At 39.8% G+C, this 72,089-nt stretch overlaps 1 protein-coding gene across 2 annotated transcripts; it reads right to left on the reverse strand.

Moving 5' to 3' along the window:
- Nucleotides 1-21,981: 21,981 nt before the first annotated feature.
- LOC111140886 (follistatin) lies at nucleotides 21,982-27,115 on the reverse strand. 2 transcript variants are annotated; one of them, XM_022493132.1, is made up of 6 exons: nucleotides 27,031-27,115; nucleotides 24,938-25,129; nucleotides 24,278-24,496; nucleotides 23,720-23,944; nucleotides 22,830-23,057; nucleotides 21,982-22,106 (listed from the first exon to the last, which is right to left on the reverse strand). In XM_022493132.1, the coding sequence occupies exons 1-6, from the start codon at nucleotides 27,113-27,115 to the stop codon at nucleotides 22,024-22,026; spliced, it is 1,032 nt and encodes a 343-aa protein (XP_022348840.1). In that variant the 3' UTR covers nucleotides 21,982-22,023. The 2 variants fall into 2 exon arrangements, with proteins under 2 accessions (XP_022348840.1, XP_022348838.1); XM_022493130.1 differs by having other exon boundaries at nucleotides 22,830-23,060.
- Nucleotides 27,116-72,089: the final 44,974 nt, after the last annotated feature.

The raw sequence follows: 72,089 nt of genomic DNA on the forward strand, positions 1-72,089 counted from the left end.
TAGGACATATTGACCCATCAGGAGAAAAATGCCTACCAGAGACGTATTCCATGTGATTTTTGCACATACATATACATACACATATACATACATATACATACAGGTTTTTAATATGAAATTCTTCAGAAACAACAGCCTTGTAATACACCAGTGCTATTCAAAGCAGTGCTCAAGGAAGTATGCTCCTAGTACTCTGGGGAGTCATGTAGTCCTTCAGGCATGTTGTAAGATAATAAAGATATCTAAATAAGGTTATAGTTTCAGTTCTGATTTTGGATGATTTTACATAAACTCGAGCTTATCATTTGTTTTTCATCATGGCCTTTTAACTTTTGTTAGGCACATGGCTTGTTCACCTGTTTCCCTATCTTGAAAACTTTGATATTCATATTCTGTCACTTAAATCATTTTTATGCTGTTCATTTTTTGTGTGCGTTGAAACAAAAATTCTTTGACCAGAAAGGTTTTTTTTCCCCCCTCCCAGAAAGGCTTTTATACCTTTAAAGATTTTATTTATTTATTTGCCAGAGAAAGAGAGAGAACACAAACAGGGAGAACAGGAGGCAGAGGGAGAAGCAAGCTCCCCACTGAGCAAGGAGCCCGATGTGGGACTTGATTCCAGAGCCCTGGGATCATGACCCGAGGCTAAGGCAGACACATAACCAACTTAGCCACCCAGGTGTCCCTTGAAGTTTTGTTTTGAATTTCTCTTCAGTCTAAATAATGTTTTATAACAGTCACTTCTTTTTTTTAAGCTGTCAAAATTAGTCTGGGGGAAAGTGCATACTTTTTTTTTTTTTAATAGCTCATCCTTCACACATTTCTCAAAACATCAGAAAAACATGTAAGTATTAAGAAAATATGAGCGTATTTTTTTGTTTTGTTTTTGTTTTTTAAGTCTTGATTCTTTGACTGATACTCTTGGAGAACTTAAGTATTAAGACTAGGGTCAACCATGAGGTTGAGGAAAGATGTTTTGTGTGTACAACGAATAGGTAAAATGTATTTCATGAAAGCATTGCTAGTTTTAAAATCTTTTTTTTATAGTCCACAGTTCAGATAAAACTCTGTAGCTATGACCTTCATTTGAATCTGAAGCATGTTACAAATCAGCACAGAGAGGAGAAGCTCAAGTAAATGTAAACATTTGGTATTTTAAAAATAAAAATTCCCCTCTTTGCAAAAAAACCCAACCATTGCTTTGAAGTTTTTTTTTTTTTTAATAATGCTCTGTGTAGAATCATATCTTGAAAAAATGAAGAAACCAAATGGAATGAACATTAGTCAGCGTATAATAAAAAAATAAACATCAAATGTCTTTGCCAATGGGGATCTGAGTCTAATAAGCAATGTTCTCTAGTCAATGGAAATGAAGTGGTGCAAGTCACAATCAAGGTATGGAAAGAAAACACAAGTGACAATAAGGAGAATTGATGTTTTTCTTTAATATATTTAACTTGTTTCCATTTACTCTAAAGAGAACACCAGAGAAATTCCTAGAACATGGTTTGCATGGGAAGCAAAAATCCCTGCATAAGGAGAATGCAAGAAGGATGCAAAGTTTCCTCAAATAACCATGAGTACAGCCAACAATGATTGCATGTGCATTGAAGCCAACTCCCCAAATTTACCTCCCCCAGGCTAGGTCACTCTCATCTTTAACTGGGATGGTTCTCTAACTGGCCTCCTCCACCTCTTTCCTGTTCTTCCTCCCCAGTCCTTCTTCCTCAATTCTGCAGACAGTAGAATTTTTAAAAAATTAAAAGTTAATGATATCTTTGCTCTGCTCAAATTCTTCAGTGACTTCCAATTGCTCTTTGGGTAGAATTTTAAGGGCTACACGTTTTTGAATGATCTGGCTCCGGCTAACCTCTTCGGCTTTATTTTTCGCCTTTCTTTGCCTCCCTCACTGAATTTCAAACTCAAAGTCCTATTTGCTGTTTCTCAGATAAACCAAACTCTGTGACCCTCTCAGAGTTTTAGCATAAGCCCTGTCTGTCTGTCTGAGAGAATATTATTCACCAGCCCCATCCCAATGGGCCACCACTGCCTGATATTTCCTCCCCAAGCTTCAAGTCTCAGTCTAGGTTAGGATCTATATTATAGTATCTTATACTTTGCCTTTACACATATTCCTTGTGTAAGTAAACTTATTCAAACCACTAGTAATTTTAGTAGGAATGTGAAGAATTGTTTATTGTCTATCCTTCTCACAAGATTTTAAACTCTGTGAGGGCAGGGACTGTGTGTCTACTTTGTTTATTACTGCATTCTACATGCCTGGCATCATGTCTAACTCGTAGCTGGTGCTTAATAAGCATCTCTGGAATGAATAAAATTGTAATGTAGTCATGACAGGACTCAATGGGAAATCTTGTCATTGCCTCCATTTTCACCTTGAACTATGACTCTTAGCTTTTCGTTTCATCTAAAAGCTTGAAATCACCAAAGAGGAGTGTCTGACTGACTCAGCCAGTGAAGTATGTGACTCTTGATTTCAGGGTGGTGAGCTCAAGGCCCACGTTGGGTATAGAGCTTACTTAAAATAAAATAAAAAATCGCTGAAGAAAGTGCATGACGTAGATTTTACTGGAGACTTTTTTGAGAGCTGAAGAGAAATATCAGGTACCACACAATAACACCTAATTGAAAAATTCCTATTAGATATTTCTGTTCTTCCTCTCAAAGTTCCTTTTTAACTTGCTGTCTTACTTTTGACCTTCCTTTTTTTTTTTTTTTTTTTTAAGATTTTATTTATTTATTTGACAGAGAGAAACCCAGCGAAAGAGGGAACACAAGTAGGGGGAGTGGGAGAGGGAGAAGCAGGCTTCCCACTGAGCAGGGAGCTTGATGCAGGGCTCGAACCCAGGACCCTGGCATCATGACCTGAGCCTAAGGCAGATGCTGAATGACTGAGTCACCCAGGCGCCCCTTACCTGTGACCCTCCAAACAGCCTGTGCAACTTCCTAGACTCCTAGCCAGACTCCTTCCAGACTCCTGTTCTGATTTCACAATGCCAATGAGGGTCTTTCTCTATTTCTTTTTTAATGTGGAATATTTTAGTTTCCATCCTTGTATTAGTTTGCTAGAACTGCCATAATGAAGTACCATAAACAGGGTGCTTTATTTCATTTTATTTTTAAAAACATTTTATTTAGGTATGCCTGGGTGGCTCAGTTGGTTAAGTGACTGCCTTCGGCTCAGGTCATGATCCTGGAGTCCCAGGATGGAGTCCCATATTGGGCTCCCTGCTCAGCAGGGAGTCTGCTTCTCCCTCTGACCCTCCCACTTCTCATGCTCATTCTCTCTCTCACACTCTCTCAAATAAATAAATAAAATAAAATTTTATTTTATTTTATTTATTTATTTTTCAGAGAGAGAAAGAGAGAGAACACAAGCAGGGGGAGTGGTAGGCAAAGGAAGAAGCAGACTCCCCGCTGAGCATGGAGCCTGATATGGGACCTGATCCCAGGATCATGACCTGAGCTGAAGGCAGACGCTTAACAGACTGAGCCACCCAGGCATCCCAAAAGGGTGCTTTAAAGAAGAGAAATGTACTGTCTCATAGTTCAAGAGTCTGAAACTCCAAGATAAAGGCTTGGCAGGATTGGTTTCTTCTCAGAACTGTGAGGGAAAATCTGTTCCAGTTATCTTGTCTAGCTTCTGGTGGTTTTGCTGGCAATCTTTAGCATTCCATGGCTTGTAGAAGAATCACCCTGATCTCAGCTGTCATCTTCACATGGCCTTCTCCCTACGTCTGTCTGAATCCAAATTTTCCTTTTTATAAGGACACCAGTCACATTGGATTAGGGTCCACCCTCAATGGCCTCCTTTTAGCTAAATATGTTTGCAATGGTCATATTTCCAAGGAAGTTCACATTCTGAGGTATTGGGAGACAGACTTCAACACATTAGTTTTTAGAGGCACAATTCAACCCATAACACTCCTTCTACTCCTCATCCTCCTCCATAAAGGAAAAAGTCTTGGACTTCATCTTCCTTATGAGAAGGGTTAGAGGAAATTATAGTTAACAGGAATTGTTAGTAGCAAATACGTTTTATCTGTTCAAAATAATTTCCTCTTACAAGTGACTGAAGAACTAAGAAGCCACTCAATCTTTTCTACAAATTTGTCTTCTGAAACTATAGATCAGGTGACATCATTCTCTTCCTCATAGACTGAGGGCAGGTGACATCGTGTCTCTCTTGGTGACCATTGCATCTCCAGCACCTGGCTTCCTGCCGGTCACATAGTAGGCCCTTATAGATATTTGTGGTATACAATTGAAGAACTTTAATGACTACTTTTCACTTTCAAAACAAAGACCAAATTTATCAGCCTAACCCCCAGCAATCTGCCCACATCTTATCTTTGTAGCTTATCTACTATTCTACTCCTTTCAACCATATACCTTTAGCCATAAAAACTATTCTGCTATGATTCTTTGAGTACACTCTCCACTTTCACCCACAATCTTTTTTTTTTTTTCTCTTCACCCACATTCTTTAATTCAAACTTTCCCCTTTGCCTGGAATGTGTTTCTACCTCCTGGCTAGCCAGACTTTAAGGCCTGGCTCAGACTGTCCCCCTTTTCTGATGATAAGTCTTTTTCCTCTAGGCAGAATTAATCTCCTTTTTCAGACAGCTCATAGCACTTTGGGTACTTTTGACAATAGATCTCCTGGTAGAATTATTTAGAATTGTGTCTATCTCCCAAGTAGACTAAAATTCTTGTAGGACTAAGGACATGTCCTATCATGTTGTTATCTTTCACAAGGCCAGGAACACTCCTTTGTACTTCAGGTATCAACCAACACAATTTTAATTAATGAGTTTTTTTTTTTTTTTTTTTAAAGTAAGCCCTATGTCCAACATGGGACTCAAACTCATGACCCCAAGAACAAGAGCTGTAAGCTCTACTGACTGAGCCAGCCAGGCATGCTATAATTAGTGAGTTTTAAATTATTAGACTTATTCCCCTAGGCTATATTTTTCTTTTTTTTTTTTCCATTGTAAGAATTCTTCTTTTTTTTTTTTTTTTTTAAATTTTATTCATTTATTTGATGGAGAGAGAGACAGTGAGAGGGGAGTCCAAGAGGGAGAAACAGGCTTTCCGCTGAGCAGGGAGCCCGATTTGGGGTTCGATCCCAGGACCATGACCTGGGCCGAAGGCAGACGCTTAACGATTGAGCTACCCAGGCGCCCCCGGAACTCTTTTGTAATCATATTTCTGGAATTTCCTGAAAAACTGTATAATGACAAAGAAATTACTTTGAATTCAATAATATTTTATTTATTTTTTAAAAGATTTTATTTATTAATTTGAGAGGCAGAGATCACAAGTAGGCAGAGAGGCAGGCAGAGAGAGGGGAGGAAGCAGGCTCCCTGCTGAGCAGAGAGCCCAATGCGGGGCTCGATCCCAGGACCCTGAGATCATGACCTGAGCCGAAGGCAGAAGCTTTAACCCACTGAGCCACCCAGGCACCCCTCAATAATATTTTAAAATAAATTTGTTTTCTATTTATCACTAAAGCATCTACACGGGAAAAATGAGTGTTCATATTTTTCCAACCGTATTTCAATGTTTGGTGTGTACGTGGATTTGTGGACCCTTTGTAAGTTCAGTAGCTTACAAGTTGCAAATATTTTTCGAGGAAACAAAGGCCCATTGAAAGTTTTTGGTGGGCTAATGATAAAGAAAAGTTAAACTACACAAAAATGAGAGAGATATTTTTTCAAAATACTCTGTCTAGCGTTCATATCTTTGTTCATCCAATGAATATTTTTTCTGTATCTAGTATGTGCTAGGCAGCATTCCTAGTGTTGGGCATACAGGAGTTGCCAGGTTGGTATCAATGGAGGTGATGAGAAGTGGTTGGATTCTGGGTATGTTTTGAAAGTAGATGGGGTGCCTGGGTGACTCAGTTGGTTAAGCATCTGCCTTTGGCTTAGGTCATGATCCCACGTTCCCAGACCCGGCAAGCCTACTTCTCCCTCTCCCACTCTTCCTGTTTGTACTCTCTCTTTCTGTCAGATAAATAAATAAATAAATAAATAAATAATCAATCTAAAAAAAAAAAGAAAGTAGAGTCAACAGGATTATGGAGGGATTAGATGGAGTGTATGAAGTAAAAGAGTCAGTAATGACTCCAAGTCTTTTGACTAGAACAACTGTAAGAATACAGTCACTGTTTGCCAGAATACAGAAGACTGTTGGAAGAGAGGTTTGCGGATGGCACTAATCAGGAATTTGGTTTTGAATATATTCAATTTGAAATGACTATGAGTCAAGAGAGGATGTAGGTAGGTATATGCTAATGTAGGTGTCTCTTCAGTGAATATAAACAAAATTAGAGGTGTGTTAGAGCAGGCTCCCACTAGCTCATAAGAGCTGACCATTACATTTTTAGGAATTTTTGAGCCAGTTGTTAAGAATTAACAAGCTGTTGGGGCACCTGGCTGCCTCAATTGGAAGTGCATGTGAATCTTGATCTTGGGGTTGTAAGTTCAAACCCCACTTTGGGTGTAAAAATAAAATCTTCTAAAATAATAAACAAGCTGTTTTTCAAAATCAAGCTATACAAATGTATTAAGTGTATTAAATAAATTATACAAAGACAAAAGTAATACATATATGCGTGTGTACACACACACACACACACTCACACATCTTTAAATGTAGGCTCTATTCCCAGCATGGAGGCTAATGTGGGGCTTGAACTCATGACCCTGAGATTAAGACCTGAGCTGAGATCAAGAGTCAGATGCTTAACCAACTGAGCCACCAAGGCACCCCAAAAGTAATACATATTTTAAAACTCATCACTTCCTAATTATTTTAATAATGTCTGTGATGATGAGGTTAAATCTTTTGTATCTGTTCAATGCAAGTAATATAGAATGGTGCACATCTCTTAAAATTCTGGATTCAGTGACATCACATTGGTAGCTTGAAATTAACTATGGTAGGCTAATTACCAAATGCCGCAAACCAGAAGAGCTGATTGTTAAATCATACTTACCAGCACACTACTGAAAAATCCTCAGTGGAAACAAATTATCTCTTAACTCTCATGTGTCCTTATAACAACAACAACAACATCACCATCATCATCATCATAATCATCATCACATTTGTTTTTATTTTCCTGGACGTATACATGAAAATAAAGCAACAAATCAAGAAGGTGGACAAAAAACAAAGGGTTGGTGAGTAGCTAGTATAACACACCCCGAACACACCCCGGATATTATAAAATAGACCAATTTTGGTATATCTATGCCCCTTAACACTTCACCTTAAGAAAAAAAAGGCCAGCTCTATATGGACGGGAACAGATATAAAAAGTGAACAAAAATAAGTGCACAATGGACTTTATAGTATGATAGTATTTATGTAAAACAAAACACAAAATGTAGGTATATGTTTGTTTACGCAGTGAATATTTCTGAAAAATATGCATGCAACTGATAACATTAGTTGCTTCAGAGAAGAGAAACTTGGTAACCAGGGTATGGGGGTGGGAAAGAAACATACTTTTTCCTAAGTATCTTTTTGTTTCCTTCGAATTTCATGGCAGGAGGATGCATTTCCTATTTAAATCAAACAAACATATCCTTTAAAAAAAGTGCTTAAATGGTTTTAAGAACATAGGTGGGAGGAGGAAGAAAGTTTTTACACTTTAAATTTGTACAAATTTTATCTCTTTAAACTCAAATATGATTCCTCATAAATGTCTGTTAACGTGCTATGCATCTTCTAGGGATGCCTGGGTGGCTCAGTTGGTTAAGCATCTGTGTTTGGCTCAGGTCATGATCCCAGAGTCCTGGGATCAAGTCCTGCATCAGGTTTCTTGCTTAGCGAGGAGCCTGCTTGTCCCTCTGCCTGCTCTGTCTGCCTTTACCCCTGCTTCTGCTCTTGCTCTCTCTGACAAATAAATAAATAAAATCTTTAAAAAAAAACTAAAACAAAACCATGATATGCATCTTCTCTAAATATAAATGCTAATATCTTGGTTAATAATTATAACCTATAAAACTAAGGCTATGTTAACTTTAAACATGTTTAGTGTTGCTTACTAAAAGAAACTGTAGGGGGGCGCCTGAGTGCCTCAGTTTTTAAGCGTCTGCCTTTGGCTCAGGTCATGATCCCAGAGTCCCGGAATTCGGAATTCCAGCCCCGCATTGGGCTTCCTCCTCTGAGGAAAGCCTGCTTCTCCCTCTCCCACTCCTTCTGCTTGTGCTCCCTCTCTCGTTGTGTCTCTCTCTGTCAAATAAATAAATAAAATTAAAAAAAAAAGAAAAGAAAAGAAACTTTAGGGGTGCCTGGGTGGCTCAGTTGTTAGGCGTCTGCCTTCGGTTCTAGTCATGATCCCAGGGTCCTGGGATGGAGCCCCGCATCAGCAGGAGGCCTGCTTCTCCTTCTCCGACTCCCCCTGCTTGTACCCTTTCTCGCTGTTTCCTTCTCTGTCAAATAAATACATAAAATCTTAAAAAAAAAAAAAAAAAGAAACTGTATATGTTAGATTGTTATGTAAAATCATGTTCACTCACTTAAAAGTGATAAATATGTTTATCTTAGGAATTTGAATATATTTACCTTCTTATGATAATGAACACATAGACTATGATCTTACTGGTCTTATAATTATCCTCTCCTTTACATAAATAGGATACATATCCTTGTGGATTGCAAAATCTAGCAGAGTCTAGACTTTTCACTTGTGCAAAGAAATAACAGTGCTTATAGCAGACTCATTTTCAAAAATACAATAGAAAAACTCGTGCTTTCAAGCAAATCGGTACTGTAGTCCTAGAGACTAGTCTGAACAGGGGGTGGTGGAATAGATTGCTTTCGCCCCCAAACTGGAGTATGCTAATATAACAAGTGAAGAGGCCACGTGAGACCTCTATTTTGTTTTTCAGTGGAAGCTGCCTGTCTTTACTGCTTGGTCCCAGTTGGAGAGCATGAAACTGTTGGGTTCACTAAATTAAGTATGAAAAGATAAATGCACGCATGCAGGTATGTTGAATAAGGAACCAAAGTTTAGAAGCAGGGTCAGCATAAGCAGTGTTTTTTTTTTTTTTAATTGTGCGAAATGAGGTAGATGGAACCGAAACAGGCTGTGGTAGAGAAATTGTTCTTTTCCTCAGTGTTTTTTCTTCCTTCTCTTCCTGTATGAATTAAGGATTGATTGACCAAAAATCAGGTCTGAATAGGAAGTCTTAGCTGGCTCCTGTGTCAGTCAGGGTTCTGGCAGGAAGAGAGAATTCACCCCAGATGGTTTCAGAACCTACGTTCAGGACAGGACTGCTTACTGTGGTTGGGGAGAGGTAAGAGTCAGCAAGCTATGTGAGGCAACTAGACCAGTAACAACAGAAAGCCCTTGCGTTCCCCATAGAAGAAGGGACAAGGGGAGGAGGTAGAGTTTCTGGAACTCTAAGACAGCAGGGAATGTGTAGATAAGGCTGCCCTGTTTCTCCTGGATGGTCATGGAGGAAAGCGATTATAGCTGGAGAGTGATCCCGAACCAGGAAAGGACCAAGAAATAAATATCCCACACCTCTCTCCTCCCATCCTCTTTTCTCTTCTTATTGGCCTGGCTAAACTCAGAGGAAAACCAGCCCCCACAAGATGAATGGGAGATGCAGCCAGTAGGGTTCAACCTTCCAGGGAACAGAGCAGGAGAGAGGAGGATGAGAATTGATGGGAAGTGGAACCATAATAGTATAAAAAGTAATCTCTGTGCCCAATGTGGAGCTTGAACTTCCAACCCCAAGGTCAAAAGTCACATGCTCTACTGACCTGAGCCAGCCAGGCGCCTCATATGGGATCCCTATGTGAACTGAGGTAGGGTTTTGAGGAAAGAATCTCTCTGGATATCTGTTCATTATATATACATATGCATCATTGCCATAAGATGGTGCATATCATATGTAGAGATATATAATTAATATTCTAGATAAACAACCAAGTGCTTGCATAAATTTTCAAGGTTTTTTCCCCCCAGAGGAATTGAATAATCAAATTAAACGCTGAAAAAAAAAAAAAGCACACCCAACTTTAACTAAAGAATAAGGATCTGAGTAAGATTGGAGGTTTTATGAAGATCATGCAAAGGAGAAAAGACATAGTTAACTCTTCCCTTCTTCCACATTCTGAAAGGGAAAGCTGCAACTCAAAACTGTAATTTGTGAAAAATAATTTAAATGAAGGGACATTAGCATCTAGTATTTTCTTCTTAATTTCTTTCTTTCTTTCTCTTTCTTTCTACTTAGTTTCTAAGTGGAGAGTTAGAGCATATTTCTTTTGGCTGTGAAAATTTTTCTTAAAGAAGAAATAATTTGCTCTTATCAGAAAGAATGGGTATAACAAGTAAAACTAAAATATTACAATAGACTAATCTGTGCTATACTAATAATTCTTTTTTCCAGCATCACTTTACATCCAAAAGGGAAAAAAATTAACTTCTGTCCTGATAGAAATTGGCAGCACACCAATAAAAACATGCGATAACATAATTAATTGCTTTAAGGCTGTTTAACTGTGTTAGTAGCCAGGTGGAGCCAAAATTATTCTGTTTTGGTAGTTTTTAAAAAAGATTTTAATAATTTATATGAGAGAGAGATAGAGGACAAGCAGCGGGGAGAGGCAGAGGGAGAAGCAGACTCCTTGCTGAGCGGGAAGCCTGATGCAGGACTCCATCCCAGGACCCCAGGATCATAACCTGAGCCAAAGGCTGATGCTTAACTGACTGAGCCACTCAGACACCCCCTTTGCTAAAGTTTTAATGTGAATTGGTTGTTATTGTTCTTTAAATTTCTGCTAAATGCTTTTAGTACAAAGTAGTGTATGATACATATGAGATTTTTATCATTTCCTAGTCTGAGAATTTTATTAGTAATGTTAAAAGAAACATAAATTGGTAAATTAAATCATTTTTCCCATAGAATTCTGACTTCTTTCCCCACCTTCTCTGTGTTAACATGGTTACAATAGTCATAAAACTGGGTATAAAAGGATGGCATATTTTTAATCCATTGAAAAGATTTAGTTTTTTTCCTACTGAAGCTAAAAGGACTAAATTCTCTACAGCTCTAATTGCAATGCTTGGTTTATATTTACCACCTTTGAAACCCCTATTTTAGTGTACAGAAATGTAGAGAAAATATGGGTACACAACTAGAATGTGTTGAAATGTAGTGATGTCTCTTATAAATTGTTGCAAAACTGAAACAATTTTCAAGGTAAGTTGGACTATGAAATTATTCCACTTACATTATCTGGGTAATTAAAAAATCACATCTTTATTATGGATAAAATTCACATACCATTCAATGTATCCATTTAAAGTGTACAATTCAATGGTGTTTGTATATTTGCAGAGCTATGCAACCAGCACCACAATCAATTTTAGAACATACTCATCCTCTGAAAAAGAAATCCCATACCCATCAGCAGTCACCCCCCATCATTTCTATCCCACTCCCTCAGCCCCTGGCAACCACTAATCTTTCTCTCTACAGATTTGTCCTTTCTGGACATCTTGGCAAAATATTTTTATTTTGGCAAATTCTTAAAGGTGTATTATTTCTCTGACAAATTCTAAATTTTATATTGATTTATTATATATATACATTTGATTCATTATATATTGATATTCATTTGTTTATATTTTCCTCCTCATTAACTATTGAAGCTTTGCATTAATTTAATAGCCAGGTCATACAAAATATATTTTTTTAAGATTTTATTTATTTGAGAGACAGAGCATGGTGGGGGGTCGGGGCAAAGGGTGGGAGAGAGGGAGAAACAGACTCCCCACTGAGCAGGGAGCCTTCTGCAGGGCTAGGTCCCAGGACCCCGAGATCATGACCTGAGTGTAGGTCAGATGCCCACCCAATATGAGCTACTGCATAGATAAGTCCCATAGATAAGATTTTTGAAAAGCTTACAGTTGATCCCTGCACTGCTGTCATAAAATATAAATAAATGACATTAGTGGGTTTTTGTTGAGTTGTAATATTGGTCCATAGAACCTAGACCCCATCAGGAGAATTTTTAACAGATAAATCAATAAATCAAAAAAACTTTTATAATGTTACATTAGTCTACATTCATCCCTTCTGCTCTGGCTATTGGTGAAGAGAAATATTTACCTTGATCTGGTTCATCACCTGGATCTTTGGCCCATGTCCTCAGCACTGGAGATAAGACTTTCCTATATAAGGGTCTTTGGTAATGTCAGAGAACTCTTCATTTTTCACCAGCCTTTGCTTGAGGTTGAGTTCAGTCTCCTCGGTGACGTATTTGTAAGCACTAGCCCCTGCGCTGTCCTACTGAGGCTGAAGTTGAGGAAACTTCCACTTGCGAAGCATTCTGCCATATGTTAACTACTGTTTGTTATTTGGGAAATTGCTTCTGTCTGTGTTTGCCTCATGTTGCTGTTGTCCGCTTTGTTTCTCTGCCCTTTCCGTGTTCCTCTGACTTGTGCTGGGACAACATATAGTGTTTGGGGGCTGCTGTCTTATTGGATGGAGCATTTGACTGGCAGTAGATTGTGAATGGCTTCCTAGTTGAGTGCTTCTGCGAAAATAGCCTTGAACTGATATTGATGAGTTCTATACTCTCCTTCTGGCTTGCAGTTCTACTTTTAACCACTATCTCTTGTTTAGATTAGCTGATAGTATCTACCTGTCATTGTGGTTGCCTGGGTCTTTCGGACACCCTCTCTAGCTTATACTTCTGTATGCTGAATTCTACCTTCCCAATTTAGAACTCAACTCCGCATTTCCCAACTTCTTTTGCTAGGGACTTAGTTTCGCCAGTCAGATATACTCCTAAAAATTTTGATTTGGAAGAATCTATGTGGGGAAGGAAGTGGGGTGAGGGGCATCTAGCATAGGAATTGCAGTGAAAACCATGATGATATTGAAATACTGTGGAAGGGACAGAAGACTGTAGATGGAAAAGCAAGGGAGTGGAGAATGGAACTCTTGGCCTGCAAAGGGCAGTCAGAGCATATCGATGTGTGAAACAAACCAGGTGAAGTTGTCGACAATGGGGACATGGTAAATGCAGTGAACTAGGGAAAGCAGACCCTACCTGGAGGAGAGAGTTGCTGCTCTCTGCTCTGTTCCTGGTAATTGTGCCTGTGTGGTGTCAGATTTTTCAAGAAAAAGTAGAAATCCAGGTTTTTGGGTGGAATTTCTTAAATTTTGAATATTCTTAATTAATTCAGAATTATTTTACAGGTTTGTGTGATCCATAAAATAGAAGTCAGACCCAGTCCACAGGTTGCCATGTTTTGATCTCTGCTATTGGTGAGAACACACGCTCATAAAGAAGCCCTGGAAGAATGGCAAGATAGGAGGGTATGGAAATACAAAAGCCAGGGAATTGACCAGAGTAGAGTTTGGTTAACATTGTTCAGATCCAAGAGACGTCTGTTAGATAAGAATAGATTAAGGTCCATTGTATCCATTGTATTGGGAGCTTGGAAGTCATTGATAACATTTGTCAAACCTCTTCTGCTAACAGAAGAAGAGACCAAATTGTGGAGGGTTGAGGAATGAGGGAGAGGTGGGGCAGTGGAGACCCAGCGAAGATTACTCCACACGTTGTTTCTAGAGGGAGACAGAAGAAGGCTTTTTTTTTTTTGAAAGCCGAGCCAAGGCTGAAGTTTTTTTAGATATATGTTTGTACATATATATGTATATTTGAATTAGGCAAGCTTTTCTAATTATATTATTTCAATTTTCTATAACCTTAATTAATTAAGTTTAAGGAAGCTCTATACCCAGTGTGGGGCTTGAACTCACAACCCTGAGATCCAAAGTCACATGCTCTACCGATTGATCCAGCCAGGTGCCCCTCTATAACCTTATTTTTAAAAAGTTTATGAAGCATATTTATAGGCTCAGGTTAATAAAACCTCTGTAGAGGGAGAAATAAAAAACAATGGAAGGAGGGAAAACTGGGTTTCTCTGTCAGTTAAGACGCTGCCTTAGGCTCAGGTCATGATCTCAGGATCCTGGGATCAAGTCCCCAGTTGAGTCCTCGGGTTCCTGGGGAGTCCACTTCTTCCCCTCCTTCATATTCATGTGCTCACGCTCTCTCTCTGTGTCAAATAAATAAATTCTTTAAAAACAAAAACAACAACAATGGAGAGAAAGCTGTTAACAGGGAATTTTCAGAGGTGATTGGGAGGGGATGTGGTGGAAAGACAGATATGAAAATGAGATTCTCTGAGATTGGAGGAAAGACAATTAGAAAGTTTATGGAATCAGGGAAACTCATGGCTTATGCTGGCAGGAGAAGTTGAGGTAATTCTTTCCTTATGGCAGCCATTTTCTAGTTATGCAGATGAGATAAAATTCACTGAAAGTGAGGAGAGCGGGATTGGACATGTTGTTGGAGCACAGTTGTGAGGGTTTGGAAATGCCATGGAAGGGAATGGGAAAGAAAGTCATATTTTAAATATTGCTAGGGAGTCTAAAGAACCCAGTTTCTGGTTAGATCCCACACTTGTATAGGGGCATCAATTCATACTTTTTCAGGATTTCATTCCTTGCTCAGCAGTATAGGTATAGGTGTGGAGAGGGTAGATTTCACTGAGCTGTAGTTAGGATTTTGGCCAGAGGGTGTAGGTAAACGGACAGGAATTCACAGAACCGTGGTTTTGGTGAGAGAATCATTGAGGTGTTTGAGCTAGGAAACAATATGAGACTAGGAGGGAGTCAAATAGCAGGAAGTTGAAAGAAGGCCCTTTTAGTCTTGGTTCAGAACATTGGGGCATTGTTGTTCCATTGGATGCATCCCTGGGAGCGTGTCACTTACAACTGTTTCAAGCCTGTGTGTCTATTGAATGTGGTTGTTTAGATCTCCCTGTTCTTAGAAGAGGTAGGCCAGATGAGTAGCCATTTTTGCTTTCTGACCCATGGATAAAACTGAAGCACTACTTGAAGATGATGCAGAAGTCCTAGAAGTTGCCAGCAAGTGTCCTGGAAGGGGAATTGACCCAACGTCGATTTAAGGAAGAACCAGGATTGGAAAGCCACTACTTTTCATTCAAAATTCAAGTCTTGGGCGCCTGGGTGGCTCAGTGGGTTAAGCCTCTGCCTTCGGCTCAGGTCACGATCCCGGAGTCCTGGGATCCAGTTCCACACCAGGCTCTCTGCTCAGCGGGGAACCTGCTTCCCTTCCACCTCTCTGCCTGCCTCTCTGCCTACTTGTGATCTCTGTCAAATAAATAAATAAAATCTTTTAATAAAAAATTCAAGTCTCTAGGGATGCCTGGCTGGCTCAGTAGGTAGAGCATGCAATTTTTGGTCTCGGGGTTGTGAGTTCAAGCTCCATGTTGGGCAAGGAGATTACTTAAAAAAAAAAAAAAGAAAAAAAAATCAAGTCTCTTCTTGATAAACTTACCTCTCAGTGCATCTGGCTGAAAGGGATGGCGGAGGCAAGCCTACAACTCCTAGCCAGCCCAGCTTAAGCTTCCCTAGGAAGAGCTCCCTTAATATAGTGGAAGATGAGACTATTAGGGAAAATGTGCCTTGTGCTGTTTCCAGCTCAGTGCCTTTATCACCGGTAGGCATACTCACAACATGAGGCGACATTTTGTGTGAGAATCCTGGCCAGAAGAGGATGGGGAACAAGGCTGAACATGGCTTCCTTGGAGCTCTACCAGAGACCCTCTAGACAAGGATTTTCTGACAGCCTTTAGAACATCAACTAGCCAGGGCTTACTTGGAACTTGAAATAATTCTAGGGCAGTAGTTCTCAAACCCTAGCATGATTACAGATCACCTGAAGAGCTTGTTAAAATGTAGATTCTTTTTTTTTCTTTTTAAGATTTTATTTATTTGTTCATGAGGGACAGAGAAAGAGAGAGAGAGAGAGAGATAGAAGCAGAGGCAGAAGGAGAAGCAGGCTCCCCGCAGAGCAGGAAGCCAGATGCGGGGCTCGATCTTAGGACCCTGGGATCATGAACTGAGCTGAAGGCAGACGCTCAACAGACTGACCCACCCAGGCGCCCTAAAATGCAGATTCTTGGACTCTATCCCCCATGAATTTGGTTCAGTGATTCTGGGATGGTGCTTGAGAGTTTGTATTTGTAACAAGTTCCCAAGTACTGTTGCTGCTGTTGGTCCAGGCACTATACCATTTATGTAGAACAAGCTATGTTTGGGAATTTTATTGACTGGGTTCTGGTTCCACATATCCAATGAAAAAATTGCCTTAAGTCCATTTCGATGACTTCTCTTGGGTTTCTGATCCTGCAGAAGACTCTACCTTAGGAATTCTAGGTATTGTGGGCCTTTCGAGTAATAATACAATCCTTCTGTTACCTGTTGTCATTAGGCCGTAAACCCACAGCAGTCTAAATAAACGATAGAGCCTGGCCTTTATGGGATGTATCATGACCATGAAATTGTCCCATCAATTCTTTTTGGTGCTGAAAAAGATAGCGATCTATCAAGATTTCTTCTTTCAACTAGAACAATATAAGCCCCCCTTTTCCTCACCAGGACTGTAACTTTTCCTCTAACTTCTTGCTTGCCTCAAATTCTTGAGAAAAGTTTATACTCATTCTCTAGCCAGAGACCTGAGTCCTTAGGAAATTAATACAAGAGGCTTTTGGTGGGAGTGTATTTGGCTTCCAACAGTACCAGTTGGTTCCTGGGCCGTATTCTTAAAATAGAAAAATGACCAATTACAGCTCTGCCAGGACTACATTTGGTGTAATCCAGAGAATATGTTTTTAAGTGTCTGAAGGACTCAGCCACAGGAATCTTGATGGTACCAGCCAAGATATCTGAGGTCCAAGGATGGCAAGACCCAGGGACCATTCAGTACTCATGGGGGGATTCCAGCTAAATAGAAGCTGGGATTTGGACATGTCTGGGCAGGTCTGCTGAATATGCAGGACAGGCATGCCTGGAGTCTATTTACATGGCAACTTTTGGCTGAAGAATGACTCTATGCTGATCTGAATGGAAAGTAGAGGGGGAAGAACAGAAATGTGTCTGTCTTGGGACCCAGGTTTTGATAAATCTTCTTTAATAAATGAAGTTATTAATTAAATAATATATCACCCTTTTGTTTCTCAGAATTACACAATTTACATTAAGATTCTTGACAGTTTGAAAATAGTTCACTGCTATCTTAAGGAATCTGTAGTCCTTGTGTGGGAAATCATATCAAAATGGAAGAAGATTGATTTAATTAAGTTGACCATGTGGGATTATATTGGGTGTGTGAGAAAAGGACAAAAGACATATTTTGTGGCTTTGGAAATATTGGTGGATTAGTGAATTTTTAAAAATCTTCATGGGAGGAGCACCTGGGTGGCTCAGTAGTTAAGCATCTGCCTTTGGCTATGGTAGTGATCCCTGGGTCCTGGGATTGAGCCCCGAGTTGGGTTCCCTGCTGGAAGGGGAATCTGCTACTCCCTCTCCAGCTCCCCCTGCTTGTGTTCCCTTTCTCGCTGACTCTCTTTGTCAAATAAATACATAAATAAATAATCTAAATTTTTTTTCACAGGAAATAATATATTTAAACCTGTTATTTTGAATTGTGTACTCTTGGTATAGCACCTACAATGTTGTGAATTTTGTTAAATATTAACGTGGCTGAAATACTTTAAAATTATATTTACCTTCATTTAGAAACTGTTCACAATTGTGCTTCTGGTCTTGATTGATGCCATTCCTTATTCATTGGCATTTTGTTTTGTTGATGAGCCAAAATTCCACCCTTGTTTTTCCTTAATTAATAACAATTATTATAATCTTAGAGGACACTCATTTACAGACTTTTTATTTTATGTTCCAGACACCCATCTAAGCATTTTACACATCTTATCTCTTTTAAGCCTCACAGAATTGTTATGAGGGAGACAATTTCATGATCCTGACCATATACATGGGGAAACTGAGGCACAGAGAAATTAAATTACTTGTCCAAATAGTATCTAACAAGCAGTGGAGAAAATCAGGGCTTTAGGGGCATTTACAATTTTAGTAATGTTACTAACCACTCCATATTTTAAGATGATTATAGAAAAGAAAAGGCTGTGTCTCAGTTTGGATGTGGTTTAGGTGTCATGAACTCATTCAGTGCCAACTTTGATTCTTTAAGTAGCCTTGGTAAAGTCATTGGAATTATTTTCCGGAGACTTACGGTTGTACAAATGATTTTTTTTTAAATTCTTTTTTTTTAAAAAGATTTTATTTATTTATTTGACAGACAGAGATGACAAGCAGGCAGAGAGGCAGGCAGAGAGAGAGAGGGGAGAAGCAGGCTCCCTGCTGAGCAGAGAGCCCGATGCAGGGCTCGATCCCAGGACCCTGGGATCATGACCTGAGCCGAAGGCAGAGGCTTTAACCCATTGAGCCACCCAGGCGCCCAGGCGCCCCTATACAAATGATTTTTTAAATGACTCTGATATTTCAGTTGCTTTCCTAGAGAATGGGAGAAGCAGTCTACTGTGTACCTCTCCTTGATAAGGACGTTTCAGATTTTTAAACTTATTTGGGTATAATTTCAAACTTACAGACAAGTTTCAAAAATAAAGGCAGCATTAAAAATACCCATGCAGGGGCGCCTGGGTGGCTCAGTGGGTTAAAGCCTCTGCCTTCAGCTCAGGTCATGGTCTCAGGGTCTTGGGATTGAGCCCCCGCATTGAGCTTTCTGCTCAGCGGGGAGCCTGCTTCCTCCTCTCTCCCTGCCTGCTTCTCTAACTACTTGTAATCTCTATCAAATAAATAAATAAAATCTTAAAAAAAAAAACCCATATATCCTTTTACTCAAATTCACTTATTGTTAACATTTTACTCTAATTCTTTTATCATTTGTGTGCTTTCTCAGAATATGTATGGGGAAAAAAGTGGTAATGTTATATATTTTTCCTAAATCCTTTAAGGGTAAGTTACATATTTTTTGGGCTTCTCCCTGTAATACCTTAGTGTGTATTTCCTAAGTACAAGGGTAGTCTCTTTTGTGACCACGTTACAGTAATAAATTTCAGTAAATTCAACATTGATTCAATACTTTAATCTATGGACAGTATTCTAATTTGTCAATTGGCTCATTAATGTTATTTATAACATTTTCCTTCTTGGGTACAGGATGCAGTCTAAGGCCACTTACTGCCTTTAGCTGTCACATTTGAGAATAATTCCAATTATGCCAGATTTTATTTCTGCTATAGTCTAGAAGCCATACCCATACAGTATGTAAAAATCTTAATTTAGGTGGACATCTCATGAAAATTAGACTTCTGATAGATTTTTTTCATTACTACTTGATATCTTATAATTTCTGATGATTAGGATGTAGTATTCTAGCTCCTAGCAATTGTTTCTATTATATTGTTTCTATTATATTGTATGCCTAAGTGAATTAGACTTTTTTTTAAAGACTTTTTGAATCATAGTTGAACTTCTAACAATAGCCTAATGATGTTGATCTAATTTTAATTTTAGGAGAGACTTCTATTTTTTGGTTCTAATTAATTGAATACAGAATTATTGGAAAAGTAGGGAACTCCGAGAAGGAAAATGAGGTACTGTCTAGTATGTAAGAGGAATGATTGATGTTGACAAATATTAAATAAAAATTTTTAAATAAATAATCAGGATGTTGTTTAAAAGGCAAGCTGTTGATTTTATCACTCCCTCTTGCTAAGACACCCATGGGTCCCTGTTAAATCTGACGTTTTTACTCTGGTTGTCAATGGCAGCTTTAAAATGTCTGTAGCATTCCAGGACAAAGTCACAAATCACCTCCAGGAAGGGCTGTGAAACTCTATCTGCCAGTTCTTTCCTTTCCCAAGAGCCCGTCCCTAGTGGCACACCAGTAGCTTCTGGGCACTGGAGAAGTTATGACCCTTGTCTTCCCCAGGGTTCGTGGCAGTCTGTCTTCTGCAACTCCATTCACCTTTCTCGGGGAAGCTGGGGCTGAAGGCTAACAAACTCTATGGGTACCCAATCATTAATTAAACTCCCTTCCCAAGAGACCCCTTTGCCTCCACCAAATTTGGTGACCACAGTTGAGAGCCAAGAGTCCCCTACAGTCATTTTTAATAGTTGTATTAGAGAGGGTTTTCAGAAAAGGGACAAAATTTTAAAAAGATCTTGGGTCATGGTTTTTGAAAGATTTTATCTAATGGTTGAGCAACGTTGGCAATATTGACTGTTCTTTGCTCTTTTCTCCCACATACCCAGTCCTCACTTCTTTGCATATTGACATTCCCTTGATATTTTTAATATACTTAGGCTATGAATTAGCACTCAATGAATTGAACATTTGTATTCTCTAGTTCTGCATTACTATGTATTACAGAGACTAGGTTCAATAGTGTGACTTGGCTCTAATGTAACCTGCAAAATATTGACACACATTCTCTAGTGTTATTACATAATCCCTATGAACGATGGAAGTCATTGTGGAAATCCAGTCTGCCTCTAGAATTCCAACCCTGTAATGCTTATTTCTGTAGTTGATATTCTGATTTCTAGAATGTGTTTGCTTGTCAAGTATTGGTCTATATTCACTTTTCCTTTGGTGTGCTTTGTTTTTTAAAGATCAAAGATCCATTTTATTTTCATGGAGGAAGATAAGGGTTCCCCTGGTTATGGAGAGGAGCTTACAAAAGAACTAAGATGATGGTGTTTTAAGGTATGCAAAGGTCCTGCAAAGGGGTGGCTGGACCTCAGATCCTTTTATTTTCAGACTCCACTGAAGTGATTTATAATTTACCTGACTTTGGAGCTTCTATTGTCCTGGCTCACTGAATTTTTCAGCAAATGTATCATAAACACTTAACTCAAAAGCCCAAACAACTTCCACATCATCAACAAGTGAGACCATTGGCTTTTTAAAATTTTTTTATTTTTTCACTCATCATTTATTTACAAATACACATTATAACTTTTATATACATTGCACATTTACATGGTAGAAAAGTACAAAACTATATATTTAAATGAATTTATATTTAACTTGCCATGTTTGAAAATATAAAATTGCATCAGAAAAAAGTATTATGAAAAGCAAGAAACTTGAACTGATAAAGCTTTGATATAACTTTTAGTGACACATTGTTTGAAAAAGAACTTATTGAAGAGGTACAGCAGACTAGCTAAAGGAAACACCTAACAAAAGGTTGAATGTATAGCATTCCCTTCCTTCAATCTCCAGATACCCATATCACTCAATTTCTTTGGATTTGTAACATCTTAAAAGTATATTATGAAAATTCTAACATTACTATCACCCTTTCTCTCACAAATCATGACAAGAGAACTGAACTAGGAGTTTCCTCAAAGATGTATCCTCTGTACCTTCTACTTGAGTCAGTTATAATGCCTTTTGGTCAGTCAAGATTCCTTGTAAACAAAACCCGAGGGATCATGTATGTACAGAACAGGCAGCAGAAAATCCAATAAATAAACATGACAGAAACTGACATGCAAGTTTGTTAAAGTGGAAAAGATTCTAACAATGGTGAGATGAGGGGAGACAGATGAGTGAGTGAATAGTAAGGAATGGACTTAAATGGTTTACAAGGAAAAAAAAAAAAGCTTTTACTTTACAAGCAAGAGACCTCACAATAAATAACAACTGCTCTTCCTTTCACGAATAAATTTCTTCAAAAACAAGGTGTACAGTCAACCAGACATTTTATGTATAAATTATAAAACATGACACAGTATAAATAAATGTCTACAAGTCTCAACTATGGGCCTCATCCAGTAGACCTCACAATGACTGCCTCTCCATGTCCAATGAGTAACAAGGTGGCCTGGGAGAGAGCTCTAGGACAAAGTCCTTTATGTATAGTTTTCCCCCCAAATAAATAAGCATACACTTATTTACAGTATGGACAATATATTTTTTTTCTTTTTTCTTCCCCCCCCAATTTTTTTTCTTTTTTCTTTCTTTCTTTTCTTTTTTCTTTTCTTTTTTTTTTTTTTTTGCCAAAGACTATGTCAACACTGAACATTGGTGGAGGGTTTACCACTCTAGAATGGAAGATATAGGAAAGCTGTAGTCCTGGTCTTCATCTTCCTCTTCTTCCTCGGTATCTTCCGAAATGGCTAGATGGGGGAATACAGGGGAGCTGTTGTTTAAATACGGACAACAACAGCGCAGAAGCAGCTCAGTGTATGTTTTCAAAGCCCTCTGATACAGCCATATTACAGCGTTGCATTTTTATGTGACTTGCAGTGAGATGCTTTGGTTTTGGCATCTGCTGTTATGCAATAAGTTTAAAATAATTTTTGTTTTAAACATAATCTATGAAGTCAAAAACTGCAGAAAGTTCTGAAGAATCAATGGCTCAGGTTTTACGGGCAGATTCCTGAAATTAGATAAAAAGCGCTCTTGTGTTCTAGGTATAACTGCTTTGGGTCCTTAATTCAGAGTTAGTAGAGGCAACTGCAAAAGCAGCAGCCCATGTGTGACCATATAAAGCTGTCTTTGAAAAAGAAAAAAAAAAACTTTTGAAGCAGTTAGTTTAGATTCAAGTGTTAATAAAGCAAACGGCAAAGCACATTACTAAAGCAAAAGAATTAGGGGCAAATGACTAGAAGTAAATTTTTAGAGGCAAGCCCGTTGATGATCATTGGACAAGTTCTAAAGCCAGGGAACATTCCAGGGAATTTTTCTGTGGACCACTGAATTCCTGGTGAAATTTAGCAGTTACCTAATTTAAACAGAAATGGGCTTCTATTGGAAGGTTTTCGTGCTTTTTAGGTCTCCGTTCCCTAGGGCTTGCCTGGGAAAGCCTCAAATTGCAGCAAGGTTAAAATTGCACTTACAGTTGCAAGATCCGGAGTGTTTTACTTCCAGCAGCACACCTGAGGAGCAGGCAGCTTCCTTCATGGCACACTCGCTGGCGTAAGTTGCATTGTCGCTGGCACACACAGGCTCCTCAGACTTACTCTCAGGGCACAGCTCATCGCAGAGGGAACACCGGCCTCTGCCAACCTTGAAATCCCATAAACACTTTTTTCCACCGGTGCACTGGATATCTTCACAGGACTTTGCTTCTAGGATATATATAATACGCCTGTGATGAGTAAATTGATTTCCCCTTTTCCCCATTTCTTCCTTTCTTTAGTCCTCTGTCAATAAATATAAACTCACTAATAGGATAATGGAGATATTATGCAAAAATGCTTGACTATAAAATTGAAACTCGAATGCACACGTTTCCTACGTACCACATTAGTACATGAAAATGGTATTTTTGGGGAACAGGTTATCACAGTATTCTGAAATTAAATATATATTTTATTATTTCCCACAAGTGGAATCTTTTGAAAAATAAAGAATTCCATCAGTTATTAGAATCTGGTAACAGATTTTAGGAACTGTTAAGCAATTATTTCTTGCTTCCAGCAAGTCTAGCACCTAAAATATGTGTAAAATTAAGTGAGTTCTAAGTTTTCTAGGACAGAAAATTGTTTCCTGTTTCTTGCTGGCCTTTCAACATATATGCCAGTGCTTCTGGAAGATAACGGTTTCCCTGAGGAATGCTGTGATTACAACAGTTTACCCAAACTGGACCGTATTTCTCTCTCTGGTGAAACTATGCATTATGGAGAGGCTTTGGGCTTATTTATTGATTAACTCCACAGTTTTAACACTACAACTAGCCTTTCTGATCCTATTTCCATTTTTTTCTTCCTTAATCCAGGATACCTACTGATACACTTTCCCTCATAGGCTAATCCAATCGATCTGCCCAGGAGGCAGGTAGCCTTTCTCAGGTGACAGGCACTGGAGTAGGTCACTCCATCGTTCCCACAGAGATACTGTTCAGAGGAGGTGGGCTCTGGGCAAATCCGGTTACATGTCACACAGTAGGCATTATTAGTCTGGTCTACCACGCACGTGGAGCTGCCTGGACAGAAAACATCCCGACATGTCTCTGAAATAAAGAGGGAAACATACATCAATGACAGGTACTTCCTGGCCCTTAGGCAGTGAGCATTTGGTATCATCAAGGAAATCATAAGAGGGAAGCACCCCGCTTTTCAAAAAAGCACTTTGGGAACCTTGTGGTTTTCAAGAGAAAAATCAATGACTCCAGGTCGATCCTCTCAATGTTCTTAAGAAGTCTTTGGAATATAAAAAAGGGTTACTTTATTTTGCATCATCATTACTGTTCAGCTCTTAGTGGGGACTATACCGTCCCCCAGGAGTCTTCCAGTGGGTCGGCCTCAGGCGGAAAGCTGGAGGAGGGGAGCCAGAGAGGACCTACTTTTACATTTGCCCTGGTACTGGACTTCCAGTTCCGGCTGCTCTTTACATCTGGCCTTGAGGAGCGCACACTCGTTGCGGTAGGTTTTCCCGTCCAGCCCACACACTGGGCCCTTCCAGGTGATGTTGGAACAATCTGGGGCACAGACGCAACGGGGTTTGTTCTTTTTGTTCATTCGGCACTTTTTCCCCGGGCCGCAGTCCACGTTCTCGCAGGTCTCTACGAGGTGGAAAGAGGCATGGATCAAAACCAGGGCCAGGCAGTATGCAAGTCAGCAAGGAGGGGTGCGAAGGCCTTGTACCATCCTGTGGCCAAGAGTTCGAACAGGAGGGGTCCAGCTCTCTCCTAAAAGTTGAGGAGGGGGTGGAGGCCTGGGGGACAGTGGTCTGCATCCTATTCCCAAATCTTTCTCAAATAGGAAGAGTGTGCTGGCTTCACCACCACACTTGGCTAGTAAGTCCAGGAACGTCTGGCAACGGTGTTTTGCCTGTAGTGTGTAACAGGCGAGATTCAACCAGAAAGGCTTCCAGGGGCTGGGGGAAGATAAAGGCAACGCAGGAACAAAACTCTCCTAGTCCCTAACCCCAGCTGGGCAATGGAGAAGATGAGGATAAGACGCCCTCTACTGAGGGCCTGCAAACTGGGGAGGAAGAGTCCTACCTTTACAGGGGATGCAGTTGGGGGCGCCCCCATTGAAAATCATCCACTTGAAGAGTGTGTTGTCATTTACATCCTCCTCCGTCCACGAGGTGCTGAGGCGGCCCGTGCTGCAGCACTCCTCCTTGCTCAGTTCTGTCTTGTATAGGACCTGGCAGCGGCCGTTCTTTGCTTGGCGGAGCCAGCAATTCCCAGCTGCGAGGAGACAGGGGTGGGAGGTGGGTGAGAGAGAGGCAGAGTAAGGGGGAGGGAGGCGGCGAGCTAGCGAGGGAAGGAGACCCAGCGGGGATGGGGAGGGAGTGAGTGTGGAGGAGTAGAGGGAGACGGGAGAGAAAAGAGAAAATAAATAAAAGGGAGTGAAGAGGTGGGGGAAAAGAGGGGGAAAAAGCCGGTTGAAGAGGTGGGAGGTGGGTGAGGGGGAAGCAAGGCGAGAACGTGAAGCCAGAGCGCCCCAGCCATATCAATGTCAGTTACCAGTGACCCAGACACAACACGTGCAGCTTGCATTGACTTTTACTAGACTGTTTACTTTTATTCGTCCCATTTCATAACCTGCAGCGACTCGAAGAGCAGATTAAAGAACCTGACAAAAACAGGATGCGACGGATGTTTTTACATGTCGGTTTCATGTAGGCGGTACGGGTATTATTTGTGACAGGGGTTAAGAAAGTAGGAGAACTTGAGAGAGAGGGAGAAAGGAAGAGAAAGAGAGACCGACACAGACACACACACAACAGGAACAGATCAAGCAAAAGGCACTGGAGAAAAATGAAAGCAAAAAAGCAACTGGGCCCTGCCCGGAGCTGCCCCGTGCGGCCTCGAGGCGCAGCCCGCCCGCCAGCCCGCCCGCCAGCCCGCCCGGCCCGTTTTGCAATCCGCCAGACCCAGAGGACGCCCGCGGCCACCGCGATCTTTCGAAATCTCCGAGGGCTGCTTTCCCCGGCGCCCACGTCCGCGGCACCCAGGCAGCGCCTCGCCCCGAAAGGCGGGTAACTCCAGAGTAGTGCTGTGCCGACGGCGAGGGGGCAGTGCCCAGGGGGACAGTTTACAACACACTCAAAACGTTAACGCTAAAGCAAGCAAAGTTACAGGTCTGTCTCCAGGAAAGTGTAGGGAAAAAAGAAAAGGGGTTGGCTTCCTACTATTTCACAGTAACATACATACACCTATCTCATACCTACCGAGAAATCTTTACAAGTAATTTTCCCTCCTTCCTTTCCCTTTTCATGTTAGGATTTTAGTCAGGAAGACTCCTTATGAATCATCTATATAATCTCAACAATAATTGGACCGCAAGCTGCTATTATAATTATTTAAAAAATTGTGCCCAAAGACTAATTGAAATAAATTTAATTAAAAACCCCCCAAACTTTAGAAATTTGCTCTTAATGCATCCCAGAATTTAAATAAGTTGTGAGCTCCTCGCTGTTCTACATAAAGTTAGTCGGAGGAATGAGACACAGAAAAAAAAAAAAAACTGTAAACTACTCAAAACACTCCGGGGTAAATTTTTTTTTTTTTTTTTTTTTTGCGGGGTTGGGGGGAGGGGGTTGGAAGAAGCACCCACTAGGCAGAAAGTTACCCTTCCCTCTAAAATTTTCAGCACCCACATCTCCAAGTTTGGGCAAAGTTGCTGAAACCACGTCCCCCAGCCACCAAAGAAATTTCAGTATCTCCCCCCCCATCCCCCAGTCATTTTTTAAAGTATCCAAAAGATGTAGGAGGGAAAGAGGTTAGATTTTAAATGGATCGACTTAAATCTCCAGGCTACTGATGCTTGTCCCCTTCTTCAGAGCCAAAACAGGGGAGATAACATCTAAACTCATTATGTCCAGAACTTGGAGCATCTAACCTAACTACTGAGAGAGATTCGAGCTTACTCCCTTTCCTTTTAAAGGATAACCGCGCTTCTAACTCGGCTGGCAGTCCTGAAGTGTCACTGCCTTCAGTTTTCCCACTCCGCTCCATCCTGGAGTCGCTAAGTTGGTCCAACATCTTCCGAGGCGGCGTTGCTTAGACCAGACTCCGTGCAGACGACAGCAAAGTACAAACCCCTGCCTGCAGCCGAGCCTCCCAGCGCATCCCCCTTCGCTTACCCTGGGCGCTGCGGTCCTCCATGAACTGGCAGAGCAGCAGCAGCAGGAGGCAAAGCCCGCCGGGCTGGTGCCTGGGACCGGCCATCCTGGGGGCAGACGCGGGGCGAGGAGCGCGGCGGCGCGGGGAGCGGGCGCGGCGGCGGGTGGCTCGGACGAGCGGCGCGCGTCGCAAAGGCGAGCGGCGGAGGGCGCAGCGATCCCGGCGCAGCCCCGCGCTCGCCGCCGGCCGCCCGCGCGATTCAATGGACGTCAGAAGCCGGGCGCAGCCGCGCTTTAAATCTAGACGGGGGTCTCCGCGGTTTGCGGTGGGCGGTCTCCCAGTGTGTGGGGCAGTGGGAGGGCGGCCGCGAGCAAGGGTGTGCGCGGCTCCTTGGGGGTGGGGAGCTTTTAAAAGTTCAGTGTGAATCAGGTGACATTTCCCACCTTCTGGAAACCCTTCCCAATTATCTGTTGGAGGTGCCCGAAATCAAAGCGACAGGAGGGGAATCGCCGAGTTCTTATTTGCGTAGGAGGGAGAGGGAGGGGGAAGGCGGAGGGGCGGGGGGTGGGGGCGACGCTTCGGGGGTGGGGAGTGGGGAAGAACACCCACTTCAAGTCCTGCACGCCGCCGCTCGCAGGCAACGCCGGCGCGCCCGGGGTGGCGGTTGTGTGTGTGTGTGTGTGTGTGTGTGTGTGTGTGAGTGTGAGAGGGGGGCGCGCTGGGGGCGCTGGAGGAGGCGGCGGCGGGCGGAGCGGGTGGGGAGGGGGGAAACCCGGTAGTTTGTCTCTGCTCCGCGGCTCCTCGGCTCCAGAAAGACTTTGCAAACGCCCCGAGAGTCCGGAGCTGCTGAAATAGCCCGCTCGCGGTCTGCTCGGAGCGCGCCGGCCCCGCCGCTTCGCCGGGGCGCGCGGCAGATTTAGGCCCCCGCAGCCCCGGCGCGGGACCGGCGAGGTTTTGTGTCTGGGTCTCTGCTCGCCTGACTTCGCGGCCGCCCCCAACCCAGAGCTGGGGCTGTGAAGCGCAGCCCCGGCGCCTTCCACCTTGGCTGGGAGGGGCTGAGACGCGGCCCTCGGTCTCGACGAGTCACAAGAAAAAAAAATGTTTAACACCTCAGGCCCAGCCCTCCCCCCCACCCCCCGTCACAGGCTCGCCCTCTCCCTTTCTTTTCTCCCCTTTCACTTCGCAGCGTCTGGAGTCGGAGCCTGGAGCGGGGGCGCCGACGTAGGCGGTCTGCCCCCCCTCCCCGGCTCGGAGACTCCCCAGTTTCTGTCCTGTGTGTCTCTGTCTCTCCCAGTCTCCTCGGCTCTCGCGCTCTCTCTCTCTCCCTCTCTCTCGGTTCGCGGAATAAAAAAGATTGCAACATCGATAATGAACTTCTGTAGCCTCAGTTTATTAAGCACAGTGCCTGGCATTCTTCGCTGAAAGTTGGCGGGTCTCTCATTTATAACATTTTTGGCACCGCTGAATGAAACTGAGGAGGCGATATTTCCTTTTATATAAAACGATTACTTCACGGAAAATGCTATATTGTTTATTCCAAAGCTGCCTTTTAAATTTCCATTCTTTTTGCTTCTGGAGCCCGAAGGACAACAGACAGCGAAGTATGCAGACAAAATTCTTGGACATTCGCAGGTCACTGGGATTTGTTCTTCTACGGATTTCAAATCCGTTCCTCTTCGCCCTCCCTCAAGCTCCCCCCCCGCCAGACCGCCCCCCCATTCCTCCTCTCGTCCTCCCACCCCCCATCTTCCATCACCCCCCCCTCCACAACTGCAAATAACTCAGTGATAACAGATTTTTTTCCACCAACTGCAGGAGATAGTGCTAATCTTTTAATAAAAGATCCCATTACAATGGGATCTGTCTGGACAGACTATAATAGATCCCGAAATACAGCCGTGCTAATATTAGAAGACAGTTGTTTGGGTGCCTCTCAGACGGGCCCAAGCCCCCCTTTGAAAGTGGGCATGAATCACAAAGCCCCGCGGCCGCCGCACCTGCACCGCGCGCATTCGGTGCAGCAGGCTGGTAAAAACGGGTGACCTCGCCGCTGCTTTTCGCTTTATAATTACCGTCCTAAGGACGGGAGAGGAGGGGTGCGGGCGGCCCGTGGGTGGGGGGCTGGCTTTTTGGTGACTTCAGACGGCTCTGGGGGCTCCACATCCTTCTTAATTTTTCCAGATTTATTCTTTCTCTCTCTCTTCCCTCTTCTCTCTTCCCTCCCGTCCGCCCACCACTTCTCTTTTCTCTTTCCCTCCCTTACCCCCAATCTGCTCAAACTCTCCCCCCTTCCCCCTCCCCTCTTTCTTTTCCCGTCTTCCTTTCTCTCTTCCCTCCAACGCAGCATTAATGTAGAGTTGTTTAGTGCCCTCTAATGGCAGACGACATTAACAATTAATAGCAAACTGTCCCCTTTGCAGGAGCCGCCACTCAATGGCAGAATTCCAAAGTTGAATTTATTTCTTCTTTATTCAGGGAGGTGGATATAGTGCTTGTATAGTAAAGTGTTGGAGGGAAAGTTTGTTTCCTACCCTCCAGGTCTTTTTCCCCAAGGAAAATGTCGAAGGAAAGGGGAAAGCTAAGTTACTGTTATTTGACTTTTTTATATGTGTAAAAATTTGCCTTTTAATAACTGCAAGAGGCGCAGCTTTTGTTTTAGCGAGGTTTACCAAACCATGTATCTAGGACTGGAAAATAAATTAGATATTCTAAATACATAAAAGATCTTAGGTGGTAGATGACTGGATCTTATGGCAGTGCTACCAATAGCCATTAAAAAAATTTAAGATCCAAACATGATTATATGAATTTATATTTGCCCCTGTTTAAATACATTTATTGGTCCTGAATCCACTGTAGCCCCTTAAAGCTTGGAAAATATAATTGTAATTAGATTTTTCACCCTAGGACCGTACAAAACATTTAAATTTTACCCATGCTTGGTTATATATGAAGTCATCTTGCTTAGAGGAATGCAGGGTCACGATTTAATCCATGGCTTATTTTCCCTGTACTTCTGGGAAGATGGTTTTAAAGGTCATAATTTCTTCATATTTTATAACATATACCAATGAAAATAGTGATGTAACTTGCATGTTCTTATTAGATTTAACTTGTTCAATTACATGTGCATATACAGCATGTAGTAGATATTGACGTAAAAATAGCATACAGATAGATACAATGTGACTTTTTTGGGGAGATCTGTGTGACTAAAGAAAAATTGGAATAGAGTCAGTTTTGGGGGGGTTAATAAAAATACCTGGAACTTTTATCAAAGGTGTTTGATTTATCTAAGTAATTATTTTAATTTATATATAGAGCGACAACTGGTGTCATAAGCATTTTCTAAATTAATTTAATCCAAGGTGTGTCTACACAATTCCGTATGTTGGGTAAAAAGTAAAAATTCTGTTTCTATTTTAATTTTTGTCTACATAATGTCAAATACTCAGCCTGGTCATTTGACTAGATCAACTGCATTGACTAATTGCTTTAGCATCATGTAATTGTCTAGGTTGGCCAAAGCAGACACAGTGGATCTCCTTGTAAAAAGTGCCACCTCTCATAGGAGTGCTCCAGTACCAGAGGCAGACCCAATACAGGATTACTTCTCGCCCCAGAGAGGGTGGCCCTACAGGTCAGGGTTGAGGTCACTGGCAAACACACTGTGGAAAACACAAATGCTGTGTTGCTTTTGCCCTTGTGAATAAGCAGCTTGGTGTTTGTTTAATGATACAAGCTCATCCTGTTTTTCAGCTGCACCTTGGATAGTATTGATCTGTTTGGGAGAATGTCTGCTCTGAATCGGCGCAGATCAGTCATTAGGACTCTTGTTGGCCTGGGTTATCTTCTGGCCAATTCAAGGAAATGAGACATAGGTCAATATTGGTTCCATATGGGCCTCCTGTGGGCATCAGCAAGAGATCCATCTAATTTCTGTGGTATGAAATGGTATCACACCTGTTCAATGCCATCACAGAAAAACAGCTGCTATTTTTTTTTTTTTTTTACTGTTTTATCTCCTGTAAATGTTAAATATTGGGTTTGTGGCGTCTAAATGTCATGGGGACATTTTAAAATAAAAATGCCTTCTTTCATTTTTGTTGTATGACTCTAAGTTTGACTTCTTATTTTTTTCCTTTCTGCTCTGCCAAAAAAGTAAATGTAAATTATGAGAAACACAATAGGACCACTTTGTAACGGACTTTCTGGGCAGCACACAAAAAGACTGCTGTTCTCTGATTATTTTTTTTGTCAGCTTCAAAAGCTGTCTTCCTTCTGAAGTTTATAAATTTAAAATATTAGAGTTTAGCAAATGATTCAATCTAGCTCCAAAGATAGCTATTTGAAATCATATAAAATTGTTGTTGGAGATCAGAACAGACCTGGTTAAATTTCAGTCTTTAAAAAGAGAATATGGAGGGGGTGGGATGAAGTTATGTATGGAAAACTTCGAAGTCATGAACTGAGTAGCTTTTACTTTTTCCCTTAAAATTAGATGTTCAAGTTTTTTGAAGTTAGGTGTTTTGCAAAATGAATATTAAGATTTCAAATGCAAATAAACAAAGAACTTAAGCACTTGATAAATAGGCTGAAATGGTTTTAAAATCAGATTTTGTTCTTCTAGGTACAAAAACAGCTACTTAATGCGTCATGGCCTCTGGATTGTGCAACTTCATAGGCTAGAATGAGGATTTGAGGTGGTGTGGGGGGGTAATGGTTCTGTATTGGCCGAATTGTTGCAGAACTAAAAAGTTAAGAAATGTGAGTACATAAAAGCAATGTTTGTCCAAGATGTCCAAACCAATTGAGTTTTTTAAAAAGTCATTAGAATGTATGTTTTTTATATAAGACTGAGAAAACAATTGATTACCTGAAATTTTCTCTTTTCAGTGTTGTTTTGATGTTATGTAGAGCCAGTCAATCATGGACAGCCCTTTCTCTCTGGTACTACTTGTTTTTATATATATAACATTTTTTTAAAAGAATTTTATTTTTTTTCTTAAGTAATCTCTACACCCAACATGGGGCTTGAACTCACAAACCTGAGATCAAGATTTGCAAGTTCCACTGACTGAGCCTCAGGCATGCGTGGCTCTGTATAACATTTTCATTGTCTTATTTTCCTCTCCAGTTTTAGAAATATTTTGGGTTTCCAGCAGTCGTCTAAGATATGTGGCCACATAGTCACTTAAACTAGCTGTATCAGCATATTCAAGTTTAATGTAATTAAGTCACTAAAATAAACCTTAAAGAAAAGTAAAGAATTAAAATTATACCTCAGGATAGTAATCTTATATTGGATTGATAGAAACTTCTAAATAGCTAGCTGTATTTTAGGTCACTTTGACAATACAAATGATTCATATATTTAGATATGACTGAAAATATCAGTGTGTGATGTTTAGCACTTTTAAGTCTGATTCCATTTACACCTTCTACTGAATGGAAAATGTGAGGAGAGCAAATCAGTATTTGCTGTTTTGTTTTCCTACTTGATGACTGAAACATCAAAGTCAGAACCACTTCCCTGGATTATTCATTGGCTGAAGGTGAGTTGGCATGCTGTAGTTACCTCATTTTGGTTTGTATGTTTTGGTTTGTATGTTTTGGTTTCTGTTACCTCATTTTAGAGAGGCAGTGGTTTGCACATTTAATAATTAGTTCTTTTCTAAGTGCTTGCTTATTCAATATTGCAGTCAGTAGTTGGTATGATTGCTCTCTAATCATTCATGTTGTTATCTGTACTTGTTTTTTATTTGACATGAATTCTGTCTCATTTCTGATGTCTAATTAGCCCAAAAAGTAAAATATTATGTTTATGATAGGTCCAGAGCTCACAATGCAGTTATACATGACTTTAGACATCCTGCTGCATCTTTATATAAAGTTTTAGTTAGTCACCTTTCCTCAAAGGGGAATTAATTCCAAATCCATTTTGCATTTTGCCTTTGCACCTTAGTCAAAAATCAAATGACATCCTATGTGTGGATCTATTTCCGGGTTCTTTATTCTGTTCCATTGATCTATTTGTTGATCTCATGTCACTATCACATTATTTTGATTATTGTGACTTCATAGTAAGTAATGAAATCAGGTAGTGTAATTCCTCCACTTCGTTCTTTTTCAAGATTGCTTTGGATATTCTAGTTACATTTTCATATGTATATACATATATTTTTTAAAAAATATTTTATTTATTTATTTGACAGAGAGAAAGAGAGATCACAAGTAGAGAGAGAGACAGACAGAGAGGGAGGGGGAAGATGTGGGTTTCAATCCCTGAGATCATGACCTGAGCCAAAGGCAGAGGCTTAACCCACTGACCCACCCAGGTGCCCCCATTTTCATATATATTTTAGAATCCACTTGTTGAATTCTACAAAAAAAGCTTCATGGGATTATGGCCATGTTATGTTCATTTGGGGAGAATTGAAATTTTAACAATACTGAGTCTTCAACACCATGAACATGGTATATCTTTTCATTTACCTTTTTTCCCCTTTTCTTTTCTTTTCTCTTCTTTCTCTCAACTATGATTTGTAGATCCATTTTGTATTTTGGTTGTCATTGAAAAACATGCTAAAGGGTAATAAATGCAGTTTTCAGCTCTTTATCTCAAAATAACTCAATGGGTTGTAAAGATTTTCTGGTGCAGACTTATGCTTGTCTTCATACTTCCTAAGGCTGATTGTCTATAGTCAGTCAAAAGAATGTACTTAGTATGGTTTCCAGGAGTGATGAGCTAACTCATTAAAATCTGTTGCATGCATTCTTCTGTTGTTTCTCCTAGATTATAGTCACTTCTTTAAATGAGTAATTTCTGTCATGATGAGATTTACACTCAGTGAGTGTCAGAAATGATCTTCTAATGGTTAGTGTTTTGTTGAATATTATTTCCTCATTTTTATGTGAATATATTCCTATTAAAAACTCAAAACATCATTATGCTTAAGTTTTAAGCAGTGGAAACATGCAGCTCCCATTGTGCCAACATTTGGGTGGCAGTTATTTTCTGCCTTTATTCTGTATTGGAGAATTATGGCATCTTTTCATTTGTCATTACTCTTCTGATTCATTCATCCTTCCCATAGTTTCCTTTCCTCTTATATCTATTTTCTATTTACCAGGAGGAGTAGTACTATAACCTAAAATTGTCCTTTTGCAGCGTGTTTTGGCTTATTTTTTTTCATGTAAATGTTACATTCAAAAGTAAACTATACTTTGTATTGTTTATCCAACCGTACTATTAAATATTTAACAATGGGTTGAGGTCAAATGGTGATGACACAACATGTGGAAATACGGGACAGATGATGCATTAAGTGTTGAAATAAATTATTTCAACACATGGCGAGACTTGCTATTTTTTAGATTAGAATAGGAATATATATATTATGAAGGTTAGTAGAGAAATGACTTAGAAACAGTATTGGTCCTTGTGTGTATAATCTCCCACAAATATCCACTCTTTAGCAGTATAAAATTGTTAGTGTATAAAGGAGACTCATTTATTTGGTTCTCCAATACATTAGATAAATGATTCTTCTGCACTGGTCTCAGTGCATTTTCCTTGCAAATAAGGATATGAAAATCATCAACAGGAGCCATGTGTTAATGGCTCACATGCTGGGCAGATGGAAACACAGTGTAGAAGAACCATTTAGTTGAGATCATTTTGGCCTCAAGACTTCTAATTTTTGCCTTAGCAGAAAACATTGCTTTGGCCAGCCAGATGACACAACCATCACACTGTCAACATTTTCATTTTTGCCAGAGCACCAGATTTCCTGAAGAAATGTTTAGGCAGTGATTCCTAACTTTTTCTTATTCACAGTCCCTCTGAGAAGCTATTGAAAGATATGAACCATTTCCCTGGAACAGTGTACAGATACAAACATATATACACCCGCACAAAATTTTGCATTTATTTTTAAGGAGGCCATAAACATTTAGAAATCCAAGCATAGATCCTCTAGGGTTCCATGAACTTCAGATCACAACCCCTGATTTTGAAAGATCCCACTGCTAGATGGGCTGATTATTCTGCCAGTACACCCTTATCAGTCTACTTGCTTTTCAAGAACTCTTCAGACTTCAGTGAGTGTGTCCTCCCTGGAATAATTCTGTATAGTAGAGTGTTTTGCAAAATTAACCAATTCACCATTAGAATAACTATCTTGAGAGAGTTCAAAACAGACACACATACCCCAGATGTATCCATCTATTATTTTGTTCTTTAATAATAATGTATTGAGTACCTATTCAATATATACCAGTTTTGACCATTATGATAATGTTGAGATAAATATTCTTGTACTATATTTTAGTGACTGTATAAACACTGAGGAATGTACTGCTAAGTCTATGCCTAGGAGTGGATTGCTGAGTTAGAGGTCCATCCTTGTTATTGTCAACCAGTAGTTTATTCCTTTTTATTGATGAACAGTATTCATTTTTTTATGAATATACTGAAATTTGTTTATTTTTCAACTGTTGATAGATTTTTTTAAAGATTTTATTTATTTATTTGATAGAGATCACAAATAGGCAGAGGGGCAGGCAGAGAGAGAGGGGGAAGCAGACTCCCTGCTGAGCAGAGAGCCTGATGCGGGGCTCGATCCCAGGACCCTGAGACCATGACCTGAGCCGAAGGCAGAGGGTTTAACTCACTGAGCCACCCAGGCACCCCCTGTTGATAGATGTTTAAGTCATTCCCAGTTTGGCACTATTGCAAATAAAACTGTGTGAATATTCATCTTTTTGTGAATATATATTTTCTTTTCTTTTGGATGTCTATGGTATATCTAGGAGTAGAATTGCTGGATCATACTATTAATAAGCATGTATTTAACTTTATATGAAACTGTCAAATGTTTTCCAAAGTAGTTATACCATTTTATACTTACCAGCAAACTGGTAGCAGGAAGCAGGAAGATTTTAGTAGCTGCTCATCCTCACCAATACTTGTCAATTTCCCCAGTTTTAAAAATTGGAGTGAGTATGAAATGATATATCATTGTGGTTTTAATTTGAATTTCCCTAAATGACTAGTTATATTGAATACATTTTTATGTTTTTATCAGCCACTTATATAGGTTCTTCCGTGAAATGTCTGCTCAAGTGTTTTGCCCACATATCTTATATTTTGCCCATAATATCTTATTAACACCATTTCCTAGATCCCTCCACAAAATATGAAACATGGCTGAGTCAGGAAAACTTTATAGCCCAGCATTTAGGAAGGGATTGTACTTTAGGATTTCTAAAGAGTAATGAGCAAAAGAAACAGCACTGTAATCACTATTATATATATATATTTTTTAAAGATTTTATTCATTCATCTGACAGAGAGATCACAAGCAGGCAGAGAGGCAGGCAGAGAGAGAGGAGGAAGCAGGCTCCCCGCTGAGCAGAGAGCCCGACACGGGGCTCGATCCCAGGACTCTGAGATCATGACCTGAGCCGAAGGCAGTGGCCTAACCCACTGAGCCACCCAGGGGCCCCCACTATTATATTCTAAACAATGTATTATACTTTTACAGGTAATTTTTTCTACTTAGGTTACTCATAAAATTTGTATTTGAAGCACACAAAATATGCTAGGAAAAATAGCCCATAGTCTTTGTTTGGCTTTGTTTCCAATATAATTTCAACACATAGGATACCTGGGTGGCTCAGTTGGTTAAGTGTCTGCCTTTGGCTCAGGTCATGGTCTCAGGGTCCTGGGATTGAACCCCACATCGGGTTTTCTGCTTAGTGGGGAGTCTGCTGCCTCCTCTGCCTCTGTGCTCTCTCTCTCTCTCAAATAAATAAATAAAATCTTCTAAGAAATAATATCAACACATATTTATTTCTTCTAAGAAATAATATCAACACATATTTATTTATTAAGAAAGATTTTATTTATTTATTTGAGAGAGAGAGTGCAGGAGTGGGAGTAGGAGTATGAGCAGTATGAGTGGCAAAGGGAGAGGGAGAGGCAGACTCCAGGCTGAGCAGGGAGCCTACTGTGGGGCCTGATCCCAGGACCCCCGAGCTCATGACTTAAGCCAAAGGCATGTGCCTAACAGACTGAGCCACCCAAGGTACCCCTCAACACATATTTATTAAATATCTATTATATTCTCCAGACCCTGTGATGGGAATAGAGCAGCAAACAAGACAATCTAGTTGTAGCTTTCTTGGAATTTTTGGGATAACAGAGAAGGCAGGTACTAAATCAGTATGTTCAATAAATTGTGATGAACATGGCCAGGGATAGTCTTCCTGATGAAAGGACATTTAGCTGAGACCTTACATTTGAGGAAGGGTTGGTCAGGAGAAGGTGGTGCTTGAGGGAGATGGTGGAATAGTATTCGTGAAGTTCAGAAGGCAAGAGAGGAATCATTTGAGGAACCAAAAGAAGTTTGGTAATTACCAAAGCACATACTTTGAGAGGAAGAGTGGAAAATAAGGAGATGGAAGAAGTCGATGGTGCAGATTATATAAGTTCTTATGAAAACCCTGGGTTTATTGGGTTTCCAGAGGAAATCCACGGGAATATATATTTTTTAAGAGTTTATTTATTTATTTGACAGAGAGAGAGAGGTCACAAGTAGGCAGAGAGGCAGGCAGAGAGATGTGGGGAAGCAGGCTCCCTGTTGAGCAGAGAGCCCAATGCGGGCCTCCATCCCAGGACCCCGAGATCATGACCTGAGCCAAAGGCAGAGGCTTAACCCACTGAGCCACCCAGGTGCCCCCATGGGGATATATTAAGTAGGGAGTGACATGAGCCACTTTTTTACTTAGCAATGTTCTCTCTGCCTGAACTGTAGAGATGGATTTGGAAGGTACTAGCCCCGGCAAAAGGCCATCTTTTAGAATGCCATTCCAGTAGCAGAACTCTATCGGGGGGGTGAAACAAGGATGGATTCATGAGATGTTTAAAGGTAGAATTAATAGGTTCTATTGACTGACTAAATGTGGGCAACAAAAGAAAAGGAGATAAGGATTACTCTTGGGTTTCCAGTATGAACAAATGAGTGGGTGGTGGTATCATTTCTTGGGATAGACAATAATGAAGGAAGGGCAGATTCCTGTTTGTGACTGTGTTTAAGGAGCCTATGGTCTTCTTTGAATGCTCCAAATTGCCAGTATTATCTTTATGAATAAATATGTTATGGGTAACACAGGTTAGTTTTCCTTTCTCACCCTGAAAACAGCCAGATCCACCTAGTTATGAATAATTACAACCAAGAATGCAAAGACTTTGGGATAATCTAACCAAAAAAAAAAAAATGAATGAGAATGAGTAGTTGTTTCATTAACAAATACCCAAGAAGATACATGTTCCCCTTTTCACTTCTTAAGCACTAACTTTAAAGGGTAGCAACAGTTCAAGATATAAAACTTATACAAGGATAGGATGAAAGGGGACCAAGCCCTCTCTCAAGGTATACAACAGTGTGGGAATCATTGTCCTGTGTAAAGTGATCTTGATCTCCAGGAGGCATTGCCATTCCTAAATGCCATTCCAGTGCCTGGAATGGAGATGGAGAGTGGAAGATGAAAAATCTAACTCCAGCTATCTCTGACATTTATTCATATATTAAACAATATTTGTCTTATGTACAGAATTAATTGGATATAACTGGGTACCAATTGTTAGCAAAACCACTAGATGGATGATTGATGGGGAACTGACATTTATATGATGCCAAAGAAACCAGATGACTTCCTAATTTGAGAGGGGAAACCACAACAAAATGGAGATATCAGGCCATCTTCACCCAAATTCACTGGTCAATCTTTATATCACTAGAGTAGGGCAACCAGCTATAGGTGCGTCCTGATGTAATGGAATTTAAAGAAATAACATCACCTATGATGAATTATAGCTAAAAATATGATGTGTAAATTGGACATAATCAAGATGTTGGTTCTAATTTCTTATTTGTGGGAAATTCAGGAGTTAGAAGAACTGTACCTCAGGGAAATGATCAAATTCAGAAAGTGGGTCATTCTACAGAACAGCTGACCTGATCTCATCAATAATGGAAGCCTATGGATAAATACTTCCCCTTTTCCCCCCAGATGGGGGTTGAGGGAATTTCAGGTTATTCTGTGGGGTTAAGCAATTAGTCACTGTAAAGGTGACAATATCAGCTTGATAATATATACAATTTAGTGGCTTGTAGTATATTCACAAAATTGTGCAAACATCACCATCATCTAATTCCCAAATGTTTTTTTACTCTAAAAAGAAACCCTGTACCCATTTTCAGTCACTCTTGTTCCTCTTTTCCCCTATTCCTTGGCAATAAGTATTCTGCTTACTGTCTCTATGGATTTGCCTATTCTAAACATTTCATGTAAATGGAATCATGTAATATATAGCCTTTTGTATCTGGATTCTTTTACTTATTATAATGTTTTCAATGTTCATCTGTATTGTAGCCTGTACCAGTACTCCACTCCTTTTTTACAGCTAAATAATACATCATTGTATGGATAAGCTATATTTTGCTTATCTATTCATCAGTTGATAGATATTTGGGTTGTTTCTCCTTTTTAGCTGTTATGAGTAATACTGCTATGAACATACTCATACAACTTTTTGTGTGACATATGTTTTCATTTATCTTGAGTTTATATATCTTGGAGTGGAATTACCAGATCATATGATAACATTATGCTTAACTTTTTCAGATGCTACCAAATTGTTTTCCAAGCAATATTTTGGAAAATGTTCATACCATTTTCTATTCTACCAGCAATGTGTGAATGTTCCAATTTCTCCACATTTTCCCCAATACTTGTTATTAATTGTCTTTTTGATTATAGCCATCTTTTTTTTTTTTTTTAAAGATTTTATTTATTTATTTGACAGACAGAGATCACAAGCAGGCAGAGAGGCAGGCAGAGAGAGAGGGGAAAGCAGGCTCCCTGCTGAGCAGAGAGCCCGATGCGGGACTCGATCCCAGGACCCTGAGATCATGACTTGAGCCGAAGGCAGTGGCCCAACCCACTGAGCCACCCAGGCGCCCGATTATAGCCATCTTAATAGGTATGAAGTGATATCTAAGTTTTCCCCCCAAATATTAAATTCTATTGAAGCTTAAGTCATATAATGAGACTTTGTAATGAGGAAACAAATGACAGTAACTTAAAATTTCAGAGTAAAACAGTTTAAATGAACAACAGTGAACTTTGGTACTGGTGGGTATAGTTGAGGAAAGTAGCTTATAGAACTTGCAGAACAGCATAAATAATCCATTTCAGGAAGAAATACATTTTTTTAGGTAGAGGGAAAATCTTTGAGATTACAAGAAGGCAGTTCCCTATCAATACAGAAAGGTCCAAGTCTTGCAACTAAAATACTGGGGGAATGAGTGGGTGGAGTAGGAGGGGGAGACTTCCGAAGTTGAAGGTCATTTGGTTTTATGTCTTGTGCATAATTTCTTGTGTCCTGCTGGAAAGCCTCTTTGTGGCTTTGATTTACATTTTCTAACTCAGTTTTAACATTACATTACATTAGTTTGGTTTATTATTTTATAATTTTAACTTAAATATTTTATAATTTTCATGGTGCCATGATAATCTTGATTCCTTATATGATTAGTAAATCACTTCCTTTTCCTATGTTTCAAATCTTTTTTTTTTAAAGATTTTTATTTATTTATTTGGCAGAGAGAGAGATCACAAGTAGGCAGAAAGGCAGGCAGAGAGGGAGGGGGAAGCAGTCTCCCTATTGAGAGAGAGTCCGATGGGGGGGGTGCGGGGAGTTGCTCCATCCCAGGACCCTGAGATGGTGACCTGAGTCGAAGGCAGAGGCTTAAAACACTGAGCCGCCCAGGAGCCCTTCAAATCTTTTTTATGTTACAAAAGATGTTAAAGCCTTTTTAAAAAAATGTTTTCTTTTAGAATTTGTTCTTAGATTTTGGCCTTCTTTGTGGAGAGAAAGTTCTTTTTACCAGGGTAGATTTAGAAAGAGAAGGCAGAATTTACTGAAGCAGAAACATAGGAGAAGGGTAATGGTATATCTTGGTAGTATTAAGCAAAACACAAAACCTTTTTTTCCTTGAGTACAAAGAAATATGTTTTACTGCAGAACATGTGGAAATATAATAAAGGAGAAAATTGAAATCATGTGTTTCCTTACCACCCAGAGATAGTGATTATTAATGCTTTGGTATATGTTCATCCAGAGTTTTTCCAAGTATAAGAGCAATAATTCAGAGGATCACCAATACCAGTCCAATTAGGCAAGCAGAAACTCTCCAACAAAGACCTAGGTATCCTGGAAATACTTCTGACTTCTCAAGATTCCTGCCAGCATGGAAGGAGGGTCTAGCTCTGGGAAGGAAGCCTGATAGAAAGTAGATGGAGATCAGAGAAGGTTTTCAGCTTGCAGATTGAGTTTCGAGCAGGCTTCCAGATCTGTTTAGCAACTAAGATGTAGAGGACAGGATGGAGGGCTCCTGGGTCCAAGTAAAGTGGTCTATTGTCAAGCTCTATAGGAATAGTAGGGTTATGGCTTCTATGTGAATCTTTTTCCTGATAGGGCTATCTCAGGAAAGCAGATAGACTTGACCTCTACAGATGGAGTTCCTCAGGGGTTCCAAACCTGGGTTCTGAGAAAGAGAAAGACAACCAAAACAAGGACTAACATTGTGCAGGTTGAAAATGAGTCTTATTTCTAATTATATTATATATTTTCTGGAAAAAAAACTTAAAAAATGTATTTTAACATGGTGACTTTTTTTCCCTCTCAAGCTGCTAGTGGACTTAGTTGAATGTTTAAAGGAGTACCATAGAGACGTGCTCAGAGTATGTTAATGACTATTTTTATTTTTATTTTTAAAAAAGATTTTATTCATTTATTTGACAGACACAAAATGAGAGAGGGAACACAAGCAGGGGGAGTGGGAGAGAGAGAAGCAGGATTCCTGCCAAGCAGGTAGCCCAATGCTGGGCTCAATCCCAGGACACTGGGATCATGACCTGAGCCGAAGGCAGGCACACAACGACTGAGCCACCCAGGTGCCCCTAATGACTATTTTTAATGATAGAAGCAGAAAATTGCACTGTGTTATGGGAAGCAATTAGAGATATTTGAGGAATGTGTGTTCTTGTTGCCCTTACAACAGCTAAACGCTTTTAGGTTTCAGCCAAAGTGTTTCTCCTCCCAGAAAGTTCTAACAAAATGCAAACTATACATCAGCGGAGAGCCTGGTCCAGTCGTGGGTGTTCAATAAATATTAAACACCAACAACAATTGTTGAAGTTTCCTATGTTATGTCTGCTTCAGAAAGGACTTCTTTAGCAGAGCTATGGATTAAGGATAGCCTGGGGCCGCAAGAAAGAGACACATAGAAACTTTGCCCACAGCTCAATCCCACACACCAATGTGTCAGAACAAAAGATCAGTATATGGCAGTAACCTCTTACTGCAGTCCTCCGGGCACACTGAGCTGCCTTTTCTTGCTTTGGCCTTTTATGAATAAGGAGTTGAATCAGCCTGTGATAAGGCAACTGAGAAGGGCTGGCATTTTGAAAGGGATAACCTGTGAATATGGTCTTGGGTTTTACTTACATATTTACATCTCCCCAGGTCTAGCTGCAACTTGAGAAGAAGCTGGAAATAAGGAGATAAAGTATTCTTTGGCCCAGATGAAGGGCAGAAGTCAGTCTCTCCTCTGATCTGCAGTCTGGATCTCATATCTGCAAGTTGAATCTCTATTGCATGTGGGACAAGTGCAGATTGTGCAACAGAGGGCTCCTGTGTGCATCTGACAGGAGAAGTTTGTTCCGAGTGTCATAGTGTTGCTTTCATCTTGATAGACTAGCACAGTCTGGGCAAAATGGTTGGGGGAGGGTGCTGGGGAAAGGAGAAATGCTCAGGTAGCTGAACAATGAAATCTTACATGCTACATGGACAGAGATTAAAGGGAGCACACAGATGGTTCAGTGAAACCACTGGTTAGCTGAGGCAACTGAGAGAGTGGAGTGGGGGATTCAGGAAAAATAACATTTGTGAAGGCTGAAAAATAATCAAGGGGATCAGAACCGTATCCTGGAAAAGTGATGGGAAATACAGTTAAATGTCCATTAACCACAGCACCATCACCATCAGTCATCTTCAGTCTGTGATGAAAATTCAAAACTCAAGAGAGACCTGTCTTGGCTTGTGTCTATACTTCATGTTGAAATATTTATCTTTGTCCTCAATATTAGAAGATGCTGCTGCTGATGGCATTACTATTTACGTGTGTGAATGGGGCTCAAAACTGCTCCATTGATGACACACAGTCCCGTCTTGCCTAAGTATACATGTAGATGGTCTGTCTATCACCGTTGGTGACTTTCCCTCTTCACCTCTGGGGCTGTGTGAAATCTCAGTTAACAAAAGCTCCTCTGCGTTTCAGGTATGCGGCATCATCGAGCTGTTGCCTGCTTTGGTTCCAGGAGTCAGAGGATATTCTGCATCACTCACTCTTGAGCTTCTACACCTTCTTCCCACTTCTCTTCTGTTGACCCTGCTTCGAATTGAGCTTCTTTGGCTCAGGGTAGGCACAGCTGCTGTGGTTTAATACATATGTCCAGAGGCAGTGATTCAATGAGCGCAGCTTAGAGCCTGATGGAGTGACTACATTCTGGATCTTTGTTTTTGACACTCATGTGTTTCCACTGATGTTAATTATGGTCTGTGGGTGAGGGCTGCGAGGGTTGCTGGGGGAAACAAGTGAGAGTCCAAGTTACTGTCTTACTCCTTTTGAGAGATGCTTACGGTGCACAGGTTTACTTTGGTTGAGTGCTTGGTGCCATGCCTTGGTCCTTTTGAGGTGATGTCCACAGAAAGCAGCAGTTATTTTGAAGGGTACCCTTTTTTTTTTAAAGACTACCCATGCATCTCTGAACAAGTTGCCTAGGAGGTGATATTTGCATTAGTTCTCCCTGTGGATTTCTGGAAGTTTCCTCTGTGAGGATGGCAACACCACCTCAGGCTTTGGATTATGATTTTGCATCATCTAAGACAAAATTCCATGGAATTGAATGTATTTTCTTGCATGTTGGGTTTAGAAGTACAGTCACTAATATATAGAAGTTCCTGAATGCACCAATGTTGTATGATACTGCCTTCTGTGCTGGCTTGATATTTAAGAGGATGCTGGGCACAGTCTGATTCTGGCTTTTAGAAGCATGGTTTTGTCTAGCACACTGCACAAATAGATGTACCCAAATTCAACTGGTGGTGGAGAGCAGATTTCATAGCTGGTGTAAAGTCTGCCACCGAATCTAACATGCTGGCTTCATTATTATTTTAGGAGTTTAGGGAAATTTTCTTGTCAAGATACCTACTTGTTAAGAATCTGGTGGAAGAATCTGAGTTAGGCTAACAAAATACATTGAACCAATAGTATCAAAGATGTGGAAATAAAGGAGATCAGGATTAAGTTTAAGAATTAAGTTCTGTGCTTTTTGATGGTAATGTCTGATACTACAATACTTGGTCCTCTTGCTTCACTGAGGAAAAGAGCATGTCTGTAAGACAGGAGTGACATTTGGACACTTGTTTTCTTTTCTTTTAAGATTTTATTTATTTATTTGAGAGAGAGAGAGAGAGTGTGTGTGTACAACTGGGAGGAGGGGTGGAGGGGCAGAGGGAGAGGAAGAAGCAGATTCACTGCTGAGCAGGGAGCCTGACATGGGGCTTGATCCTAGGACCCTGAGATCATGACCAGAGCCAAAGGCAGATGCTTAATCAACTGAGCTACCTAGCACCCTTGGACAATTGTTTTCTTTACCACTTTCCATATTCTGCTTTTACTGAGACTGTTCTCTTCCACAGAGGTTTATATGGGTTGGTCAAAATAAAAATAAAAGAGGTGAAGTATAGATATAGGAAGAATTCTATTATTTATCAAGTAGAGTGGTATGATATGGGTATAAAACTAGAAAAGTATGTATTGAATAAATATTAAACATTTAGTGTATATTTAAATGAGATGTTTTATACATTATGCAATAAATTGCAATATTAGGGGATTAAAGAAGGATTTGCCTTCCTACTTTTAGGAATTATTTGAATTTTTGTAATCAATATGTTAATTTGTGAAGAAAAAAATACATATGTTTACCAATTATCTTTAGCTATCTTTCAGGAGACCCCTAGCCCTCTATAAAGTGAAGTGACATTATTTATGGATGCTCAGGTGCCTAAGGATGAAAGATATTTGGAGCACCTGGGTGGCTTAGTTATTAGGCGTCTGCCTTTGGTTCAGGTCATGGTCTAGGGTCCTGGGATCAAGCCCTGCACTGGGCTCCGCGCTCAACGGGAAGCCTGTTTCTCCTCCCACTCTCCCTGCTTGTGTTCCTACTCTTGCTGTCTCTCTCTCTGTCAAATAAATAAATAAAATCTTTTTTTTTTAAAAAAAGGATAAAAGATATTTTCAGTCAGGCTCTTGGTCAGACCAGAGAATCCTGAGTATTGGGGTTTACCAGTCCTCAGAGATACAATTGAAGAGAATAAACACTAAGAGTTAATTAATTAATTAATTAATTTATACAAGATTTTATTTATTTGACAGAGAGAGAGAGAGAGCTCAAAAGCAGGGGAGTGGCTGGCAGAAGGAGAGGGAGAAGCAGGCTCCCCGCTGAGCAGAGAGCCTGACATGGGGCTTGATCCCAGGGCCCTGGGATCCTGACCTGAGCTGAAGACAGACCCTTAACCACGGACTGAGCCACTCAGGCACCCAGAGTTTAAGTATTTAAATAAAAAATGCAGGTTGCCCATGGTCATAAACAGGTAGCTATTCATTTTATTATATATAGCTAGTGTGACTGATGCCTTTGACCCACAAGGAGACAAAAGAAGAGATAGATGTGATCTCATTTCTTAAGGATTATCTAATTAAGGTAGAGAGTACAGACCTGAACAGCAATCCACTAATCCCAAAGCAACCTAAAGCCAAGTGCATAACAATGTGGCGAACATGGTATATACATAATTTAAAGGAGATGGGAAAACACTCAGCTTAGTTACTCTTGGCTATTGTTTCCAAGAAAGAATCATTTGAAATCAACAAATTTAATTCAAAAAATGAATATTAAGATGCACAAGTCATACTTAGTGTTCCCCAGAAGATTGTAATTTTTATAATCTTTAGAGATAAAATGCTATGGGATGGAGGAATCAGTAATTAATTTTTCTGAAGACATCGACATGTTATAACATGGAAAAGACCTCAAAAGATGGGAATTATTTTATAACAAGAAAATTGGCTAGATGAATATGCCAGGCAAAAGCACAATAAGTAGCATAAACGTAGTATGACGAGTATAGGATTCTGGGGCGGGTTGTTGATTGGCGTTTGGGAAGATTAAATGGTGCATGTTCTAGAATTATATGTTAAGACGTTTAGACTCCATAATGTCAAGCCATTGAAGGCTATAAAACACGACTAGATCTGTAACTGTTACTATGAAATACACACAAAAAACTGTAATTCAAGCAATTAAAACTACAGTTCTGGCCTGCGCAGGCGCAGACCCGCACCGGGGTACAGGATGCGTGCGCAGTTTTTCTGCCCCGGCGGAAGTTCCCAGAGGGCTGGCTACTCAGAAAGACGTCGGCTACTTGAGAGCGAGTTCCGACCCTAAATCTTAGGGCCGGACTGTGACCCGGTCCTGCGCGATCACCATCTGTCTAGAATGACAAAAATGTCGAAGCAGCATTCAAATTCCGCCCTCACTGCGGGAAACATCTGCCTTCAGAGGATCGTGAGGGGGTCCCAGGCCTTTGTCACACAACTCAAAGAGACAGCTTAATGCCATTTCTGAATTATCTTCCAAGTAAGTGAAATGGGCCACTTTGTCACTGCTCTTCTTCCATCATCTTAGACAGACAGTTCCGAGTCTGAAGATACCTTGAGTCCCTGTGAGACACCCAGAGGTCTCTGGGAGCAGACTCTTAACCCCAAAACAGCCCGCGGATGAGCAGGCGAAGCCTTCAGACATAGACACAGAAGAGGAGCCTGGCGACCACTTGGCTTGAGCCCACCGGGGTGGTGCTAACGGAGAAGCATGGTCCGCACTGGAAGCTGGGATCCCTCCAGACCAGGTGACTAAGGCATTGTCTATGAGGGTACACTCCGTTTGCAGGTGGGCAGGTGCTTGGGCTGAGTGGGTCCAGCTGTCTCCCAGCTAGAGGAAGGAGAGGGGAATTCTCTTTCGAGAGTGGGAATGGAAGCCATATCCCCGCTGCCGACCTACTTCTGGACAGACTTAGACCCTGACAGCAAATCTATCCAACCATAGGGGTAATGAAGATACAATTTGTATGACATAAAATTCACACAAAATTCATAAAATTCATTTTAAAGTGTACAATCCAGTGGGTTTTAGTATATTCATAATATTGTGTAACCATCACCACTGTCTAATTCCAGAACATTTTCACTACCCTACAAGGAAACCCTGTAACTTTTAGCAGTCACGTCCTAGTCTTCCTTTTCTCCAGTCCCTGGCAACCACTAATCTAATTTCTGTTTCTATGGATTTGCCTATTCTGGACATTTGATATAAATGGAATCATACAATTAAAAAAAGCAAAGTAAAACAAAAAGCAGAAAAAAAAGGGGGGGTCGCCTGGATGGCTCAGTGGGTTAAGCCTCTACCTTTGGCTCAGGTCATGATCTCAACGTCTTGGGATGGAGCTCTGTGCTCAGTGGGGAGCCTGCTTCTCCGAGAACTCTCTCTCTCTGCCTGCCTCTCTGCCTACTTGTGATCTCTCTCTCTGTCAAATAAACAAATAAAATCTTAAAAAAAAAAAAAAAAAGGAAAAAACCCCACTTCAGAAAGAAAGCCTGTGAAATAAGCTCATAGCTTCTCAAACAGGTGCTGTTGACATTTGAGGCATGCCTATTTAATCACACCAAAGATGATTCTGACCGCAAGACATTAAAATGTATATAGTTTTTGGCACCCTAAACCCTTTCCTATATAATGCTGAAACAATAAATCTGAAAAATAATAGTTTAAAAAATAGTTTTATTTATAGTCACAACTTTTGGCTAAAGGTTGTACAAAAAAGAAAACCTCCAAAGCAATATCAAAAACAAGGCATCAAAAAAAGTCATGAGGCACAAGAAGTTCACCATGTTATGTCGAAGCTCTTGTTGGCTTCTAACTACTATTCCTATTACTACCAATTGCTGCTTATCTTTTATTGAGTTCTTGCTATAGGCTATATATATATATCTTTTCAAAGTATTTTATTCTACAGAGAACACTCAGCATGTTAAGATCTACCTTCTTAACAGATGTTTAAGTGTACAATATATTATAGCTGTCTAAAGGTACATTGTTGTAGAACAGACCTCTAGAGTTTATTTTGCTTGATGAAACTTTATTATGACTGTTGACTAGTAACTCCCTATATACCACCCCCTCAACAGCTCTTAATAAACACCATTCTGCTCTTTGATTCTATGAATTTGAATACTTCAGATACCTTATATAAATGGATTTATGTAGTACGTATCTTATTACACTTAGTATAATGTCAAAGTTCAATTGTCGCATATTGCAAAATTTCCTTTTTTAAAAGGCTGAATAGTATTCCACTGTATGTATATACTGTAGTTTCTTTATCCATTCATCTGTCTGATGGACGTTTAGGTTTAGGTTGTTTCTACATCTTGGCTATTGTGAATAGTGCTGCAATGAACATAAGAGGGCTGATATCTCTTTGAGATTTGATTTTAATTTTTTGGGGATAAATACCTGGAAGTGGGATTACTGGATCATATGGTAGTTCTATTTTAAATTTTTTTGAAGAACTTCTATACTGTTTTCCATAGTGGCTGCTCTTTTTTGCATTTCTACCAATTTCTCCACATTCTCACTAATACTTATTATTATTTTTTTAATAATAACTATCCTGACCGGAGTGATGTGACATTTCATATGGTTTTGAATTTCATTTTCCTGTTTAGTGACATTGAGTGTTTTGTCATATACCTATTGGCTATTTGTATATCTTTTTCTCCTCCTTTTTTTTTTTTTTTTAAGATTTTATTTTCAAATAATCTCAGCACTCAGTGGGGGCTCAAACTCACAACCTGGAGATCAAACATCCCATGCTCCACCAATTGAGTCAGCCAGGTGTCCTAATTTGTATATATTGTTTGGAGAAATAATGATGCAACCCTGAGACCATTTTTAAATTGTGTTATTACTTTTTTAAATTGAGTTGTAGAAGTTCCTTATATATTTTGGATATTAACCCCTTCTCAGAATTTTGCAAATATTGCAGAAAATATTGCAAATATTTTCTCCCATCTTATACATTGCCTTTTTACTCTATTGATTGTTTTCTTTGCTTTGTAGAAATTTTTTAGTTTGATATAGTACCCCTTGTTTATGTATTTATTCAGTTTTGTTGCCTCTGCTTTTAGTGTCAAATCATTGCCAAACCCAATGTCATAAAGCTGTTCCCTTATGTTTTTTTCTAGGAGTTCTACAGTTTCAGGTCTTACAGTTAAGTCTTTAGTTCATTTTGAGTTAATTTTTGTGTGTGGTATAAGGATCCAATTTCATTATTTTACATGTGGATATCTAATTTTCCCTATACCATTTGTTGAAAGACTCTCTTTCCCCATTCTATATTCTTGGCAGTCTTGAATATCAGTTGACAGTATGTGCATGGATTTACTCCTGGGTTCCCTTTTCTGTTCTATTGGTATATATGTCTGTCTTTATGACTGTACCATTGCTGTACTTTATAATATGTTTTGAAATCAGGAAGTGTAATACCTCCACCTTTGTTCCTTTTTCTCAAGATTGATATGGCTATTTGTGGTCTTTTGTGGTTCCATATGAATTGTAGACCTATATTTTCTATTTCTGTAAAAACTGACATTGGGATTTTTGATAGGCATTGCATTGAATCTGTAGATCACTTGGGATAGTTTGGACATTTTAACAATATTAAAGCAAGTAAAGTAAGTCCATATGTTATTCTAAAGCCTTTACCTATGGGAGTAATCAAAATTTTTTCTAAATCTAATTTTTGCTTTCCTTTTTTTTTTTTTTTTTTTTTAAAGTAGATTCCACACCTAGTGTGGAGCCCAACATGGAGCTTGAACTCATAGCCCTGAGACCAAGATCTGAGCTGAAATCTAAAGTTGGACACTTAACCAACTGAGCCATCCAGGCGCCCCACTAGTTTTTGCTTTTTATTTTTTATTTTTATTTATTTATTTTTTTAAAAAAGATTTTATTCATCTATTCGACAAAGAGAGAGAGAGATCACAAGCAGGCAGAAAGGCAGGCAGAGAGAGAAGGGGAAGCAGGTTCCCTGCTGCACAGAGAGCCTGATGTGGGGCTCGATCCCAGGACTCCGAGATCACTACCTGAGCCGAAGGCAGAGGCTTAACCCACTAAGCCACCCAGGCGCCCCTAATTTTTGCTTTTTAAATAAACTGTTTATTTTAGAGTAGTTAAGATTTAAATAGAAAAGTGAAGATAATACAGAAAGTTCCATATATCTGACACTTAGTTTCCCCTATTATTAACATTTTATATTAGTATGATTAATTTGTCACAATTAATGAGTCAATATTGATACATTATTATTAACAAAAGTCCATACTTCATTTGCATTTCCTTAGTTTTCATCTAATTTTTTTTTCTGTGTTTATTTTATAAAACCCATCCAGGATACCACATTACCTTCAGTCATCACATTTCCTTAGACTGCTCTTGGCGTTGACGATTTATGGTAGTGTTCTTTTTTTTTTTTTTTTTTTTAAGATTTTTATTTATTTATTTGACAGAGAGAGATCACAAGCAGGCAGAGAGGCAGGGAGTGAGAGAGGAAGGGAAGCAGGCTCCCCGCCGAACAGAGAGCCCGATGCAGGGCTTGATCCCAGGACCCTGAGATCATGACCTGAGCCGAAGACAGAGGCTTTAACCCACTGAGCCACCCAGGCGTCCCTATGGTAGTGTTCTTAATCATCACAATAATTCCATGTGGTAGGACTGTTATTTATTTATTTTTTTTACAGATGAGAAAACTGAGGTTAGGGTCATAAGGAAGAGGGAGTCAACTCTGGAGATCTGGGCCAGGGCCTCCACTCTCAACCACTGTACTACTACTTCTAATGTTGGTTACTGGATATAAGATAAATAAATATACAAGGACACACCCTGGACTAAGATATAATGCAGTATGTGATAAATGCTTTAGAGCCCCCAAAGGTAAAGGATATTTCTGGTTTGTAAGAGCTTAGTGAAATTCGAGAAAGATTTTAACAATGAGATGAAGTTTGAGCTAGGCCCTGAGAATTGGAGGAATAATTGTGTAATACTTTATAGTTCTTTTAAATATGTTAGAATGCCTGTCCCAATTCATTTTTATAACATCTCCAAGGATAGGTGAATGGTTTTGTCCTGGAGTAAATGGCTTGAGGATAAGTTGTTTTAGGTCATGGTTTGATAAACTTTCAATATCTAAACAAAGTCATAGAATTTCATTTTACTTGCAAAAGGATAAAACATTTTAAAGATATGTTTTTTAACCTATGAACACTTAGTTTCAGAATTGGTTTGATCACATTCCCAAAATCCCAACCAATTAAAGATGAGGATGAGGTCAATTTTGTTTGATTAATGAATTGTTGATTCTTTTACACCATTCTGGCACCTAGAAAGTATTGAATAAATATTTGTTGAATGAGTGAATGAACCCTGATTCAATTCAGAGAAATGTTAAAGATTTCTTGATAATACAGTTGGCAGGTGGAGGCTAGTCAGGGTTTCCCTTCTCAGATGAAAACACTGTTAGAGAATTCCCAACATCTCTCAGGACTTACACATGTTCACATTCTCTGGAATCTCTATGAAGGGGAAACAGAGAAGTTCTAAAGAGTCTTTGCTCTTTTGCTCTTCTTACTAAACTTCCCAGCCAGAACCCTAACTCTCTGAATTTGTAAAAATTCATTCTTGAATGTTCTAGGAATATGTTCTATTAATGTTTATAACTTTTCTAAAAGGTAAGAGGTAAGCCTTAGACTATGAAGGTTATGTATTTGAAATGTACTCTACTGAGCAATTATTTTTAAATGACAACTAGTAACCTTATTTTGTATTAATTAACTGTGTTCACATGGGGTAACAATTAAGTGATTTGTGATTGGTTTTAGAAAATAAACTTTTTTTTTTTTTAAAGATTTTATTTATTCATTTGACAGAGATCACAAGTAGGCAGAGGCAGGCAGAGAGAGAGAGGGAAGCAGGCTCCCTGCCGAGCAGAGAGCCCGATGCGGGGCTCGATCCTAGGACCCTGAGATCATGACCTGAGCCGAAGGCAGGGGCTTAACCCACTGAGCCACCCAGGTGCCCCTTAAAAGAATATTTATTTATTGGAGAGAGAGAGAGGGAGAGAGAGAGCAGGGGCCGGACAAGGGATAGAGGGAGAAGCAGGCTCCCCGCTGAGCAAGGAGACTGACATGGGGCTCGATCCCCAGACTCCAGGATCATGACTTGAGCTGAAGGCAGATGCTCAAGTGACTGAACCACCTAGGTACCCCTAAAGTAAACTTTTTAAAAAATTGCATTCTGCTTCAGAGGAGAATGTGATATGTATGTCATACATTTGAGCTTTAGAGGTTTGGGGAAAATAAACAAAATTTCCAAATTTGGTATCAATGACAGGATTTAAAATAAGTCCTTTGGAATTATGATTTCCTCCCCTCTGCCATCTCTCCCCCAACTAATGGGATATGTTTAAAAAAGAAAAACTAATCAATTAGAGGTAGTCCTGGCAGATGAAATCTATCCCTGCATGAACCTTGGAAAACTGCCCTCTAGTGGAACTTACTGAAATCTGGTCCTAGAGGGTTCCAATAGCGATTTGTCATTGGGTCAAGGGTTGGATAAAATTCTGTATCTTTTCTCAGATTTTTCTAAAGCAGTGATGGAAATGGCAGTTTAAAGTAGAAAGAGTAAAGGCCAAATGTGACCCATAGGATATGTATTGAAACATTTTTTTATTCTTTTTGGTTATTGACTCAGTAAGACATGTATTTTCCAAGGGGTTATAAATGGGTAAAAAGGATGTTATAGCTCAAAATAAAATTAATAAAATATAAAAAGATGTATGTAGACTAATTTTATGAAGAACAGAGGCATGGTCATTTACTATGTGGTGACTGTTTTTGATGTTTGACTTTTGACTGTGACTTTGAGAAAAATGACAACACCTTAAAGTTTAAACTTAAATTCTGTTTTCTGTACAATTATGTTACTACGTGGATACCTTGGAAATATTCAGACTATTCTGTGGATCTGTCCTGACAACCAAGGCAGAAATATGTATTGGCACCATGAAAGAGAAGCTCTGAGGGTCAACCTTATGGGCAGGGGAGTAGTTGTCTCTTATAGGGTTTGATTTGAGCCTTGTTTGCTTATAAGATGAAGGATGTTGGATGAAAGAGCACAAGAGATGATCTTCTGCCTTTCAAATATTCATTCTCTAGCCAACATTCCATCATTAGAGTTGTATAACTTCGATTCTACATACTTCCAGTTGAGAATTCTTTGTCAAAACCTAGGCCATTATCAACGAATACTTTAATATCGACAAACACCCTAATGCAGTGTTTTTTCATTGATGGACCATCTGCATCAGAATCACCTGGAAGATCTGTTAAAAACACTGACTTAGGGGCCTGGCCCTAGACTAATTTGGGCAGAATCTCAGGGTGGGGAGATGAATAAGTCGTAACGATTCTTATACCCAGTGAAGTTCTGGTATCCCTGAAATGATATATTGAGAGCCTCCTGAGAGCAAATTTCTTTAGAATACAGGATAGGCACCTGAGGAGGAGGAAAGACTATGCTAAGATGAAGGTAGGTGAGAGCAGAGATTGGGTGAATGGGAGATACCAAAGGTGAACTTCAGCCCTTTCATGATTCTGCCCAGGGTCAGTCCCTAGAAGAGTTAGTGTTATTCTGGTTAGTGACTCTATGACTAATTTCCCTCATCAGGAAAATGAGAGACATGAAAAAATTTTGGAAATGGCAGTGGTAGCCCATTAGATGCATTGAAAAACAAAGAGTTCTCAGAGATAAACTTCTGGAACTTAAGTGAGCTCCGATGGGTAGAGGCTTTTCATTTGTGCTAGCTCTAGTGACATGTGGTATAGATCCAGATATGTCCCGTGTCTTGTGATTATAGTCTTTCTTTTGAAAACAGTTGCTGACAATCTGTCACTCCTTTGTTAAGGCTCAACCCGTTTGAAAATGCGGGGTATCAGCTGCTGTTGCTGTAGGTCCGTTTCTGTTTTCCAGCAGGTGGGTGTGTCTGTTTCTTTCCTTTCATCTCCATCCAGGCTTTCTTCTTTCAGGCACTTTCCGGTTTGTCAAGCCAAGTATTCCTGTCATGTTGGAACCCAGCCCTGGGACACTCACCAACTTCTCTTTGTGTTAGTATCTCCCTTGACTATGTTTCCACTCATCCTTATCTTCCTAAAACCTACCAGTCCACTCGTATATTCACTTACATGTCCCATTCTCCTTATTGTGGGTGCTTGAAAACTACCAGTTACCCTTGTAACCTCACCTCCTCTGTGTTTTCACTTCATTTAGACTTGTCTTGTGCTTTTCCATGGGGTCACCTTGGCTGTTCTCTTTTTCTTCTTCCTATAATTTTCTGTATCAAGTCATACTAAGTGCTGTAACAGCTTTTCTGAACTGAAACTTAAGAGTATCATGGAAAGAGAGTGGGTTTCAAACTCAGGTTAGGTTTGGAATTTTTTCTTTGCTACTTATTGGTAGCTCTGAAAATATTGATTCTATCATGGGGTTGTAAAAATTGGATTAGGTAATATAGAAACATGCCAGGCACAGCCCCCCATAACCATAGATGTTCAATACACTATTATTGAATTCACAATACACTATTCAATACATCTATATTTATTCATATTATTTTTGTATGAAAATGTTCCATATTACTATAGCCCACAATGCTTTTCTTCCTTTTTACTTGTGTGGATTTTCTTGAGTTTGGAGTTCTAAGAGAGGTGGGAGACTAGGATATACAGCCCTTACTCATGTGACCCAAGAATAAGGGGACTGTGAGCAGGAAGAAGAGCTGTGATCTATAAATGTGTTATCCACTGCCTACTCAGGCAAGGGTTTCTCTCAGGATCAGGCACCTGGTAACATTTACCTTCTTGTTGAGGGGGTTCCCTCTTTAAGCACAAGCCATCCCCAGAGGAATTTACTTGCAGGAAGACACGTGGTTCCTTCAGTTCCACTTTGTTGAGTTAAAGCTTTGAAGTCCTAACTGGACCAGCTCAGAATGTCTCAGTAAGTCCTACCTGGTAGCGCCACAGACCCTCTACCACATATATCATGGATTTTTGCTGTGTCCTGGCTCTGGTGCCAACACAATTCTCCAGCTTTCTGATATGCTATTCTTTGCTGCCAATTTCTGCTATTCTGTACAAGAATTTTGTAGATTGAGGAGCCTACAGATAAGGATGCCCCTGGCTTATTAATCTGAGATCCCCGGGAATGAGCTTCTGGTGTAGTCTACCCTTCCTTCCCTTTTCAACTTCTAAACTACAACACGAATGTAAATACTTACAGCTAAGACTCTATCTATGATTGGTGTCACCCTACAAGCCACAGCCTCTCACATATGTTCTAAACCAGGGGTTCTCAAAGTGTTACCACACAGAAGAGATTTTTCCATGGAATTCTGCTATGTCCTACTATTTTACACTTTCTCTATTAAAGGTTACTGATGAGAATAGCCTTTAAGAATGTTGGGAAGCAGCACAGAAATTAACTTGAATGGGGTAAAGACTTAAAGCATAAGATCTGAAGCCATAAAAGTCCTAGAAAAAAATATAGGGAAAATGCTCCTTGACATTGGTCTTGGCAGTGATATTTTGGATGTGACACTAAAAATACAGGCAAAAGAGCAAAAATAAATAAGAAAAATACTTCTTAAACTCTAAGTTATCTGTCAGAGTAGACAATATAGGCCTTTTATTTCTGCTTCTTACTCCTCCCCCAACGTTATGGTTAAACAGATAAAAATATATCTGAAAGCCAACCAACCAACCACCACCATCACCACCCCCCTCACCCCCCCACCGCCCCCCTCCCAACAACAATAAAACCCAGCCTCTCCCTGCAAATCTCTGTAACTCTTCCAAAACTGGTCTCTGTCCCTGTTTCTGCCACCCCCCCCAACTCAACTTCACTCTCCTGAGGACCCTTAAGCAATTATTTTATGTGCTTCATTGATGCTACTGGTTAGGAGGGGTGTGTGTGTGTGTGTGTGTGTGTGTGTATTGTGTGTGTTTAATTTGTAAGATTATTTGCTTCTTGAAGGTACTGCAGTTTGTACTCTCTAGAGAAGCTGGGATACTGACTTCCAAAAAAGCAACTGCTCATTAAAATTTATTGACTGGTTACTGATTTTTGCCTTAGTTATACTTTACAATTTTCCTGCTTGTCCAGTCCTGCTTCAAGCCAACATGGGATTATGTGCGGCACCTGAAGACAAAAATGGCTTGGAGAACTAAAACCTAGAGATAATCCCATAAGCTCATTTAGAACAAAGGTTTAATTATCCCCCTATCAGCTGAGCCTTTTATCTGAGCTGAGTTGCAGTAAGCAACAAATTGGTGAGTTTCATTTGCTTACTTTGGCTACTGTGAATAGCATAAGGAACACAAGTCAGAGTGAAGAAGCGAAGAATATGCATGACAGGTACCTTTTGTTTAGTCATGTTGGCCATAGAGCAACACATGTTAAGTGTATCATTGAAAATGTGTTTGACCTTTCTGTGTGGAGAAATAAGCATTGGACAGTTTGTTTCATGATAGACTAGAACTAGTCTGGGAATGTTACTTTCTGACACATTATTTTCCTCATGTATAAACCACAGGCTAAGTGGTACTGTCCCTGGCAATGGAGATGGTCAAATGCCAGTGTGGGAATAGAAATAAGAAAGGGGGGGTGGTCTTTTACTGCTGTCAAACGGGTGGGTGCTTTCTCCTTCCTCTTGTGTTCTCACTACCTTCTACTCCATGAGGGTCAACAGCCAGAGGAAGCTTGTGTCCAGTGGAAAGCCTGTTGGCATGTTAAACGGGTATCAGTTCTACCTCCTAGAAACTTCTTCAGTCCATCTACCTCTTTCCACCTCCACCACAACCTCCCTAGCAGTGGATTTACATTCAAAATATTTAATATAGTGTAGCACAAGGCACTGACCTATCAGGATGGAAGTTGGTTATAAACAACCAAAATAATCATACTGGTCATTTTTTAAATTTGGAATCTAAGGTCCATTTGCCTCTGGCCTGGACCCTGGAAGGGCCTCCTAAGTGGAACGCTGCAGTGCACTCTAATCCACTGCAAAATAACCAGAATGATCTTTTTCAAGTGCAAATCTTACCCAGTCATCTGCCTCCTCTCACTTCCTAAAACCCTTCCTTGGCCCTCCACAGCTCTTAAGATAAAGACAGCCTCCTTATCCTGGTCTTTAAAGCCTCACGTAATTTGTCTCCACTCTGCCTATAATAGATAGCCTGTTGTCCACACAAATCTGTAAGCTCCATGAGAGTAGGGACCATATTTGTTTTTTCTCCACAAGTGTTCCCCCAGTGACTACGTAGTATAGTGCCTGACACAAAGCAGGAGCTCATTAAATATTCTTTGAATGAATAAATAAATCATGAAATAATCCAACTTTTCCAACATGTATCTTTATAGCTAGTCCTTTATCTTTTCTCAGATATTTCTCAGGATTTTTATTGTATATACTTGCGAATGTGTTTTTAATAAATAGTTTCATAGAGGATTCTTGTTCGTATTTCTTATATTGTTGAACTGCAGCAGTATTTTCCTAGTGGTGGGTGTCAGACATCTGGGAGCTAGTCTGTGCAGCCTCTTCTGCCCCATCCCCAACTAAACAGTCATGTGGCACTATAGTTCTATTTCCCAAAGATTCTCCCAGTTTTCCCCTACAGCCCTTGGCTATGCCCTGGTTCAGGTGTCATTGTTTTTTGCAGCTACTTCCAATCTGATCTCCCTGCAATCTTTCTTATTCCCCTTTAGTCCATCTTCTGCAGAGCTGCCAGGGCAATTTTCTAAAACCTAATTTAGTCAGGTCATTCTCTTGTCTTAAATTCCTCAGGGTACCCACCCTACAGAGGATCAAGTTGTAGCACAACATACAAAAAATCCTTCATAATTTGGGACTCCTGTACTATGCTTTGAGATCTTATTAATTTAATAAATAGTTATGGAACACTATATGTCAGGGGATCTCTTGGAAATATGGTGAATAAGGTTGTACTTGCCCTTATTGATAATACTGTCTAATGGTAGGTTCACTCCTTGGAACAGTCATACATAGGTAATATTTGTGGTTCCCCAAACCTAAGACATCCTCATATTTCCTTGTCATGACTAGAGTGCCCCTTCTGTTCCTCACCTCTACTCACATCTACCTGACAAACTCCTGTATATTTTTCAGGGCTAAATTTAAGAACCATTTTCTTAGGATACTTTGTCTGATCTCCTCTTGTCCCCCGGGGAGGATTTACTGTTCTTTCATTGTCCATACTCTATCAGAGTACTGGTTACCCACCCTTCCTTCCTTCCTTCCTTCCCTTCCTTCCCTTCCTTCCTTCCTTCCTAATATTTTACTTACTTACTTGACAGAGAGAGAGAGAGAGACAGAGAGAGAGAGAGCGTCAGCACAAGCAGGGAGAGTGGCAGGCAGAGGGAGGGAGATGCAGGCTTCCTGCTGAGCAGAGAGCTGGATGTAGGTCTCGGATACCAGGACCCTGGGATCATGACCTAAACTGAAGGCAGACGCTTAGCCAACTGAGCCACCCAGGTGCCCCCATTTGTATTTCTTTATTTTTCTGCACATTAATCTGTAGACACCATATCACATGATATTTTTTCTTAGTTATCATCTTTGTCTCTCCAGAGAATAAAAGGGTCTGTTTTCCCAGTTGCAGAGCTAAGGAGTAAAATATGAATCATATAAACAGTATTGTATTCTTAGTTCTGTACTTAAACTGCCGCTATTGACTGATCTTAGTTCTTCCAAAGTCCCCTGTCCCCAGTTATAATGGAAATTGGGGGCATCTCTTATGTAATCATGAAAATCATCTTGCATTTGACACTGCTCTTCCATTTGCCGCGTCGTGCCTACCATTTTCTTCCCTTCTCCAATCTATTTGGGTATTTCCACCTGCGGTTGTCTCCAGGGGTTGGATTGTGCAATGCTGTATGGCACTGAGGCTATTCACTGTCACATCATGACGTATTTTGTCCACAGATGCAATAGTGTCATTGATCTCTGAGAAAAACAGCTGTGTGTCCAGATTATATCTCTTCAGCAGAGGGTAAAGCATCTGGAGGGAAGGGCTGATGTGGAGCAAGGCACTCATCTGATGTGCTCTCACATGTGATGTGGGAGTCAGGGGCATAGAAGTTGCTGCTGTGCTGCTTGTGGAGGGAATGTAGCTGGAGCTTCAGGACAGAGTCCACTGTCTGACTCAGTCCACCTGAAAATAAGGTTACTTATTAAGATAAGTGTTCTAGCCTCTTGGGAGTAGGAGAGGTAAGAGAGATTTGGAATCTGATGGAAAATGTCCTTAGGGGATCAAGTAGTATGTCCTTATTTGTAGATAACCACAAAAGTTTAACTAGGTGGAACGTATGACAAAAAGAAAAAAATTAACTTGGCAGATACTGTTAGCCTTTTCCTCTCTTTCTCTGTCTATGAAGGAACAAGAAGTTTTTTATTTTTATTATTTTTTTTTTTCTTCAACAGTCCCAGGAACTGGGATTTTTGTTCTGATCAGGGTCTGGGGTATACTATTTAAAGGAGCCCCCAACATCTAAATTGATATTCAAGACACAGTCCAGAGAACTATTCAGGAAGAAAAATAGATTTAGATGTAAGGGATGTCGAGAGAAGTAAAGCAGGAGTATGGACGAGAGTTTTAAGGGTAGAGAAGATAAGTGAGAGGGAGAGAGAAGAGTGATTAATGAGCAACTGTTGCGAAGACTTAAGAGATAACAATGGAAAAGAGGATCTTAAGAATATTTACTGTCTCTTTGAAAAATCTCAGTAAAAATTTAAGGTGTTTTTAAGTGTATGTTTGAGTTTTGGATTTCTGTTTCTGTTGGATACAGCACTGATCTAAGACTGGCCATGAGAATGGTTCAACTTTGTTTCACCATCTAGTGGGGAGCCATGATGAAGCCATGAAACCACTGGCAAATAGAGTGATGGAATGTGAGGTGCAGACAATGTTTCCGGAGACCAGACAAAACAGGAATTAATATGAACTGTGGTTGTTGGTGAAGGTTTCAAATAGTTTAATGGAATGTAGCTGGGAGTCAGATCTCAAAAAATATATAGGATTTACATAGATAAGGAGAAGGAAGGACATTTTGGCCAGTGGAAATTTGCCTAAGTAAAGGCATGAGGTATGAATGATCATTGTATCAAAGAGCGGCTAGTCAGAAGTTCAGCTTAAGAGGAAGAGAAACAAGAGTGATGAGTAGTGACTGGGAATTAGAATGTATCCGTAAAGTGGGGTCAGGTTATGGAGGGTTTTAGAGGCTACACCAGAGAGGCTGTATGAAATTTACAAAGGATAGCATATATTCTGTAGAGTGATGAAAACTAGAGTTTTAAAAAGATTCATCTGGAGGAAGTAATTGAAATGGAATGAGCCTGGAAGCTTTTTGTTTTAAATCCATGTGTGTGGGGCGCCCGGGTGGCTCAGTGGGTTAAAGCCTCTGCCTTCGGCTCAGGTCATGATCCCAGGGTCCGGGGATCAAGCCCCACACCAGGCTCTCTGCTCAGCGGGGAGCCTGCTTCTCCCCTCTCTCTCTCTGCCTGCCTCTCTGCCTGCTTGTCATCTCTGTCTGTCAAATAAATAAATAAAAAATCTTTGAAAAAAAAATCCATGTGTGTGAGGCATTTAGGGTTTGGACTTGGTGGAGAGGGAATGTTGAAAGGACAAATCATAGGACTTTCAACGAATTAGATGTTCAGGACAGATGTGAGATCAGATTCAAATATTCTAATTTTGCTGGTCTAGAGGTTTTGGATAATTATGACTTCATTCTTTCATTTATCAACTTATTTTTTTCCACTTATTCCGTGGTTATTTATTGATAGGTAATATATTCTTCATACTGGGATACAGTGAAAAAACACTGAAAAAAACATTGAAAACTTATTGACTTTATGGAGCTTACATTCAAGGGAGGAAGATACAGAGTAAAAATGTAGGGACGCCTGGGTGGCTCAGTGGGTTAAAGCCTCTGCCTTTGGCTCAGGTCATGGTCCCAGGGTCCTGGGATTGAGCCCCGCATTGGGCTCTCTGCTCAGCAGGGAGCCTGCTTCATCCTGCCTCTCTGCCTATTTGTGATCTCTCTCTCTGTCAAATAAATAAATAAAAGCTTTAAAAAATTGTAAAAAGTAAAATATATAGCATATGAGCTGGTGGTAAGTTCTTTAAAGTAGAATGAAACAGGGAAGGGGGACTTAGTTTTGGGTAGTAAAAAGGTTACAATGATAGATAATTGAAGTGGGGATATTGGAAAAAGAACTAGTTGTCAGGGAAATATGGGTTTTGGACATATCAGTGCCATTATTTTCTGGGAAATGTAGGCAAATAATTCTTGTGGGGTGTTAGGATTGAGGATGTATATTGGGGGGATGTTTTTATTGTTCTTATATAGGTGATAACTAAAGGGTATAAGCTTGTCAATAAAGTCATCCTATACTCACAATCTTTTTTTTTTTTTTTTTTAAGATTTTATTTGTTTTTTTTTGACCGAGAGAGAGACGGTGAGAGAGGGAAGACAAGCACAGGGAGTGGGAGAGGGAGAAGCAGGCTTCCTGCTGAGCAGGGAGCCCGATGCGGGGCTTGATCCCAGGACCCCAAGATCATGACCTGAGCCGAAGGCAGATGGCTAACAACTGAGCCACCAAGGCGCTCTGTACTCACAACCTTAATCATTCTCTGGTAATGTCTTATGACCATTTCTACAAGTATCTAGAAGCTTGGTTTTTGAAAGAAGAACCACTCTTTTTGCCCAGAAATGAGAAACCAAAGTAAAATTTTACTTCTGAAATTTTACTTTGGTTTCTCATTTCTGGGCAAAAAGAGTGGTTCTTCTTTCAATTTACTTTTCCCTTAACACCAAATGAACCATGAAAATGACAGTTCCCCAAATAATGAATGCCTTATGAGTATTAAAGACTTTGTAGAAGTGTTTATTTTGGGGTGCCTGGGTGGTTCAGTTGTTAAGCGTCTGCCTTCAGCTTGGGTCATAATCCCAGGGTCCTGGGATCAAGTCCTGCATCAGGCACTTTGCTCAGTGGGGAGCTTGCTTCTCCCTCTCCCACTCCCCCTGCTTGTGTTCTCTCTCTTGCTATGTCTCCTCTCTCTGTCAAAAAAAAAAAAAAAAAAAAAAAAAAAAGAAGTGTTTATTTCACTACTATTATATCTACTCACCCTGTATAAAGGTGTTGTATCCTTCTATGCCGCAGCCCCTGATCTTGACGTTTTATAGTCTAGCACGAACAACACCAATGTGGCAGGGCATGAAGGCCCTTCAGACAGGGAAAACCCAGGAAGCAAATATAATACATGAAACAAAAAGTAAACAAATAAGTGACTAATACTGTGGTCTGAAGGGAATGGCTTACCAATTAGGCAATGGCTCCTCATCATTTTACAAGGTAAAGTTACTAATCCTGTCCTATAAAGTCAAGGCTGTTAATGTAACTAATATTTGTTTCTTTCACATCAGAATCTTTTATTTTTAATTTAAAAGGTTACTAAGGTAGACAAATGAAGCAAAGAATGCTCTGAGACTCTGAGGGATTGAATTATGAGTCTTAGTCTATGAATTGTAAAGGCATCCTCTGCTGACACTCTTGTGTGAACTTGCAGGCTGGTATGATAAACAGTGGTGAAGCAACAACAAAATAATTCAGGAGACTTTAAATGACTGTGACCTACATTTCACATTACCAAAACTTAAATATCAGTGATCTCTTATAAATTAGTATGCATTTGACTGCCTGGAAATTTAATAAGAAAGAAACGAATACCGTTTAATGTTGGCAAAAGGTCCCTGAGACACTAATTTAAGAAGTTAATATACTACTTTGTTGGTTTGTTAACTTGTAGGGAAATGATAGCCGTGATTACAACAAAAATTTCTTCTCTTATAATAATGCCCCATGAAATCCTTAGAGCTAAGCATATTTGTTTCCATCCTTAAGTTACACAGACCGTCTTTCAGTAATGGAAAGAAGCAAGCGATCATCTTTAGTTTTGATGCTCATGAATTATGACTCACCCCCACTTTGGAAACCTGGAATAGTTGAATAGTATTATCCTTGACTTGCAAGCTCAGGTTTTGCTATTGAAAGCAAATGCTTCCATTCCCACCTTCCTCTCTGCTCTTTTCTCTGTAAAGTTCAGGACTAAAAAGAGTAAACATTTTTAACCTGAACATTTTTTATTTTTGCTTTTTCTGTAGATAGTAAGCATAACATCACTGCTTATGATCTGATAATGACAGAAGTTTGAAGACAATGTAATGTCATTGATTTTAGTTACGTGTTTTTTGTCAGACTATGTATTGCTGTTACTAAAGTTAATTCACTTTTGTTTTTCTTTGTTGTTTCCTTTGTTGTGAAAAGGGAATGGTTTATAAAATATTAAAAATATTAAGTAAATATTAAATGTATATTAAAAATATTGACATGTATCAACTCAATACCATTCTCGGTATAATATTTAAAAAAGCTTAAATATTGTCTTAGATCTAGAGTTCTGTAAAGTCAAGGAAACAGTAGTTAAATTGATTTTAATAATCCTTCCATAGGATCATCTGGAATATATTAAATACATCTTCTCTTTACCTTACCATAAAAATCTAAGGGGAAATAAATATTTTTACAGGAGTGAATCAGTCTTATTTGAAGTTAGTGAAATTGAGGGCACATTCAGATTTCTTTCTTTGTTAAAGTAACTCCAAATATACTTTACTGCATGGTTACTCTGGCCAAATAAAAAGAGAAATTGGGACCAAGATTCAAGAAAAGTATGTGTAGTGTGCAATATCTGTGTTGGGATATGATTTGAAAGACTGAAAAAAAACCTTTACATATATTTTAACATATCACATATCTTTACATATTATTAACATCTTAAAAAGCTGGACATAAAATGAAATGTGTAAAAGCCAACATTATGTCATGAGGAGCAGAAAAGAGAAGAAGCAGACATTACAAACTTTCTTATATGCTTTATACCAAAATTCTTAAAAAAACAAAACAAAACAACAACAACTAAGAATGTGGCTTGCAGCCATAGGTGTAAAATAGATTATAAATTAATTTGGAAGCAGGTGTTTCCATGGTTGTGGGAAAAACAATGCCAACTGAACATTTCCATAGCATTAACAGAGCAGACTGTGGTTATGCTTACAACAGGCAAGAAAGAGAAATAAGATCATAATGCTGGAACATATTCCTCACTTTCTGAAACAAAACCTGGAGCCATAAATGCTGCAGCTGGAAGAGTTTTGTAGGAGTTTTGATCGTGGTGGGCGAATTCGGCATTAACATCTTTAACTCAGATGCATAGCTTGCAGTAAAATCCATATCCACAAGGTATTTTCTATTCCCAACTGTGAAGTTTCTGTTCTTTCTTTTTCTTTTAAAAGGAAATAAACAAAGAGCAAAAATTATTGTATTTGTTAAACTTCAATTTATCATTTCTTAGAGCAAGTAAAGTTGTAAAACAGAAATTCTCAAGCTAGCCATATACATAGTTATGGTATTATTATACTTTATACTCACTGGCACAGAATCCCATTCCATTAGTGAGCTATGTTGAAGAATAACAATGTCTATGCTTTCATGGGCGATATTTTCCTCTGATAAGAGTTGTGTTTCTACTTGATTATAGGTTTCATATACTAGTTTTCCTACACCCAATTCTAGCAATTCTCCTCCCCCATATTATTTCATTTTAGGGTGAGGGAAAAAAAATCTAACATTGGACTCATTTGTCATTTTATTCCCTGGCCTTTGCTGAATGACAACTGTGATGTTTTTTCTGTTCTATTCCATAGAACTTGGATACGCTATAGAATACATATAAACAAATTAAAATGAAAAAGTTACCTGGCCATCCTAATAGCCACTTGCTTCATTATTAATAAAATTGTAATATAGTATAGTTGACTTCATAATCAAAATTTATAAATATATATACACATTTAATATAAAATGTATATTTGAATATATGAATATAAATACTAAAGATATAAAGAAATAAATACAAACAGTTGATCTTATTATGTTTTAGTGGTAACTTCAATCTGTGGTTGTATTTTTATTAACATAAAACTACTAGACAAGAAATAAATAAATGAATCATGTATCAAACAATTATTTACCACCATCCTCCTCAAGTTGAGTAATCATCTACTGAATTGCCTGATTATTTAGTTTTGGTTGAATCATATGGCATTGTTATTTCCACAGGAGAAAAACAATTGAATATTAGTAGTATCATATGGTTTAGCCTAATGGATTAGGTTCAATCACCAATCATGTATTTCCCTTTGCTGGTTCTAGCTAAAAATATTTGTACCAGAAGTCTTTCTCCCATGCACTTCCACTGGAGGGATTTGGCTTTTCCCCACTAATTTACCATGAGCCCTTGTTTTCTCTTCAAGGGGCCCATTTTCTCTGCCTTCATATTCTTTTCCTTTTCTTCTACAGTTTCTGGGGGGAGAGAGAGATGGACAGACAGAGGGACAGAGGCTGAGAGAAAGAGAAGGAATAGAGGAAGATAGGGTGTGGTCTTTCTCCATGAAACTGTTCCCAAATCCTCCTCAAGGTTCTAAACTCAAAAAATTTTTGGTTGTGAGTAGATTTTTGTAGAAATCAGTAAACAGACTGGGCTTCCTGCCTAAACTGCTGTGTGGGATTATAGAGGCAGAGCCCACGGAAACCAGTCTGGAGCACTCAAAAGAATGACGAGGAGGACTGTGCCTTTCACAATCCTGTAGAATTTGTTTTTTCCAAGTTTTAATAGATCTCCAAGTTTCCTGCTTTATATCTGTTTCATTTTGGAGTCCTGTCCAATATCATTTGAATTAAGGGGCAGACCTGAACCAAGAGTACAGCCTTAAAATTACTTCTCAACTTTAGGGTGCATTGTATAGGGTAAGGGTTTGTTGGGTTGGCTATAAATCTTAATGATTTTTAAGTTCCTTTAAATTTAGAGCAAAGTTGTGGAAACCATTCTGAGATAAGCAATATAGCCTTTGGGGGAAGCTTCACTATTTAATATTGGCTGTTTCAGAAAGAAGCCAGATGTATGGTGAAGTACAAACAAGTTGGGTGGTAATGTTGTCAGTATAAGATACATAAGAACATACTTAGGACTTCCTGGTATGCAGTGTGGTTTTGTGAATGGAGAGAAGAGACATTTTGTGGCAAACTCCAACCACCGGGAAAAACCATTGCTCTTCCAGAAATCAAGTTCAGGAAATATGAAAGAAGCCAGAGAGGTGGACTAGTCCAACAAAGGTGCCCATATGAACACTTAACATTTGTTGCATGTGGATGAGGCCCTAAAAGAAAGAGCTGCAGAAGGCAGGATGCCCACTTAACAAGGTCTCTGACTCTGAGGGTGAAGAAAATGTGGCACAGGATTTAGATTGGGAGTTTCACCCCCTTCATGAGGTTCCCTTAAGCCTGTGTTGTTGACTGTATTAACGATAGTGCTGCACAGACTTCACTCTGGTGTTTTGGAGACCTTTGCTGCTAGAATGGGCCTTGTGTGTTGGGCTGAGTGGGAGAGACCCTTCAAGTAAATGAAGAAGCAAAGCCAGAAGAGGATTCCAACAGGATCTTTAGAGATTGGATTTCTCTAAGGCCATAGCTGAAGAATGGGGGATACTAAGGCTGTGGTATGGAGAGGAACTGTGAGCTAGTTAATCCACATGCTGTATCTTCTCCTTTTTGGGTCGGGGAGAAGTTGGTAAAAGCTGTAAAGACTGCTAATAGTCCCCTTCTTTCCTTCACTTAGGGGAAATTTTAATAAGATAGAAAAAATTACATTCGCTGGTGTTCACTTGGTTGGGTAAACATCCTGTTTAGGAAAGTGCTTGGGGTATAGAATGAGATTCCAAGGATATGGATGGAACTCTTTTGAGCTAGACAAGCTCTCACTTCTTGGAGGGGAGGAAAGAAGAGACTGGTATTGGTGGACCCACTAGAATAATGGAAGGTCTCATGCTCTTTAACGCAATCTCTCTTCCTGACTTTAAATTTGTAATCAAGGTAATAAATTCAAGAAATGCTTGAGTGTGAGTGGATTTTTGGTGGAAGGCAATAAAAAGGCTCCATGTGGAATCAAGGAAGTGTACGGATGGGAGAGCATGGGGCCAGAGAGAAGGATGCAAAACTGGGACATCACCCAGAGAGTTCTGCACTCTCATAGGCTGTATAATTGGCAGCCAAGTTTAACCAGATCTGTGATGTGTGTGTGTGTGTGTATTTTCACCTAGTTGAGTAAAAGGAGTCATGTCTTCCTAGAATTTTCCTGCTCGAGGACTGTATGTTTCCATGACAGCACTTTATGCACTGTATTGTAATTAAAATCCTTCTGACTTTTTTTTTCCTCCAGGCACAGACACTTCTAATCCACCAAGCTATCAATGTTCTCCCATTCAAAGGCTCCCTTGTCTCTCTTTTTCAATAGAAAGTGCATGTAGATGAGGCAAAATTCTCTCAAATAATTTTAACCTTGTTCCCATCAGATGGATCTAATAAGACCAGGGGGAAAAAAAAGGGAATCCCCTTGTAAATCCCATGTGATTGCCATACTCATTTCTGCCGTCACATTTTTATCTTAACCTGCCTAAATGCCTTTCTTTATTTTATTTTAAAGATTTTTATTTACTTATTTGAGGGAGAGAGAGAAAGATAGTGAGAGAGAATATGAGTGGGGAGGAGAGGGAGAAGCAGACTCCCCACTGAGCAGAGAGCCCTACATGGGGAGCAAGGGGGATGGTGCTGGATCCTAGGACCCTGGGATCATGACCTGAGCCGAAGGCAGATGCTTAACTGACTGAGCCACCCAGGCATCTCCCTAAATGCCTTTCCTCTATTCAAATCTTAGTTATCCTTGAAGGCTCCTGAATACCTCCTGAACTTTTCTCTAACCCTTCCAATCCTTGTTGATCTCCTTTCTAGCATTAATCTTGTCTCTCTAACTCCATTGCTCTCCTCTTTGAGGATGAGGCATGTTTTATACTTCTGAAACCTCCATAGTGCCTAGCACAATTATGAGTGCATAGTAAGCATTTCATTTAAACATGTATTGCTAGCTATGTGCAAGTATCATCTACTGATTAAAAATGTAAGCCCTTAGAGGGCAGGGCCTGGGGATTGCAGGTGTCATTTGTTTGTTTGTTTGTTTTTGTTTTTCTTTTTCACAGAGCTTCACATATTTTCGTTTATTTAACTATATTGAACAATGAGGACCATGAGAGCACTAGAAATCTTTAAAATTCTCAGTGGGATCCATGCTTGCTCTGATCACTTATGATGGGTATGAAATAGCAATGAGCTGTTCTTTAGTGGCCAGGAGAATAGTTATTATAGCTATTACCTACAGAGATTTTAACTGATTTTCCTTTGTGCAAATATTTCTGTAAGGTTTCTTAAAGGACCCAATATTTTGACTTTGAATTAATCTGTATTAAATAATGAATTATTATTACTAGAGGAGAGATAAGAGCAAAGTTTAAGTAGAAAATTAGCAATCATTCGTCCATAGTAAGACTGGAAAGTGGAATTAGGCCACAGTTTCTTTACTCAAAGACTCATACCTTCCTTAAAGCCTTGTGTTATTACTAATAATAATAAAAAACTTTGTCAGCTACTTGGATCCAGAGAACATTCCAAGCCCAACAGAAATGGTTTCAGGGAGCCAAGTGTTCAGGGTTTGCATAATTGCTAAACACTGTACTTCTCAACTTTCATAAGACAAACCCATCTTCAAAATTTATTTATGAGATGAATAATTGAGCCTGAAAATTTGATTCTGACATTTCCTGTCCCTATTGTGGACCTCTGAAGAGTTGTCTTAATCACGTTTTCAGTGGTGTCCAAGAATGACATTCTTCTGATGACTTTTTTAAGCTGAAACCACATACATTTTTTTAACATTAAGTGACAGACTCAGTTTTGGTAATCATTTCCTTTGGAGCATGCAATTGGGCCTCTTTCACTTGTGGAGTAGGTCCTACAGAAAGGGAGGAATCACACCCTTCCCTCAGTCTTCCTCTATGCCATCAATACTGCAGAAGATCTGACTTCATGGAAAGCCTTTCTGTATCATAGACAAAGGATATTCTTTTTCATCCCTGTGAAAGTTATCTTTCCCAGAGAGTTACATAGAGAAGGGTTGGGGGAAGCAGGAATGAACTGACTCATTGATATATCTCCCATGAACTCTCTGGATTGCTTTAGAGGGATGAAATTGAACATTTGAACCACTGTCTAAATTCCAAGGCAGGGAACTGGCTTAAGAGCAACAAACACAGTTCAGGCCTGCATAAAATAGAGGGCTTTCTAGGGGATCAGAAAAAACCTGTTTTGCACAGGTGCTACTCCAATTGTGATCCAGAGCTATGGAGAATTTCACAGTGTGCTGCAGTTCCTGCATTGTGACCACAGCTGCTATAATTTAAGCCCCTCCCCACCCTGTGCGGTGGTCTTGCATTGTTACATAGGTCCATAACAGGATGCACATAGAAACCTAAAACAAGATATTAAGGCTTGTGCCTGGTTCCAGTGAGTGGGGGTGGCTTCGCTCCCACAGTTAGGTTTTGTTTAATAGGGCTTTGGAGAGGCAAATGTACACATTGAAAATTTCTTCCAGTATACAGAACCACTTGTTTTAGTGGTTATCAAGTAAAGATTGCACATGCTTTTATTTTAAGGTCAAGTGGAAGGCCAAATGGAGGAATAAGACCTCTGGTATTCCAGAGACTGACACCTAGGCCAACAGGATATGTTTCTGTTAATAGTGTTTTTTTGGTATTATCACCCTTAAAAGGTGGTTAGGTCCTGGTAGTAATTCTTTTGTATACAAAATGTTATATACTATGATTGATTCTGGGGGTAAGAAGAGAAAGTGTCCATTTATTTTCATTAATGGATTCACTTGATTGAACATGGGTCATTTAGTGGTCTGCGTTTAAACTTGTGGCTGTGGGGGCATCTGGGTGGCTCAGTCAGTTAAGCATCTGACTTCAGCCCAGGTCATGATCTCATGGTTCTGCGATCAGGCCCCATGTTGAGCCCCATGTAAAGCCCCACATCAAGCCCTACACTGGGCTCTGTGCTTAGTGGGGAGTCTGCTTGTCCCTCTGTCCCTCCCCCAACTCATGCACAAACTCTCTCTCAAATAAATAAATAAAATCTTAAAAGAAAGAAAAACTTGTGGTTGTGGATGTCCTTAGGGGTTGTCATCCTGTGCAGTGTTGGCACAATATTATGAAACATGGGGCTTAGTAGAGTAGACCAGTTTTTTTTTTAAGATTTTATTTATCTATTTATTTATTTATTTATTTGAAAGAGAGAATGAATGTTGGGGGGAGGGGGCAGAGGGAGAGGGAGAAGCTGAGTCCCCGCTGGGCAGGGAGCCCTATGTGGGGCTCGATCCCAGCACCCTGAGATCACTACCTGAGCCTAAGGTATGCTCAACTGGTTGAGCCACCAAGTCGCCCCTGTTTTGTTTTGTTTTTAAAAACTTATTTACCTATTTGAGAGAGAGAGAGAGAAAGAAAGTGAGGTGGGGAGGGACAAAGGGAGAGGGAAGAGAGAAACATTAGCAGACTCTGCACGCAGGACAGAGCCCAACTCGGGGCTCAATTTGATGACCCTGGGATCAGGACTTGAGCCAAAATCAAGAGTTGGATGCTTAACCAATTGTGCTAGCCAGGTGCCTGGTATAGTGGCCAGTGTTTAAGATTATATGTTTGGTTTGCTATACTTTCTGGGATGAGGAAATAAAGGACTTCACCTCTGTGAAATGAATCCTTAAAAATATCAACAAATAAATTTTCCTTAGTTATTCAGAACTCCTTTTTGAATTACCGGTGTGATTGTTTTTTCATTTTGAAAATTTTGTCACCTTATCCTAGGTGTCAGATCTCTATTCTTAAACTACTTTGGGCATTCCTACCTCCCCAATATTCTACAAGACTTTTATTTTGTCACTCAACTCTATATAAATTGCCTTATTGTCACTTTCTCACATAGCTATATTTAAGTGCTTTTTCCTTTCTGTACCCGTAACACCATATATATTTTATTGGTAAAGGGATTGTAAATTATTCAAAGGTTAGGGACTGTGGCATACTTATCTATCTTTGTTAATCTGAATGCAGTTATTGACTTAAAGATTATTCCCCACCTCTTACCTTTCACAAACCTTTTTTTTTTTTTTATCTTTTAAAAGATTTTATTTATTTATTTGACAGACAGCGAGAGAAGGAATACAAGCGGGGGGGTGGGTGGAAGAGGGAGAAGCAGGCTTCCCCTCGAGCAGGGAGTCCGATGTGGGGCTTGATCCCAGGACCCTGGAACTATGACCTGAACTGAAGGCAGATACGTAATGGTTAAGCCACCCAGGCGCCCCTCCTTTTTTTTTTTTTTTTTTTTTTAAATACACTCTTCTTTTGTCATCCCACTGAGAGATATACTTTGTTAGTAACTTTAATGCAGTGGTCCTTAATCTTAGGATTACATGGAGAGCTTAAAAATGTACTGATACGTGGGTTCCCTCCCCAGGAATTCTTATTCTGTTGGTCTGTAGTGCGGCCTCGGCTTTAAGGTTTTTAAAAGCTTCCTACATGTTTCTAATATGCAGTCAAGGTTAAGGACCACTCCATATCAATTTCAGACACGAGT

This window comes from Enhydra lutris, unplaced genomic scaffold (genome assembly GCF_002288905.1).
Source record: "Enhydra lutris kenyoni isolate GAN:26980312 unplaced genomic scaffold, ASM228890v2 scaffoldscaffold5, whole genome shotgun sequence".
NCBI classification, from domain to species: Eukaryota; Metazoa; Chordata; class Mammalia; order Carnivora; family Mustelidae; genus Enhydra; species Enhydra lutris.

Bases quoted from the DNA above. Each gene is read 5' to 3' on its own strand.
- LOC111140886 (XM_022493130.1), bottom strand. From the start codon at position 27,115: ATGGCCGGTCCCAGGCACCAGCCCGGCGGGCTTTGCCTCCTGCTGCTG. The intron at 24,497-24,937 runs GTAGGACTCTTC...TCCACCTCGTAG, and splicing joins CAACTGCATCCCCTGTAAAG to AGACCTGCGAGAACGTGGAC. The intron at 23,945-24,277 runs GTAGGTCCTCTC...TCTTTATTTCAG, and splicing joins GTACCAGGGCAAATGTAAAA to AGACATGTCGGGATGTTTTC.